This window comes from Chinchilla lanigera, unplaced genomic scaffold (assembly GCF_000276665.1).
Source record: "Chinchilla lanigera isolate Chin_1 unplaced genomic scaffold, ChiLan1.0 scaffold00003, whole genome shotgun sequence".
In the NCBI taxonomy this organism is placed as follows: Eukaryota; Metazoa; Chordata; class Mammalia; order Rodentia; family Chinchillidae; genus Chinchilla; species Chinchilla lanigera.
The window spans coordinates 43,683,697-43,755,785 of NW_004955404.1; positions in this window are offsets into that span (position 1 = coordinate 43,683,697).

The window sequence follows — 72,089 nt, forward strand, 5'->3', positions numbered from 1 at the left end:
ACCTAAGGGTCATATTCCATAGTCCATATTTTTCTTCCATTTTACTATTAAAGTATGTACGTGTCACAAAAGCTTGTCAGTATTCTGTTTTTTAAATTTTATCATTAGTCAAGTGGTCAGTTGCCTTGTGTTGTTTAAATTAATTATACTAACGTTATTTTCACAGCAATGAGAAAATAAATGGCTCCAAAAGGTTTGCTGACTCTCTTATTGCAAAGCACTTGTGTTACAATACCTACTCAAACTATCATCACATGAGACAACATCTATGACTCCTTGTCCAACGTGATTTTGCAACGGGAATGTCCCAAAATAATTTCTATTTCTCTCTGTTATGCTGACCTGAATACATGATACTGCCACAGAAAGCTATGGCACTGACTGATGGGATCAGTCTGGCAGAATAATGAACAAATATTCTGGAAAAGGGGAAGACACAATTTACTGAATGAGATTATCCTGAATGCAGGATTCTCATATCACTCATTGTTGATGATATAAATCTCAGGAAACTATGAGTGGTAAGGGCTGTGGTAAAATATGGATGAGAGTCAGTGACGCACGGACGATGGAGGGGTCACCCACTGGCACAATGAAATGTGGAGCAAAGTTCAGGGAGTGAGAGCAGCACAGCAGGAGACTAAGAAGGTGGCCTCTTTAAGAAATATTGAAAAATCACTCTGCCAGGAACAGTGGGCGAAGAGCTGCGGAGTGCAGAAGAAAGTACAGCTCAAACAATGAAAACAAGTTCAGGACGAACCAATGGTGGATGAATAATCTAACATGTAACATCTTTAAAATCTAAGCACCATTAACACATTAGTAGTGAGCCAAATCAACTCCAGTCTTTACTTTTTCATTTATTCATTTTGACTGCTCTCTCTGAAATGCTTTAATCTGAAGACTAAACATTCTGTGCTGTTATAAAATATAATTTATTTTATCTTTCAAGGTTTATGTCACAGCTCTGCTGGATGTGCTGAGCATAAACTACAGGTCTTTCTTACAGACTTGTTCACAATTATAAATTTGTTACTGCATTCAATGAAAATTCTTCACTTGACACACAAAGATTTGTAGAGAACTATATTTTCTATAATATACATAAGATATAGTAACTATAACATATATTAAATATATCTTAAATATACAACTGCCTGAAACATATAAAACCAACAGGTGCTAATGGTAAAATGAGTTCTTGTGCTGGTGTATTCATTCCTCCCAAATAGTCACTCTCCCTTTGCTCTTTGTGATGTGATTTCCATCATCTCCTACCAGAAGAGTATATATCCCTTTCCATTTACCATGTGCTGAATCACATGACTTGTTTGGGAAGTGAAAGTGAGTGATCCTCATCCAAGTGGAGGCTCCAAGAGTTATGGAATAATTCTGCATATTCTTTTTTTCCTGTGCCATATAAACTGCAATTATCTGAAGGGAGCTTTTCTTTCTTCACTCTGTAATAAGATTAAAAGACACATTTGTATTTTGATCTGTGTTTTCAAAAGTGTTTTGGATTGTCTGGCTAGGCCCAATGTCATGTCATGAGTTCTTAAACAATTTATCCAAGCTATGGTCAGAGAAGGCTGTGTAAATAGAAATCAGAGTGATGCACCATGAAGACTCAATCTGTACCTCATGGAGGAATTCATAAGGCAAAGGAAGTAAACAGCCTCTAGAATCAAAAGGCAAAAAAGTAAGATTCTGCCCTACAGCCTCCAGAAAGGAATGCAGCCCTGCTAATATTCTGAATCAACTCATAGTGATGTAAGATAATAAATATTTGTTGTGCTAACACATTCCTACCAGCTTGAACCACCAGTGGTGCATGCATGGCTATCCCATCTGCAGCTTGTACCACTGGTGATACAAATGAATTTAATCACTTTGATAAGTCTTTTTATAAGTAAAACTAATTAAAAGAATCTAATTAGTTGGTTGTATCTGAACAACTATTGCCTAAATATAATTATTAATTAATGCTATACACGCTGATTACAATTATTACAGTAATCAATAAATGTATTTCATTAGAGAAATATATATCCATGGATCGTTTATCACTAAGCAAGTCTCTAAGTTCGTACATGGAAATCTTACAAGTGCCCCATTGCTGGTGTATGCATTTACAACCACTGTACCAGAAATTAGCTATATTACAATTCTTTTACACCATTTTAATATTTTGTTGGGGAACTATGATATGATGACGCCTGAAATCAATGACTTTTTTGCATTATTGTCATCAAAGATTAGTGCTTTGTAGTACTTACCAGGGAGTCTTTGTGACACTGCTAAGCATAGGTCTTTAATAAATTTATACATTACTGTCTTTTGTTATGTAATAGAGAAATTGTGACAACAGCTTAAATTGTCAACCAAAATTTGACAACAACTAGTCATTAAGAGAATGGGTACAGTATAGAAGTTATATTCTAGAGCAATTAAACAATATTTTTAAAATTCACCATAAATAAATTTCAAAGGTGAAATATAGATGGCAAAAACTGTCTGCAAAATGATATGAACTGCTACCATTTACACAATCTAGAAGCATACAAAATAATACTTATATTATATTATTATATTATTTTTTTGGAATATTTGAATTTCTTTACTTTTTTCCAGGATGAAGTCAGAGTTTTTCCTGGGGTGTAAAGTGTGTTCAATACTTAAAACGTGAGCTGTTCTGTGGGTTACATTAAATGGCTACTGAAGAAAAGTCACACACTTTATCACTGAGATCACCAGAGATAGATGCCCATAAAACTAATCAAGCAGACACTTCAGTATAACCACTAAAAAAATGTATAAAATTAGTTTAGAAATCTCACTGAACTATTACAAAGACTAACAAAAAATAATAAATCCTTTACGATGAAGAAATATAATTTACAGTATTCACAAATATTTTTCACAGGCCAGTTTTTTAACAAAAATAAATCAAGAGGTATACAAAGATACCAAAATGTGTGGCTCACAGAACAGAAAAAACATTCAATAGATGTTATTCTTTAGAAAGCCGGCTGTCTTGCCTAATGAACTTACTACACAAGTAATTTAAATCAACTATTTTACATCAGCTACTTCAAAGACAAAAAACACTATATTTAAAAAGTGAGAGAGATGTAAATAATACCTCACAATATATACCAATAAAGTGATAGACTTATGTAAGAATAAACTGATATATTTTATAAAGAAAAAGTAAAATAACTGAAATAAACAATAACTAGAAGGTAATAGTAGCAGACTGAATCTGGCAGAAAAAATAATCAACTAATTCAAAAATACCTTCATTGAGATAATACCAAATATGGGGCTGGGGATTTAGCTCAGCGGCAAAGAGCGCCTGCCTGGCAAGCGCAAGGTCGTGAGTTCGGTTCCTGGTACCGGAGAAAAAAAAAAAAAAAAAGAGATAATACCAAATATTATGGTTTGAAATGCACTAATTTCAAATCATGAATGGGGAGAACCACCCAAGCATTAGTGTGTTCTGGAAAGCAAAGTAGGGAATGGGACAGTATGAAATGTGTCTGTGTGGAAATGGGATATAAAGGAAGCCTCAATAATTACACCCAAGAAATTATAATATGCTCATGAACTATTCAAAATGAGACAACATGTTAACCACGAGGCACTTGCATAAATTACATGAGGTTTGATCATATTATCTTTTTAACATTTAAATTTATTTTGTAATATTTTATATTATAATATACAAAAACACAAGGAAAATTAAAGTTGAAAACTCTAGATTAAATTCTTATTTAGAATTACTATGAATATAATTTTAGGCATAAATCTCAAGAGATGATATATTTGTGCACTCACAAAATTAATAACAATCTGAACTTGAATAAAAGCTGTGTGCATCAGCTGGGAGGTATGCTCAATACTTTACACACTTGATCTCACTTAATCCTATATGTGTCACCATATGGTATACACTGATTTTATTATTACTCTCCTTTCATAACTGATAAATTTGAGGCCTAATAAAATAAAATGTTTTATAAAAAGTCATAAGCAGTAGAAAATAAGAATCAAACTGGAATTCAGTAATTTGTGCAAATGTGACACCAGAAAGTGTATGATGTGCCGCCAAGTGACACTACAGATTATTGCCTGGATGTCAGAAAACTGCCTCCTCTGACTCACAATCTTAATTTTACAGGTAATGGAAAAAAATTAACTTTCCACAGAGTTTTTTTGAACTTTACATGTATGAACACGTGTGATATAGAGTGCCAAGCAAAGTTCCTGGGTCATGATCGTCAAACTCATTCTCTGCCCTCTTGCTTTGCTCTCTTATCCACAATGTCCCATCAACAATTTGGGCCCAATTTTGCTCTGTTTTGATTTTTCCTACAACATCACCTGCTCTTCCTCATGGTATGGGTAAAAATCACACAGCAAGTTGCATACTAAAAACAACACTGAAATACTGAAAACAACAGCCAATACGTGTTGAGCAAGGAAGTAGACATTGTGGAGAAGGAAAAAGGATCTGGTGATGAGGTTAAACTGGAGGGCCGGGAAGGGAAGAAGAATTAGAAATGACTAAGGTATAATATGTATGTGTACCGATTCCATAAGATGAATATAATTATTAAGAAAGCCAAACAAATACTAATTCAAAATTTGAAAAATATCAACCACTTTTCAAAGATATTAAATTTTATAAAGATATTCAATTAATTTAAAAATTTTCAAATTGTGATTAAATGTGATCCTTCAAAAACTATGATGTGCTTTATTTTGTGAAGTTTTTATGCACCTCATCTTTGTCACAGCAGCGTCTGACACAGGTCCCCCCACAGCAGACCTCCCACACGGAGCAAAGACTTGGCCACAGCCTAATTCACTGTGAGAGATGTTCATGTGGTGAACATGAATTCCAACACTGAGAACAATTCAAAGTATCTTTTAATCCTTTAACCTGCCTACTTATTTCAATCTATTAATTACTTTTCAGTTTGTATTACAATCCAAATTTCGAAGCACAATGCAAGGAGAAGCACTGTAATAAAAACATGAATGAAGAGGGAGAACAAGATGGAGGGCAAATCAAAGTAGCTCCTCTTGCAACTTCCGTGTGCCGTGTTCCTCCAAAATGCTTAGTGAAAACCAGTAAATTAAAATGAGTAGAAGGAAGTGCGTTTTATTCAACTCATAATTAACCTTTGGAGCCCTGCCATAACACTTTATGAAGGCAAATAACTTACCAAACTCAATAAGAAATTAGATACTATATCTCAATAGGAATGTCACCTGCAGTTAATCTGCCTCTAGTGAAAATTATAGTTATCGGTGATTATGTATGTAGTTTAAATGACTACACATGAATGTTAGGAGAAAAATATTTTTTGAACCGTAGTATCAGAAGTTGAGCTAAGTAATGTGGAAGTTAGATGAATCATGGTCTCTTGAAGTTCTTAGTTCTCACAAAGATTATTCTTCTAAAGTGCATAGTAGTATTGTATAACAAATAAAGCAGATTAATTATAATTTTCTCTCTGAATCTATTATGTTTTTGTTCATTCTTTTTTTAACTTCCTCTTCACTCATATTTTCGTAGAGTGAACAATAACTAATTTCACAGTTCAGTTATTTAATCTTTGGAAAAAAAGACATTTCTTCCAAATCACATCATAGAAAGGAGTTGGAAAAGCTGTACTAAAAATTTACAGCTTTCAAATTATATTTATGTGAGCAGTATTTATGAATTCCATCAATTCAGGGAGACATACACTAATAAATTTTCTCTAAACTCTGCAAGAGTGGATAACTTATAGATTTGTATTTCTAATAACGTGACATCAACATATTATTTCAATTATGCACTCAAAGCCCAGAGATTGAGAATTATGATATATAGGACAATAGATGATCATTAAATGGCTGTAGCATCATCATTCAGGAGATGGCCATTGCACTGGAGTAGTTTATAACCTGTGGCTTGAACCCTCAAGCATTTTCATGTCATCAGTGGGCAACTGTTACTGTTATAGAAATGAAACCATGTATTTAAATCTTAGCAATTTTATGACATGCCTGAAATCTCACCTGCACATTTCAGTGTCTGCCTCATGAATGGAAAGCTTTTATCAAATAATAAGTTACTGTAAGTCTTTAAAGTCCCTGCTCCACATGTTAAGTTTTTAATTGAGGTAAATTTTTTATCATCAAAATCTATATGGAATAATTATTAAAGGTGGGAGAGGGTGACAAGAACAATTACTTCAACTTCTTCCTTTAAGTGATGTTAATTGTTGGACAATATTTTTTATTCTACTTATGAAAACATGAGAGAACATATATTATGATATTTTTTCTTACCCAGTGCTACACAAGGGACATACTCCAAAAGACTATACTTTGTAAATTCATAGAACCATATTTTGGCAGGGAGACAAACGTGAAATCCTTTTTTCTTTTATGTATTCTGGGTTTTTTTTTTTACTGTAGATTATTAACTTGGGAAACTACATTTTCAGTTTATTCTACCTAATATGTAAATGTCATTTTCTCACATTTTTAATCTTACATATTTCAAGCTTTATAATGTAATCTCTAATTTTTATAAATTAGAAACTTTTCTCAGACAAATCTTATTAATGATACTTGCCGTTTAATAAGCATTCACCAGTATGCACAGTTTACATAGATTATATTATTTATTCATAATAAAATTTCTGTCAGACACTATACAAATCCACTCTGCAGGTGACAAAATTTATCTTTAGGAAGTCGGAGCACCCTGGCCATGATAGAAAAATGACAATAAACCCAAAGCTGCTACATTCTAAAGACTACGCTCTGTGATAGACTACTTTTGACTCCACCTTGAGAATCATTAGGAGTCTGGGGATCCTGAGGAGTAATTTCAAGACCCAACAAAAGAGAGAACAAGGTAACAAAAACATTGTGTCAGCGTTAGAGCGTAGAATTGACAAGCTACAATCAATGCTTAATTAAATCTAGATTCCAGAAAAAACTTTGTGGTGTGTCCCAGATATGCCAGACACTAAACATATTATTATTATTTTTTTTAATTTGAAATTCAAGTTTAAATGGGAATCGTGCATTGAAATTTGCATTATCTGGGGGAACATTTCTTTCCTTTTTGGAGGAAGCTTAGTAGAGAGCTGGCGAGCTGCACTGAGTTAACTCAGTGGAAGCCTGGGCTGTTCTCTCTGGTGACACTCCCTTTGCAGAGGCCACTTTCCGTATCTAAGTGGACACTCTTGTCTGCTGTACGTGAGGGTACAGATCCTTGTGGACCAGAGCGCCCTCTACTGGGCCTGAAGTCCTAGTGCACACAGGTCATCGCGGCCGGGCAAGTTCATGAAAGGCACAGCCCTCAGGTAACTAACTGGATGCTCTGCTAATTCTCTGCGAGAAGTAAACACTATTTTATTCGTACCGCAGAGGGTGCTTATAGGTCACTAACCATTTGCATGACAGCATTTTGCAAAACCGTAATTGTTTTTGTCCATATCAATGTTAGTTTTAACTGGTATTTATTAACATGCTGGGAGGTGAGTCATCATAATGAGATTTGGTGAAAAATACTTCTCTTGCTCTCTAAGGGAGAGCACTCATAATTTTTCTCACGCTTCATTCCAAGACGAGACATTTTAGAACTACTTTGTCTCTTCTAATATGCCGCAATCACAAAATCAGCACTCAAAAATCAATAAACTTCCTGTAAATGAATAACAAGCTCACTGAGAGTGAAATTAAGGAAACAACACATTTCACAATAGCATGAAAAAAGTGAAATACCTAGGAATTAATCTAATGAAGGAAGTAAAAGACCTCTACAATGAAAACTACGGTACACTGAAAGAGAAGATTGAAGAGGACAGGGGCTGGGGATTTATCTCAGTGGCAAAAGCGCCTGCCTGGCAAGCGCAAGGTCGTGAGTTCGGTTCCCGGTACCGGAGAAAAACCAAAAAAAAAAGGAAGATTGAAGAGGACAGCAGAAAATGGAATGATATCCCTTGTTCTTGGGTAGCAAGAAAATGGCCATACTGACAAAATTGTTAAATAGATTTAATGCAATCCCCAGAAAAATTCCAACAGCGTATCTCACCAAATTAGAGAAAACAAGCCTAAAATTCATTTGGAACCGGAAGTGACCTAGAGTAGCAAAGGCAATTCTGGGCAACAAAAGCAAGACAGGGAGCATCACAATCGTTGGCTTTAAATTATACTACAAAGGTATTGTGATAAAACCACATGATACTGGCAAAAAAGGCAGACCTGAGAGTTAGTGGAGCAGATTAGAAGATACAGAAACATACTCAGCCACCTTATCTTTGACAAAGAAGCCAAACATGTTCACTGGAAGAGAGACAGCCTCTGTAATAAATGGCACTAGAAAAACTGGCTTTCCACTTCTCAAAGATTAAAATTAGATCCATAACTCTCACCATAGAGTAAACTAAAATCTAAATGGATCAAAGATCTAGATATTAAACAGAAACAGTAAATATGCTGGAAGATAAAATTGGTAGAACTCTTGATGACCTTGGCATATGCAAACACTTTATGAAAAAATACCCATTCAACAGGAAATACCTCAAAGAATCAACAGCTAGGATCTCATCTTATTAAAAAGCTTTTGCACAGCAAGAGAAATCACCAGCAGAGTGAAAAGACAGTTCACACTGTGGAAAAAAATTTTGCTGGCTGTTTCTCAGACAAAGGACTACTATTTAGAGTATATAAAGAACTCAAAAAACTCAGATCCCCTCAAATTAAAAAATCCAATTCAAAAATGAACATCTGAAATGAATAGGCACATCTCAGTGAAGTTCAAACAGCAAATAAATATATGAAAAAATGTTCAACATCACTGGTTATTTGAGAGATGTATATTAAAACAATGCTGAGATTTCATCTCACTTCAGAAAGAATGACTTTTATCAACCAATGAAAAATGCTGGTGGTGCTGTGCAGAAAAAGGAACGCTTCTCTACTGTTGGCGAGAGTGTAGACTGGTGCAGCCACTGGGCAAATCAGTGTGGTGATTTCTCCAAACATTCAGACTAGAGGTTCTTTTGACCCAGCTATTCCCTTCTTGGCATTTTCTAAAAGAATTAAAAGCCTCATGCCATGGTGATATAGGCACTCCATGTTTATAGCAGCATAATTTGTAATAGGTATATCTTGTAAACACCCCAAATACCCAGCAAGCAATGAATGCATAAAGATGACATTTCTAATACAATGGAGTACTATTCAACCATAAAAGGGGTAAATTTAAGACATGTCTAGGTAAATGGAGGCACCTTGAGACAATAATTTTAAGTAAAACAAATCAGACACACATTGGAACCTGACACACAAGTTAAATACCATATTATTTCTCTGGTGTGAAAAACTGAAAGTGTAAATAAGGACCAAAATGTATACTAGCTATTGTGAAATAGGAAGAAAATGTTCAAAATGGAAGGGGAACTATGTAGGGAAAGGGAGAAAGGAAGGAAGGAAAAGAAGCAAAAGTCAGAAGAGCAAGAAAATGAAAACAAAGCTTTCGTAAATGAAGGGAAGAGGAATTGAAGGGAGGGTAAGGGGATGAGGGGAAAAAGAACAAAGATATATCATGTACACACACATATTCTCTATAATGAATGTGGTCATTATGTATACCTAAAATGTACCAATAAACAATTAATTTAAAAAGGTAAATGCAATAAAATTGTTTTTGCCTGGAAAAAGTATTCTACTTTGCTTCTACATAGTTTTTTTGTTTTTGTTTTTGTTTTTGTTTTTGTTTTTGTTTTTGTTTTTTTACCAGTCCCATAGGTTATCTCAAAATAGAATTCTCAGACTCAGTATTTTATATGGTCAATAATTTGGCTACAACAATAATTACTATTTTATCTTTCATTTGTATATTATTCCTTCCAAAAAAGACTTACTTTTCATTAGTATTTCTTTAGTAAACTTGGGAGCACTTGAATTTTACTTTTTTAGAATGCAATTGATAATTTAAAATCTATAAATATAGTATATATTTTTATTCTGAAGTTTTACAAAAAGCAAGTGTCCACAATGTCTTAAAATTATATCTTCTTGCCTGGCATGGTGGAGCACGCCTGTAATCCCCATACTCGGGTGGCTCAGGGTAGGAGGATTGTTGTGAGTCTGAGACCAGCCTGAACTGCATGGCAGGACTCTGTCTCAAAAAGACTATATATATATGCATTCTTTCTCTTTAGACTTTAGTCTATAGTCTTTTTGACTATATATATATATATACGTATATATATATGTGTGTGTATATATATATATGTATATTCTTTCTCTTTAGCCCCCAAATGATATGATACTTTCAAGAACTTTAATAAAAAAACTTCTTAAAATTCAAATCCTTTGTGTTCTTATTTAAATCTGTCTCCCCAAGACATTTCTTGTGACATTTCTCTCACCATCCTGCTGTCATTCTCACTACCCAATTCTCCCTCCTTGATCCCCTATATTTTCACTACTCAACCACTCTCATTAAGCTCTTAGAGTTTCCTTCTGTATTAGATTTTTAAAAACCAACCATTCTCCAAAAGACCTGGATAATAGCTTTGTTTGTGAAAAGTCACGAGAACTTTCAGTTAAATTTACAAGTCTGCCTTATAGTAATTATGTTTGTTTTATTGTGCAGTGAAGTACAGTTGTTGTTGTGTCATCTTGCAAATGTAGAGCTCTGTATGTAGAATCTCACTGAGGTTAGCAAAAATGTCATGTACGTCTTCTTAGATCCAAAAGCCCCGGAGGAGTTACCTTCATATGCTAATATTCAGTGTAGTTTTGTAGGTTAACTGTTAGAATAAAATTAAAGAATTTAGACCCATCATGGCACATGCCTGTATTCCCAACCCTCAAAAGGCTGACACTGGGCTACATAATATATTCAAGGCTAGCCTGAAATACATAGCAAGACCCTGTCTCAACAACAACAGTAATAACACATTTCAACTAAAACAATCTTATTTTCCTTCACCATTTATTAAATCCCACTCTTTAAAGCTATCTTTTCCTCTTCTATACTAGTTTGAAATCCAAGTTAATTCCCATAGTCTCTTTAATTCCTAAAACAATTGAAACTTTGTAAGTAAAACTATTATTTCCACGTAATACTCAAACTTTCCCACTCCATTTGAAGTTAACGCTCCCCTCCTGGGAACTGGGGACTGCTTCAATCTGGTGCCTGCACTGACAGGACAAGAGAGACTCCATTTTTTTAAACTCCATATTAAGAGAAGTCATTTACATTCACTTAAACTATGGTTAACCCTATTCTTCACCCCCTCCCCTTGGTTAGTGTTTTGGTTACTTATCTCTTTGCTGAGGCAAAATACCTGACACCCAGAATTAAGAAAGGAAATGTTTATTTAGCTCCTTTTGTGGAGGTTTTGGTCTATACTTCACTGGCTCCAAAGTACAGCAGCACGTGGCAGAGGGCAACAGTTCATGGCAGCGGAAAAACAGCAAAAGCAACCACAGCAAAAAGAGCAAGTGGGCCGCCTCTTTCTCTCCCTTATGTATGCAAACAATCCACCCCAGGGTGGGTGTAGCACTTGCACAGATAATCCCAGCATTGAATCATGGATCATAAACTCTAAAAGCCCACCCCATGACTGCAGGAGGCCTTGGGGGAACATCTAGATACAAACCATAACAGTTAGCTATCAATCCGTTTAAAGGAGTGCAGAGTCATAAATGGGAACAGAACAAACAGGACAGATTGGGAAGTAGGCTAAGTCATCTGGAATCCGGCTGTTTGAAAGCTTCTGTGAGAGGTAAACTGTGATATTTGTATGACATTTTTATAAGATTCCCCAAAATGAGGTAAATGGTTACTATGGAAATCTAAAATGCTTTTAACCCAAAGCAGAGACCCAGGTTGGGGTGGACATATTCTCTGGCTCCTGGTAAGAGACTGTCCATCAGCCTGCTCAATAAAACTTTGTTCATGCCTGCCTTTACAATTTTCTTGTGAGTGCCTGTCTTGTTGAACTCACTTGCCATATCGGTACTAGCTAAGGGCCATGAGTGTCCTATTCTCCCATCACTAACCAATGCAGATTCTTACATAGTCAAGGAACTGTACAGCCCGGGTGACTTTTACTTGCTGTGTACTACTATGGTGATTTAATTCTGTGACTTGGCTTGTCAGGGATTTGAAGGTTTTTCCTGTGGTGAATCACCGTTCTATCTCCATATTTCAGCTAAAAGCTCTGTGCACTTCTTTTTGATCCACTCAGATAGGAACTGACAATATTCAGGCATCCCTCACAATAAATTGAATCCTTCACTATAATTTGTATGTACAGAAAAGACCCAATGCATCCCTATTCAATACTGTTTAAGCCAGATGTCCATGGCTGTAAACTCCAAAAAACACGTATTAGAAAAGGCATATTTAAAAAAGCAAAGCTTCTCAAATTTGTCACTGTCTAGGTCAGTGGTGGCGAATCTATGGCATGCATGCTACAGAGGGCTATTTGTATCAGTGAAAGTTCTAAAAGGTTCACCATCACTGTTCTAGGTACCATGGTTAGTCAAGACCCAAAAAGCAGCAGCTCCTTTATCTGAAGTTGACTGTACCCCTTCTCTGAAGAAAAGCCTGTGATCATGAATAGTCAGAGCCAGAAGATGCATATATTCTGGAATTGCCACGTTATACATTAAGTAATTTAATCCACATTTAATTTTAATTTTAGCTCAATAAACACTAATGATATTTGCAGAAAATAAATGGTAATAATGAAGACAAATATGACACAGAATTTGCCTTATGAAAGACTTATTTATTGGGTGAGCTGATTTGTAATCTAGATGTGATTCTTGTTTTAAAATCTTAGATGTCTCCTGAGTAGTTTTTAAGTTTAATAGATAGAGGAATCCCCTTGGGAGCTGCTAACAATGCAGATCCCAAAGCTCTGTTGCTAGAAATTCTGATTCAGTGTTGAGGGCACATGAATCTTCATGTAGACTAGCCCCTTCGGTTACTGAAATGCAGGTTGTTCTGTTCTATAATTTAACACTTTTTTGTTTTTAGGACAGCATAACACTTACTGACATCAGTGTCAAAGAGATATAGTGCTTCTGGGTCACTCGATGCCTATCTCATCATTGCAAAATCTGTAGATCTCAAAAAAATGTATGCAGTTATACTGAAGATATTATGGCATCCATTTCAACTGTCTCTGTTTTTTTGAAACATATTTTTTCTAAGGTTAATTTGAAGAGTCCTGCTGAATCTTGCACATCAGTCCATTCCCCTAAAACTCCTTAAATGATATGCTTACCTGAAAACTATGTATCCTTCTGTCTTTTACCTCTCTGATAACAGAAGCTTATATGCACTGGACCTATAGGAAATGTGTCATACTGATTTTTTCATGCATTCTTTCTTCCATTTTCCCAATAGTTTTTTTAAAAAACATGATATTATAAAACATAAAATTCTCTGTGGAAATATTGATTGTTTGACATTCCTTTTATTTCTCATATCATATTAGGGCAAAAGATCTAATGTCTTGAAACCCAAGCAGGTCTAATGGAACAGTAAGAAATAGGTAATCAGCACTTGAGACATAGAACTCAACTTTTGTTATGCTAAAAGGTAGAACTCAAGTACTTAAGTCACCCCTTATTCAGTTGCTCGCAGGAAAACTATGATCAGTGCTGGTATGTTCTGATCAAAAATGAAATGTCTTTCCCCTAGCTAAGATCACTAAGCTTTGGTCATGCTTTCATGAGACACAATGAGAAAATTTGCCTAATCAGGATGATGAGTATATATATTTTCTAAAACATGCATAAACTATTCCAGTATTTACTTTAAAATGCTGTTGATTTTCAATTATATGGAATTATCTTTAGCTTCCATAGAGTCTGAAATTTTTCAACTAATACTTTAATGAGATTAACTTTCCGATAATAGCAGTTCATGGTGAAGGCAGAGCTAAGCAGCCATCTGCATCTCTTAGTTCTTCCTTAAGTAAGGAGAATCTTTGATTTAGTAACGTAATCTTACCTTCACAGAGAAAATAAACCTTAATGCCAATGCAGTCATTTTTGTGGGACATATCAGAGTAAAAAAGATCAAAAATATTGAAAGAGTTATAATCAACTTTTAACATAAATTTGTTTTCTTATGAATATAGACACAACAAACCCTTTGATCATCATTCAGTGAGGTCCCACAATAATTCAGATGCATTAGTGGATGCTGGATACCCGGTAAGGAGTTAATATGGTTTCTACTTTTGAGACATCTCCAAGTCCAGATGAAAGAGACTGATGCATAAACAAATATAATGAAATACTATATACTACATGAAATTATATCAGCACTATGAATAGATCTCTGATTCTTCAAAAGATAGGACAACTCATTATTCCTGAAAAAGCTGAAGGAAGCTTCAAAGGAATGAGTCTCACTTCAGATTCCAACATTAATATCTCCCCTGAAGTTCAGGAACAAAGATCTTAATACTGCAGCATAGGCCAATGAAAGCAGAATCACCGCATGTGGATTATGGATCCATTTTTTAAAATCTGCCCAATTCTTAACTGGTGTTAAGAATCACTACTTTGTATAAATGACAAATGAAATACTCACAGTGAAGTTTGAATAACAAATCTATGCCTTTAAACAGAGCCCACATTAAATTACCTACTGGGAGTATTTACCTACTGTGAATAAATTACATACTGGTGACTGGGAAACTTTTTTGTCAATTTCATTATGCCAAGTTCTTCCCTTCATTTTAATAATTTTTTTGGTTAATTCATTTGGAATGGAGCAGAATTTTAACGTGTCATTATATGAACAATTATTCCTGTAGTTGAGAGTTAAGATTAGCTAACACTATTTTTTCTGCCAAAATAATATTGTCAATTACATACTTTATATAGTATACAGTATAAACAACCTGAGATATTTTATTCATCATTTTATGTATAAGAAAATAGAACCAAGATTAAGGATATTGTTTTAGTGAAATTGAACACAGAAAGCAAAAGACTAAACATTTAACGCCACAGCAAGTAAATATTATTGCTATGTAATTATGTGAGTGAACATGTCATTAGTCTAACACTTATGGAACAACTATCAACATCCCTAAATTTCAGTAGTTATATTTAAAACACATAGCTTATAAAGTTACTTTTATAAGTGAAATATGAGGCCAGCAGACATTGACATCTGCTGTGTTAAAGCAAATTTATGTCAATATCTTCTCACTCTGAGAAAACCCAAAGCCTCTACATATCTATCATCTAACCAAATTATGCTTCATGGCTTACCACATGACAAACCTACTCAAATAAAAGTTGCTGTCCTCCTAAATCTGCCCATTGTCCATATTTTTCCTGTTCCACAATCTAAGCCTAACAAAATGCATTTAATTCTGTAGACTACAGATGAATGATCCTCATTAGAAATAACACTGTTTTCAGTTCTTATACTCCAGTCATATGATTTCTTGTTCTATACTACAGCAACAATCTCTTATTTCATGTGCCATTCCTCAAGAAGAGGAATAAAAGAAAAGGAAAGAAAACTTCAAAAATTTGAGGCACTACTATATGTGAATATCTAAACATACAGCTTATTCTATGTAATCCTAATCTGCCATAACTTTTATCATTATACCTTATAGATTAAGAAGAACTAATGATTGAATACCAAAGATCACACAATTAGTACCAGGAAGAGTTATGACTGAGCTTTTCAAATTCTTTTTTCCCTAATTAGGAAGTAATTAACTTTCTTTCACTTAGAATATATTTTGTACTGAATTTTTTTCTTTCATATTTCATTCATTCAAATGAACTGATTTATGGAATGCTTCCAATTCTGTGGTATGCAAATGTAAAATGAATTTTATTATGTGTTTTATTTCTTTCCAATCACAGTCTTCAGCATTTTATGCCTACTCTTCTCTCTCACCCTCCGTGAAACTATGATCAAAAAATCTCAAAAGTTTCAGGTCAATTTCAGATGTTTAAAATTCTAATTTGAACTCTTTCCCTTTGCTTTCCCATCTACTTAAAGGAAAAAATTAAGGTCATCTAAGCTAATAAGGACAGAGGATGTCCAACAGAACAGTATATCAACTTCCTCTTGTCTATCCCCCAGAGAACGTATCTTCCAAATTCCTCAAAATTGCAGTGAAGGATTACCCTGTTACCATAAAAACTGCTGTTTTTATTTTAAAGGTAAAAAACAAAAACAAAATAACAAAAATAAAGACAAAAACAAAACAATGGTGGAAAGCAACAATGCAATTATCCCAGCTATCCTGTGTCCTATCATCTTGTTTAGTGAAATTCTGTCTTTTCTAATTCTTTATTGTTTTATATTCTCTTTAAAATTAAAAAGCATAAAAACAATAAAAACATTACGGAATCTCAAAAGCAGATGATAGAAAATTAGCAGTGTTTGTTGTATTATATATTGTTATCTTCAAAGTAGTTGCTCAGATTAACAGATATAGACATGCAAGATTGATCAAAAAATTAAACATTAATTGTTCTTTTCAATAAACCAATGGAAAACAATGTAAATGCCCATCGATTGCAGAATGGATAAAAAAAGATGTGGTATTTTTATACAGTAAGGTATTACTTAGTTATAAAGAAAGATAAACTTATGGCTTTTATAGGTAAATTCATGTAATTAGAGACCATATTCATAAGTGAAATATGTCAGTCCCGCATGTGTCAGTCCCATATTGTCTCCCTAGTGTAAGAACTTGAAAGAGTAAATAAAATCTGAAAAGTACAATAGATATTGTGAAAGGGAAAATTTACATTCTTATGCACTCCTGCCTTCAGTGAGTCTTCTGGAATAACGAAATTGATTATACCTATATGCCAAGTTCAGAAGCAACAGGGATTTATTATGGCCACTATATTTAGAGTCTTGGAGGAGGTGCCCCTTCACATATTGAAAGTTTTTGATTGCCAAATCACTTGTTTCATCTTTCAATTCTAAGAATTCTTGGTGTCTTCTGTATGAGGCTATCTGGTGAGGGACTCCAATGTGATGTTTTTCCAATGTTTATTCCAGATTACATTCAGTGCAAATATATAAAACAAAAATATTCAAACTTGGGGCTGGGGATTTAGCTCAGCAGCACAGCGCCTGCCTGGCAAGGGTGAGGTCGGGAGTTCGATTCCCAGTATCAGAAAAAAATAACAACAACAAAAAAAATTCACACATTTTAGCAACTTCACAACAAGAGTGAAATGGATCAAATCAGTGACTGAAAAGATTTTTGGACCACAATCCACCGTAAGAAATAAAGTATACTTCTTACAGCTTCACAAAATAATATTTACTCTATGAAGTATGCTAAATTTTGCTTTATTTTATCCTACTTTGTGCTCTTGAACTTAGTTTTATTCTTCCCTTTCTTCCTACTTTCCTTCTTGTCCTTTCCTCTGCTGTTATCATGCCTTATTAGACAAATAAAAGTAGTACATACTTATCATGTAAACCATGAGGTTTTCAGATAGATATGGTAGACCTATAGTAGATAGATGATAGATGGATAGATAGATAGACAGATGATAGATGAATAACTATACTAAGCTAAATGACACATACATTACTTCACATACTTATTAATTTTTGTGTTGATAAAACAAATCTATTTTCTTAACAATTCTCAAGAATGCAATACATGGTTGCAAAGTACAGTTATCATGGTATACAATAGATCTCTTGAACTTATTTCTCCTACATAATAAAAGTTTAGAAAAATTTGACAAAAATATCCCAGTGTCCTCCTCCTAGAGTCTCTGGTAATCACCATACTACTTTCTGCTTCTATCTGATTAATATTTTCAGAATCTATATATTCTTATGTAGTATTTGTTTTTCTCTGGTCTATAGTACATAATGACATTCAGGTAAATCCATGTTCACTCAAATGGCAATATTTACTTACGTTTTAAGGCTGGGTGGTATTTGTTCTGCATATACATTACCTTCTCTTCATCTATTCAGTCATTGGTGCACAATTATGTTGATTATCTTCGCTATTGGGAAAAATGCAATGAACATGGGGGTGCGGCTATCACTTTGACATACTAATTTCACTCTTTTTGGATAGTGTGTCCATGGATATAGTTTATATACATAAAAATGTATTTGTATAGATGTAATTATATACATACTATTATATATTTTATATAATGTATATGTTTATATTTATGTACATATTTTCCAATAGTACTAATGATGAATAATATTGGAATTCTGTTTTTAATTTTTTAGGAAGTTACATGTTGTTTCCCAAAGAGCTGTTTTAATTGAATTCCCTCCAACAGTTTATAAGAATTCATTTTTCTAATATCTTTATTCATTATCTTTTGTCTCTATGTAATATTCAGAATCTTACTGTCCTCATACTAATGGTAAATCAGTGAATGGGATACTGAGTATGAAGCCTTATACAATGTGAGTAATTTAAAAATATATTGAAGAATAAAAGTAGATATCAGAGTAACAGATATAATAGGATAGACATAAGTTGTTGAACTGAATGATTCATTGTTTGACCACGTATCTAACCTATTATACACAACATAAAGCATGTAGACTGCCTTTAAAGAGAAGAAAAATGTAGAGGAAATAATACTGGAAATTAATAGTGCATCTCAGTAAATCAGATGAAAATCAGACCAATGCAACTACTAGAAAATTAGGTGAGAGGAATCCTGGGAGAGATCAGTGCACCGAGCTGAATAAAAACTGAAAGACTAAAAAATAAAGAAAGATGTGATGGGAAAGCGAGTTGGCTACCTCAGAAGTGAAATAGTGTAGTACAATATAAAGTCTGAAATAAGACCATCATTTGTGTGTAGTTAAACAAAAAGCATGAGAACTTCTGAAAGATGCAAAACATTGAATCAGGGGTGTAAGATAAATTTTCAACATAGTTTATATTTGAAGAAAAATAAACACATTTTCCCTTCCTCCCTTTGGTGTTTCCCTTACCTATTCATGGAATGAATTATATTCTGTAAAGTTACTAAGCACCAAATGATAGAGAAAAGGCCACTCAGAAACAGCTTATATTCTACTGGAAAGTGTGTGTGTGTGTGTGTGTGTGTGTGTGTGTGTGTAAAATTATATGGCTGTGATGGATGAATAAAGATTTTAAAAGTTAACAAAATAATAGGAAAAGATAGAGATGACACAGAGCTATTTTACTAGGTAGTCAGCAAAGAAGAAATGCCTGAGGACCAAAGACGAAAAAGGTAGAGAAATTGTAGGGATAGTCACTATGGTGTTCAGAAAAAAAATATCCCATGCAGGCTAACAATAAATACAAATGCCCTAAGATCTGTGCTATATTCTAAGTACATTAAGGAAGCCAGGATATGGAAATAAAGTAAATACATAAAATAGTAATAGAAAACAAGTGTGGTGAGGAGGGAGCAAATGGTACCAGCTAGTGCAGGCTAAAGGGTCTCCATATTTCTCTCGTTATATATTTTTTCAAAATTATATGGCCCATTTCAAAATATGAACCATTATTTATCAATGTGCAACTTTCAAAAGATAGTTAAATAATTATGTTTAAGTAGACTATTCACACTGGAATCCTCAACATATTCCTGCTATTACTTTATATCTCACATATAGTTTGTCAGGATGAATAAAGTATAGAAAATTATCTCTAAGCAATTCACAGAGCAAGAGATTTGAGTTAAAGTGAAAAGAATATGAATTTATAGAGCATACAATACTATTTCATCAAATACTGATAAAAATGGTTCTCATATGAACCTGGATACATGTTCACGAAAATATAAAATGCTACATTATTTTTGATTTATATTCTTTTCTTTAATTGATTAACACTCATCTGTTGGAAGAAAGTAAGAATGCTTCACCTCCATCATTTTGAAATCCAAAAAAAAAAATCATAGTTGAATGAATACACTGAGAAGTCTCTTTTGTTAACAATAATATTATTAAAAGGAATGGTGAAAATTTGAGGATAAATCACTTAGTGGATTAGTATTTCCCCAAATACCGTAAAACTGATGAATGAATATTGAACTACCCGTACAGTGAGTGTACTTGAGAGAAGACATAAGGCTTTACTACTTTGAATACTCCTTACTCCAAACACAAGATAAATCTCATATTTGCTTCTAGGGAGCTTTCCCTGTTTTCTTGAAAATAGCCAACAGATCACAGTGGTGAGATTTCCAAATACAATTAACCTCACTATCAGTTTCAATCTATGTCAGCGCTTAGAATAGCTGAAGAAGGGCTTATACGTGCTATCGGTAAACTCATCCTTCACTTTTTAAAGAAATAATTTAAAAAGAGACACCTTGATTAAAGAATTCGTGACATCGATATTTTGAATTATAGGGGCTGGGGATTTAGCTCAGCGGCACAGCGCCTGCCTGGCAAGTGCAACATAGTGAGCTTTTTCCGGTACTGGAAAAAAAAAAAGAAAGAAAAAATTTGAATTATGGTTTGGTCTTTGCCCTTCAAGTTTCTATAATTTGGAACAATGCACAATAATAATATTCAGCATAGGTTAGAGATGTATTCTTTTTACTGTGAGACTAGATTATAGTAGTAAATATAAGGGAGTAACTGGTACAATTCAGTAATTCCAGCATTTAAATTTGTAAATTCTTCTTCAGTGTACCACTGTGTGGAATCTTTCTTTCCCAGGAATGCATATATTGCTTTAAAATACTTTTTTACTCTGACGAGATACAGCTAATAAAATTTACCATATTGAGCATCTCTACAGGTTAGTGGCATTGAGTACATACCCAATGCTGTGCGACCTTCACCAGAACACATCTCCAGAACTACTGTCATCTTCTCAGTGCAAGCTCAATAGTTATTAAACCCTAACTTCCCATTTACCTTCTCCTCCCTTTCTACTCTCTGTGCCTTTAAATGTGATTACTCAAGGAACTTCATACAAGTGGAACTGCACATTATTCGTTTCTTTGTGACAGGTTTAATTCACTTTTCATATCTTCACATTTCACTCATGTTGAAGCATATATAACAATCATTACTTCTAATTTTCTTTGCAGATTGAATAATATTCCTCTATGTGATGTTATAGCTTAGATCTTGAATGTTCTCCAATGGCTGTGTGTTGATGGCTTGTATCCCAAGTCCTTAGAAATGGTGTTTCCATTAGGAGGTGGAACCTAATGGAAATTAAGTCATTAGAGGTGTATCCTTGAAAAGGTTATGTTCTCCCCACCACGCATTATGAGATGAGCAGTTTCCTGTATCACTACAGGCACAAAAGCAATGGAACTAATTGATCTCATACTGAAACTTCTGAAACCAGAAGTAAAAATATTTTCTTCTCATCAGTTCATTTATCTCGGGTTTTTGTTACAGTAACAAAAGCTGACTGCTATGTACACACATACTACTCTTAATCTATTCATCTGTTGATAGTTGAGTTGCTTCCAACTTTTGCTGACTGTAAATAATACCACTGCAAATAAATATCCTTTTTGAGTCCTTACTTTCAATTTTTTTGAGATATATACTCAGAAATGGAAGTGCTGCCTCACAAAGTAATTCTATTTTTAAATAATTTTAAAATGTTTTATTTACCATTGTTTACTAGAGGAACAAATTTACTGCAAGGTATACAAATAGGAAGGATTTACAAGATAGGCTTACAATAGCTGCCTGTAGTCAGGTTTGGAACAGCGTATGAGGGCTGTCTGTGAACTGGAGAGCTGAAGGATCCTGTCAAAGGCCTGGAGCTCACTATAGTGCACCATGTGAGTCCGTACTAGGAGGCTAACTGGTCTGTGATACAGGGCTCAAAGGCCTGCACCAGAGGGCTAGAGTCTGCACTGGAATCCAGAAGAGGACATCCAAGATGAAGGTGAAGCCTGGAGCCTATTTAAAGAAACAGAAGCAGAAACAAGCCTTCTGTCTTCATTTCCTTTTTTTGCCAACAAGCCTATTGGTTGGTGGTACTTGTATCCAAGATGAGCCTTCTCCTTCTAGTAAATCCCTTCAGCCACACCCAGCACTATGTGGACCCAATTGAAACAACCAGTTAACTATTATGTACATGCTTACAGAATATCATGGTTATCACTTGGGGAGATGCTGCACGTACATAGTAGGCTCCACACTCTTTTCCATAGCAACTGCACATTATCTTTGCACTACCAGTGCACCAGTATCCCAAATCCTCCACATCCTTGCCAGCGCATGTTATTTTCTGGGGGATTTGATAATTGTTATCGTAATAGTTGTGAAATAGTTATCTGCTTATGCCTTTGATTTGAATTTTCCTAATTGTTAGTTATGCTGAGAATCTTTTCATGTACGTGTTTGCCATTATTATTCCTTCTTTAGAGAAATGTCTATTTAAACCTTTTAGGTCAATATTTTTATTTTGCTTTTAAATCGTAAGAATTCTTTATTTGTCTACACAATAATTCTTTATAAAATATGCTTCTCTATTTTTCCCATTATCTCATTCCCTTTTCACTCTGTTTACTATGTAATTTGATGTACAGAGTTTAGTTTTCATGTTGTTAAAATTGTTTGTTTTTTTTTAACAACGTGAGCTTTTATTTTGTATCTAGCGAAGAATGGTCAAATCCAATATCGCAAACCTTTTGCATTATGTTCTTTTCTACAAGTTTCATAGTTTTTGCACTTATGTTTAGGTCTTTGATTCATTTTGAGTTAATTTTGGAGTATGGTGTAAAGTAACACCTCCTCCTTCTTCTCTGTCACCTCCTCCTCCTCCACTTACCTCTTCTCTTCCTCTGCCTCGCTCCCCCAACTCCTCCTTTTCTGCATGCTCTATCTAGTTTCCCTAACACTATTGGTTGAGCAGACTGTCCTTTTTCCATTGAACATTCTGGTCAATATCCATTTTACCATGTCTGTGAGTGTTTGTTTCTCTTCCCCCATCACATTTTATTAGTCCATGCGTTTTTTCCTATATCAGTTCTGCACTTTATAGAAAACTTTGATATCATGAAGTATGTGAAGGCTGCAACTTTGCTCTGCATTTTCAAGATCATTTCGGCCATTGAGATTCCACAGGAGTTTTAGCTTGAATTTTTCTATTTGTGTAAAGCACATCAGAATTTTGATGAACTCATATGCAATCTGCAGGTGTGCTTTGGATAGTATTGATATCTTTATATTATGTCTTCTAATTCCTGAATATAGAGGGTCTTTCCACTTACTTAATATCATCTTTAAATTCTTTGGGCTTTTTAATGTAGTTTCCAACTCTCAAAACTTTTGCCTTCTTGGTTCATAAACTCCATAATAAATTCCTGAATTGTATTCTTAGATGAATCTCTGACTTTTACTCTGAGTTTTCTGACAATCTTCAATATGCTTAATAGCAAAAATGGGAACAGTGTTATAAAGGATACACAAAATTCAATGGTTAATATATAATGTATGTTTTGGTTCCTTTATTGAATTACATCATTCAAGAACAACTATAAAATGTACAAATTGTACTTTCTTGGCATAATTTTCTTCATCAGCTCTAAAAGCCCATTTATATTAGAGATCAAGACATAAGAAACACATGGATAATTGTTCATTTATAATAACAACCTGGGGCTGGGGATATAGCTCAGTGGCATGGCGCTTGCCTGGCAAGTACAAGGTCCTGCGTTTGATCCCCATTTCCAATAAATAATCTCTACAATAGCAATGTGTTTTTACAAGTACAAGTAGTGAGTAAAAATTGAAGTAAATGGGGGATTATTTTGAGTAGTTTGACAGAGATTAATGGTAAAGTGTCATTTGTTATAATTTTTATTTAAGCATTCATTCTATTATTTGATCTCCCCACACAGATCAAACATTTACAATTTCTGTCAAAAAGAAAGGAGGACAGTATATTGTGTCCTCACACACCTATTCGTCAGATCTAGCACTGTGCAACTTCTGGCAACTCCCCCAAGTGAAAACAACTACAAAAGGTAAATGTTTTGAATCAATTCAAAGCACCAAAGTAGCCATGACAGTGCATATAAATACACTTAAAAGGACCTCCAGAACTGCTTCAGAAAGTGGCAATAACAATAGGAATGATAAATCTAAAATGAGAATAAGTATTTAGAAGGAAATTAATGGCAATGTGCCTTCTACTCAAACTTTTTTTTCATAATTATAATGTTCACTACAATTTTTGATATCACACTTACATAAAAGATCTCTACAGTTCTCAATTCTGAACTAACTTCCTACCTGGTGGATTTCTTCTTTCACTTTCCAATACTTCAGTAGATGTCAAGTATCATTTAATGAAGAAAAGATGCTGTGCTCTCTAGTAATACTAAATATCCATTCATTTATAAATTGTGAAAGAAGTTTTAAAATGTACTTAGAGAGAAGTTATTTTTTTCTTCAAAGAAGCAGCTAAAATGAGGAAGAATTGTTTTCCTAATCTATTTGGTGTGAAAATATTATTATTTCAGTGTGATTCATTAAGGATCAGATTTTATGATGTATTTATTATTTGATATTTACAGTCTCATCATTGTACACAGAGCTCACAAGACAAAATAGATGCAGCTAGCTTTAAACAGCTTTTAAGAAATCACTGATAGCTGAAAATCACTTAACTACACAATTATTCTAATATTTAAAATCACAGAGATATGAAACTCAACACCAAATCTGTAGTTTTTACATTTTGAATAGAAGGGAAGTAGACCTACACCAGGAAGCCTGTACTGACCTGATTTTATGATCATAAAATGTGTGATGTGTCTTGAGAACATCCTACACACTGTGCTATTTATGCATTCACATACAAAATAGATGTGTTTTACTATTTCAATGACACACATTTCAACTTAAAATTTGTATCATTGTCTTCTTTACGTTCACCACTATGGACTGAATCAATGTTTCTGCACATGCCAAATCCATTCCTTCGAGCAATATTGCCATTAGTCACAACGCGTTGCGTCCCAAGGACCAACGGTTATTCACAGCCTTTATTATGCAAAGTTTCAGCTTCCTTAACAATTTAAGAACTGAGAATGTCATTTTGAAACATTCTGAATACTTAAATTTCATATCAGTCTTCTCTTTGGCCATACTCATAGCTTGCCTTTCTTCCATGCCCTTTTAAATGCTATATATGCTGTAATGGAAACAGCTTTTTTAAAAGAAATTTTGTTCACTGCATTAAAGGCCTAATTAACACTCTTTCACTATATATGAATAAATCACACAAGCTCCGCTTAAACTTGTAAAACCTGGATCTATTCTGAGCCATTTTGAACAATTCCTTTAGTAATAGTGTGAAAATGTCAAAATGTGTGAAATAGCATTTTAAAATTTGTAACATTTTAATAACTATTATCTAAAATGTTAGATAAATTAACATATATGTAATGAAAGCTACTTAATTTGCTTGCCATTATGTTGTTAACTACCTTCACGATAGTTCAATTTCCTTGTACAAAGAAATCCAGCCCCCTCTGCAGTGTATAAGACAATTTCCTACATGTTTCTCTTTTTCTTTACTGTAAATCAATCACTAAGATGAATACAGCTTTTATTTCCTTACCTAATAGGCAACCTGAAATACCGATTTATTTGTTTAAATCTGATAGAGCTCTGTCACTTGAACTACTTTTCTTTGAGGGTCCTTTTAATGGTTTATTTATTTTTTTTGGTTTTGGTTTTTCTCCGGTACCGGGAACCGAACTCACGACCTTGCGCTTGCCAGGCAGGCGCTTTTGCCGCTGAGCTAAATCCCCAGCCCCCGAGGGTCCTTTTAATACCGCAACCAAACTTGGGGTCTTGCGGCTCTAACCTGTTTATTTCTTTTTAATTCCCAAGATAGCTATGAACTATTTATCTTAGATCGGCTATATATATCATATATAAACTTCAGTATGAGAATACTGGTCTTTTCTCATTTTATCTCTACCTTAGCACGCAACTTAAATCTCCAGCACAGTGTGACTAACGGTGTTGATAGTAACAATTCTCTAGGTACTGATCTCAAAAGGAAAAATTCTAAGCAACCAGTGTTATAAGCAATTTGTAGATACCCTTCCTCATATGAAAGACATTTTCTTACTTTTTCCTGATAAACCGCCTTCTTCACTATGTAGGGTGCTTTTCCACACAGTTGAATTCATTCTTTTAGTATTTTATTTAATTAGCAATAATCATGTCTCAGATAAACCTCACTGGCTACAATACTGCCACTGTGCAAAGCTAGTATTTTATTTAAGACATATCCATCTATGTTTATAAATGTCTTTGACCTGTGATTTTCCATTTCTGTGTGGTCTTCTGACTGAAATGCAGGTTTATGCCTGTCTTATAAAATAGACGGAGAATTTCCTAATAATCCTCAGAAAATTACAATAAGCTTAATAAATAATTTTTATTTAATGCTTTGTGAAATTTTTTATAGAAACCATTGGGTCTGATGTTTGCTTTGAGTCAATATTTATATCCATTCAATTTTTCTCATATGAATGTTTTTTTGTTACATTATCTTTCCCCTTTATACTTGGGTTGGTAATTTGCACATATCTAAAAAGTTATTCATAAATATAATTATTTAAGATTTTGCCATAAATTTGCCCATAGTGAACTTCTAATCTATAACCCCCACCACCTTCAGTGTTCTCCTTCTCTTCATTTCTGATTTGATTGCTGTTGCTTTCTCTTTTTACTAGATGAATCCTCACACAGGTTTCTATTTTGTTTGCTTTTCAAAGACCCGAATTTTGGGTTTATCGGTTGTATTGCTTATTTTTTGTTCTATGTAAGTTACGCTCTTCTCCATTTTATTCTTTGAAGTGTGCATCTGTTTAACATTAAGCCTTTACAACTGAGAAGTCTTCCTCTTTTGAAGCTGTGACCCATAAGTACCACTTTTATTATCACTTGTTTTAAGCATTTTCTTAAATTTCTATTGTGATTTCTATGATGAACTGTAGGTTACTTAGAAGTACATTTCCTTTTTCATTCATTTTTAATTTTTATAATTTCAAAAATGCATGAAAATTTGAAAACTTTAACCCTTTTTACATAGACATAGCCTAATATATTTTTTCAATGAAAAATTTGAGGTGTACACATCACAAATCTTTAGCTCAGATGATTTCAATATGTATTTTTCCAGAAAAAACATTTTCTTTCATAGTTACTAAGTAATTATCAAAATCAAAGTGTTTGAGTTAGATAAATTACTATTTTTACATTCTGTACTTCAAATTTAACACATATCAGTAGTGTCAGCGATAGCTATATTACTCAGATAATATACTATATTTGTTTCCAAGTACATGTTCTTTATGTTAAGTGTTTAGGTGTTCATTTATTTATCTTCTTTGACAAAATGGCACAAATAAATGCAAGTAGCCTTATATGGAATTTTTAAAGCTTGTAAAAATAGCTCAAATAATGAATACTCTAACTTGTATAACTACAGAGATCTGTACTAGAGGGAAGAGAAGTACAAGTGACCATGCCATTTTGTTTACGGCAAATCAAAGGAACTGTCTTTCCAGAAGTAACTATTACTGTATATAGGGGGGAAGACAAACCAAGACTGAGTATATTTCCTGTTTGCTTCCTGGTATATCACTGTTTTTTATTTTTAACTAAACAAAATGAGCCAGTCTTGAGTCATGAGATCAGTTTTATGGCTACCAGCATGTATTTTGTTATGCAATATAATAAAACAAGAAGTATCAGAGAATACAGGTAATAAGGAAACCTATTCTCTATTTAAACGTTACTTTCAGTTATGTATGTGTATGTGTCTACTTCAGAAGCAAACAAAGATACAGAAAAGTACTCCTGACCTTGCTTTCTCTGTCAAAACAATCTAAGAAGCTGGGTTAGATCATTTCAATTGCAGTACCAGATCCTATAATATTTGAAAGCAATTCTAAACTTTAAGAATTTCTGTCCATATAGTACTAGTACTTGCATACTGGGATTAAGTCCAAATGAAAGCCTAATAGTAGCCAAGCATTTATAAGATGGGAAGTGCTTCTCTTGCTTTCTTTTAATTTCTGGCTGGCTCCAAAGCCACTTATGATGAACTTTTCCATTCTTGGTTAATGATATTGAGAGTAATTTCGGCCCACACTTATTTGAAGTTGGCGTTGGTTTCTTGGTATGCCAGCTTCATGTAGAAAAGAATTCAGTTTAATACAAAGAAATGCCTCTTCCTTACAAAGGCTTCCACCTAACCCTCCTCCTGTCTACCACCTGGATTCAACTTTCATGAACAGAAACTGTGAATCTAAGTGTGCTGTCTAGGTAAATGTTCCCTGGACAAAAATAAAACAGAGTAGTGCTCTGATCCTTAGCTTATCACCTGATAGTCTGAAAAAAAGAGTAAAACTAGAAAATAATATTCTAAAGAAGTGGAATTCTTCTAATATATTTGTCCAAGAAATGAAGGCACAAGATGACTGAAAACTCATAATGTGTGGTCGTGGTTATTTTAAAATTAGATATTTAAACTTCTTTTAGTTGCTTTCTTTGTAGTTGCTTATACATATTATAGCATCTTAATTTTACCTTCCCTTCTCATTCGACCATCTCTCTCTCTCTCTCTCCTTTTTTTTTTTTTTGGTACCAGGAGTTGAACTCAGCCTTGGTAGGCAGGCACTTTGTGCTGCTGAGCTATACCCCTGCCTCCCTCTCAGCTCTCTTGTTCCTTTTTATTTCCACAAAGTTTACCTCCATGTTTCTTATAATTATTCTTTAAATAATTTACATTCTGAGAAACCATGGGATACATAAATTTGTCTGATTTATTTCACTTAATAATATGATCTCAAGTTGCATCCATTTTTCTCCAAATGACTCAGATTTATTCTTCTTTGTAGCTGAGTAGGTTACAGTCATACTACCCTGAATGCATCCAACTTTGTCTTATTTGCTTTTCTATTCCACAGTTTAATTGTTAATTCATAACTGTCTGAATCTGGAGGTATTTTTGGTTCATCCGTTAGTATGGTTTGGTTCTTATTAAAGTGCCTACTTGTCAAACATGGTTGTGAGATCAGTCCAGCATGTCTCCCTTGAAAATAAAACTAGTGAATTATATTTTAAAGCTATTACCTTTTTGCTGTTAAAGTTTTCTTATTTTTAACTGATTTTTAATAATAATAACAACATGGACTTCTTAGCTATAGTCTTCTCTACTAAAACACATACAGGATTTTCAAGTGTTCCACATGCATTTCTATTTGTATGCTCTCTACATTCGTTATATTCATGTTATTCACAATTCAATAACAAACAATATCTATGAATAATATTTGATTTCTCTTAATACAGACACACATTTTTCTTTATTGATATCCAAAATAATTTTTACACATTCAACAAGCATTCACTGAGAGTTTAACATGTATAACCTGGAGACACACAGAAAAAAACAAAATGTATTTATAAAGTGGAAGGAAAACAGTCTTTTAATTATAGACCTGTGTTTCACTGTATAATTATAAATAAAATATAGGTAAAGAAAGAGAAAATAAGATAAATTATTCAACCAGATTCAGAAAACAAAGATATGGGTAACATGGACTTTAATAGGGGGTATAAGGCCTCAGCAAATGAAAGAAATCCCACACAGGGCATCCTAAACTCTTCTCTGAAATATCTCCTGGTTTGTATTTAAATGAAAACATTTACGGATAGATTGATATTGTGAGGAAAATGGTTAAAAGTGGCGTTCTCTAATATCTCCTACTTGATGGACATGAGAACAAAGCATAATACAATTTTCCTTGGATTTTAGGTATACTGATATTTTTAGTCAACAAACTCTAACAGCAGTCTATGTCTTTCACACTGAGAGTGTGCGTGAGCCCATCCCTAAAGATGAATGCACAGTGCGCTAAGGCCGCTCTTGGATTGGTTCCCAGAACTGACACTGACTTCCGCGGGAGCTGGCACAGCCGAATCTCAGTATTGAGCTAGATGATGGACAGGATGCTGCTACAAAGAACAAATCTGTGAAACGTTTCAAATATCAGCAACAGCCAAAAGGAAGACAGTGGCAGCTAATCAAATGTCAAAGCAGCATCATGTAGAGCCAGTGCCTGTCCCTGGGAAAGTACATGTGGTTCTTCGTGGTTGAGTCAAGCCTCGTCAAGCCTCGTCATCTGAAGACTAAAATATATGACCTTCTGCTTCACAAAGTGGAGACTTTAGTCAAACAGCAAATCAGTGTGATCTGTGCAAACCAAAAGACAATCAGTGAAGAAAACATCTACGTTTATGTCTGGGAAAATGAAATAATAAAAAAATGAAAATTATAAAAACATTTGAAAAATTAGCACTGAGCTTTTACATTCAGAGAAATACAGTTTGTGAACCGAGTCTGAGTAGGCCCTTCAGAGTTGGACTCTGACTACATCACCTCTTCCTATGGGAACCTTGCATGGCTGCTTACTCCTCATAGAGTAGATATACAAGCGTCTTAAGACGGTGCTCCCAGCTCGGCCTGCGCCTGCTTCTCACCTATTGCGAGCCTCTCTTTATGATCCATTTCCTGCCTTCAGTCCCCGTGCCAGTTTGCATCAAAGTGACTTAATAGAGACCGATTCTCCTCACTGGAAGGCTCTTACCTTCCCTATTAAACTAATTATTACCTGTACATTAGCTGACTCATCACTGCTTCAAGTAAGAGAGCCAGGTTAGCTTCTCTGCTATTAAGTGCATAGAAAAGCCAGGCATGGTGGTATGCCTGTAATCCCAGCACTCAGGAGGCTGAGGCAGGATGATCGTTGCAAGTTCAACACCAGCCTAGGCTACAAAGTGAGCTCAAGGCCACCCTGAACTACATAATGAGACCCTGTCTTAAAAAGTCTAAATAGATAAATAAATAAACTAAATAAATGCATAGAAGCTTATTTTTCTATATTTTGCTACCACTACTCACCTCCTCACTAGTGAATAAGATTCATGTGGCTATATGTGATTTATTCATCATTTTGTCTCTTCTATCTAGCATTCAGCTTCATATATCACAAAAACCTGGATGAATATTGCCTGAGTGAGTGAATAAATAAATAAAAGATCAAGACAAATTTTAAGAAGCACCTTAATTTCATGTTAAATTATTTCAAAGGCAACAAACAGGTAATCTATCCTAAGAGTCCAAATCATTAGTTCATTTACATTATTCATGAAAATTGCCTAAACTGCTTTCTACTTATACTGATTCTCAATAACAGATACCTATGGAATATGAAAAAATCATTATTTTCTACATGGATAAAGACTTTTGTTATTCAACAGAGTCTTCCTTAGAAGCAGATGAAATACTTGAGAAGGTTTGAGAAGGGAAACATATTTGTGTGCAAAAGAAAATAAGCCTTGGTACACATAATATCAATTTCCAGATCATGCAACAGTAAAAATCAGCATTGGAAAGGAAGACATTGAGAAAGATTCATATAAGCAAACAAAACAAGAATAAATTCTGAAAGGAAGAATTTTAAAATATTCTTGATGCTTATTCACTGAGCATACTGCAGTGCTGGCAAGTGGGGTTGCTTTTAGTAAGTTCCAATCCTGCAAAGATTCAAGAAGGTGATACAAAAGTTGCTAGCAGCTTAATATTTAAAAAGCTTTTAAATAATATGCTGTTTAAATGCGTTGTCTGAAAAATTTCAGTAGTTAAGAAATATAAGCCTATCTATGAACATTAGGAGCCAGCATGTTATAAGAGACTGATGCCTTAAAGTATGATTAACAGAATACAATTAATTTACAATAAAATATTAAGGAAGAACAACTGGATAGCTACAAATAGTGTAAAAAGAACAGTAACGAACAAACAGCATCAACATCAGAACTACCAGAGTCACTTTAAAGAGATGATAATAACTTCTTAAAACTGGCCAACTATTGTATCATCTATTTCCAGAAACCACATTTATTCAAAAGTGTTCCAGACCTTTGAGGAATCATCAGAGAATCAAGTGCATAAGCTAATGAATTTATGAATGTCCAGAAATTATAAATAGAAAATTGTACTTTTAAATGGTAGTGTTTCAAAGATCACTTAGTCATGATTCTTCTAGGAAAAGCATCCTATCAACCTCAAACACCCAGGTGTCTCATAACCAGGTGTTGTGAGAAATATTCCACAACTTATCAAAGCTAGAAAAGCCCAAATTATAATAATCCATAGCAAACAATAATATATTGTTTTTATTTTATAAACCTTTTCTGAGTGTTTCATAAGCATGTATCTCATTGGAGGGTGAAAGGTTAAGCAGTTTACTCACTCATGGTGGGATGTACTAGTGAGAGGTAAAATCACCCTCAAGCCCATGGTACTTGCTTTAAAGTCCATATTTGCATGTAGTATTCCATAGATATTACTAAAACTAAAGAAATGAATCATGCGAATTCATGAATATTTACAGAAAAGTACTTGTGGAAGAAAAATCATATGGTTTTTCTCATGTACAAATTGCCCCATATCTCCTGGTATAGTTGGACAGAATATGCTAGTGAAAGGTATCCACAGAGATATTTGGAGAACTTTCTGATGCTAATATCTATCATTTTAAAATCTATACTTTTCTGTCATATTTTGCTTCATTTTCCTTTATACTATGTTCAGCATATACGTGTTTTAGTTACACTTAGAATCCATATATTTTGAATTCCTCTATTGTTTAAAAGCATTTCCACATAGCTAAGTACTAACCCCTTTTGTTGCGCCACCAAAATTGATCTCCCATGTTTCCTTCCTTTTGGAATAGTGATTTTTTGAAGGGTGAAAGTAGGAGGATTTACTTCTTCTCCATATGCTCTTGGTTGGATATGGTTTGTGCCACAGAGTTTCACATGTGGAAGACTTGGTCTTTAGAGTGGCAGTGTTTGTAGGGGTGGTGAAGTCTCTAAGAGGTGAAGCCTAATGGAAAGTAGTTAGGTTTTAGGAGTTCCATTCCATGAATGGGTTGACACTGACTCAAGTGAGATCAAGTCAAGATTTGTTCTTGAGAGAGCAGGCTGTTGTAAATTGAGACCATTCTATTCACTTGCCCCCCTCTTACAGTTATTATATGTGGTCTCTCCCCTTGTGAAACAGCTAAAGGGCCTTCAGAAGGACATTAGCTCCGTGTCTTTTGAACCCTCCAGCTACTAGAATCGGGAACCAAATCATATCTTTCCTTCGTGCAGTAGTTATATAATTCAGAGACTAAGACATCATGAAAAGTCACCATGAAGGAAATCTTAAAACTTGCTTAGTTCCAGGGAGACATCTCTTATACTAAGTTAAACAATGATTAAAATTGACTGTCATTTCCTGAAATTATTACATGAAACAATGACTCATTCATCCAGAGGTGCCAGAATAAGATACTGGGATAGTACTTTTCTTCCACATTGAAGGGACAGATTTTTCTCTTTTTCTCAGAGTATGAGCAAGGAAGCTTATTGGCCTGACTGCAGACTAACTCCTTTTAATAACAACAAAAGCAAAACTAAAGTTTAAGCCAACATAGGAAGATAAGAGTCAAGAAAATCCTGGGGGATAGAGCTGGAACACTGACTAACCCATTCTTACAGCCTGTCCTATCTCTCGCAATGTAGCAATGTTTTCTCTTGTGCTTAGAGTTGGTTTGAAGTATATTTTCTTGGATTTGAAAGCATCTCAGTTGATATAAGCTACATAATTTTGGTTAATAACATGTAAGCTGAATTTTACAATGTATGTCTTATCCAAAACATAGTTACAACTTAAATTACAAAATAAAATATTTTCTGTGTCATTTAAATTTATATTCAAGAAATGTAAATTCAAATAAAAAGTTGATTGTTTGCTCACCATAGCCCGATAGTTTCATATGAGCATTATACTGTATTTGATCAAAATTATTTAGAAAAATGGGCGTGACAATATCTTCAGCAATGCCACAGCAAAACAATATTTGTGTCTTTATTAGTCAAAAAGTCAGACTGTTTTAGGAGGATATCATATACATTTAAAATACTTTTCCTAATACCTGTAACTCTTCATGTAATTTAACTTCAAGTCTAAAGATTTATAAAACCAAAACATCTCAAACTTTAGGCCTCAGTGTTACATCTTCTGAGAGCTATCTTTCTCCTCTACAGAAATCCATCTCCTCCTTCAGCTACTCTCCTCTTATCACCCTGTTTATATCCATCATAGTTTTTGTCTCCAACTTGAGGATGCTGCTTATTTGTTTATCTCCATCTACTGTCATGAGATTATAAGTGCCATCCTGACAGAAAGCCTGCTTGTTGTCATTTTCAGTATTAAATTCTTAGCAAATAGCATAATGCCTGGCTCAGAATAGACAATCCATGAGTATTTGTTCAATAAATGAGTAAATAATAAATGAATAGCTTCTAAAACACCAGAGTTTTCTCAGTTTTATTTCATATCACTCTAATACGGAGAATGTATTTTTCTATTCAAATTGCAATTCCTTGTTAGTGATCAATTAGATTTATGAAACTAGTTTTAAGTACATTTACATGAGCTATTCTCATCTATCTTAACATTGTATTAACTTTCATTATTGTAAACTAGAGCTTCTCTTCTGAGCGATCAGAAAAACTTCAGATATCTGTGTCTACGGAGAAAAGGATAAAGTTTAAATGAGACCTCGATTTTTGCAGTTCAAGACTTTTAAATGGCCTATCCTACCTTCAATTCTGATTGAAAAATAAAACCCCAACATTTTCTTGATAAATAACTTGGTCATTTCAAAGCTATGAGCTTTTTCTCTATTTATCTGACCTTAAATTATGGTGAAATTCACAGCATTTGAAAGTGCAAAGACTACAAGGCCATTTCTGACACTCATTTCACATTTACAATTACCCAACTCAAAACACATGAGTATACTAGTTAATATAAACACTCCAGTACAATTTCCTTTTTAAATAAAATGAAAAGACCTACAGCTATAGGCTGTTTCCCCACAACTTGAATTCTGGCTGGTGGTATGAAATATTTTTTCATCACAGTGTTGGTAGAAACTATGTCTAATTTTTAAACTGATATATATGGGCTAAAAAATGTCCATTTTAATGATTTCTTTTATCTTGTATATTCTGAGGCTTTAACAGTGACAGCCTTGATGATATAGAGTGGTTGTCAGACATAGTATTATTCCCATTAAAAGAAATTTTCTCCCCCAGTGTCCTTCAAGTATACTCTAGAAAGGGGCTATATTTTTGTATCAGTTAATTTCCATGTAATTCTTGATTATCACATCAAGCTATTAAAAAAGCCTCATGTTTTTCTTGTTTATATCCTCACAGGGAATTCCTTACAAGGCCCTGGGCAGCAATTGGGGCAGGAAGCAATGTGGCAGGATTGAGAGACATAGGCATCTCAGCCCATATTCTTGTTTTGTTTTGTTTTTTTGTTTTTCTCCGGTACCGGGAACCGAACTCACGACCTTGTGCTTGCCAAGCAGGCACTTTTGCCACTGAGCTAAATCCCCAGCCCCAGCCCATATTCTTGTAATCATCCTTATAGGACATGCCTAAAAGTAATTTGTTATAGACCACACCACTGATGAAGAAGTGCTACTGTGCAGATTGCTGTCAAACAGTAACTTACTAGGTAATGATCAAATGTTTATTGTTTTACTGTAGCCCAGTAGCAAGCCAGAAGCTGTTTCTCTAAGGAACAAAAGGTATCTACAGGGAGTACTCTGGTTTCGCTCCAAAGTCACTATGATCTAATTTAACTAATGAAATTGCATATCTCAAAATAATTAGAAAGGTGAAGTTTGATGGTTCTCGACACAAAGAAATGTCAAATGCTTCAGGACATGAAAATGCTAATTACCTTGATTTGGTCTTTACATCTTGTTTGTATGTGTGTCAAATTATCACAATGTACTTCAAAAATATTTAGAATTAATGTGTAAATTATAAAAATACAAACATCAAGTCTATACTATCCTTAGTAAAATGAGGTTGTAGGTTATTTGAAATTTGTTGTGAAGCCAAAAGATTTTATTGTTAAACAATTCTAATTGGTTTTGTAAGTTACATCCTTTTTTCATTTGATTGTATGACAGATATTTGTCTTTGCATTACATCTGAAAAGCTATGTATGGCATTTGTCATTGAAATTTTAAAAGTCATCGTAGGTTATGAATCATTTCTAAAATACTGATATTGTCATTTATTTCAGATTTCTCCAAAGACTTGGCTTAGCTCTATATCTTCTAATTAAAATAGACCCAAAAGTTGTGTCTTAAAATAGGCATGTTTCATTTGCTTTCAGACGCACTGAAATCATTTGGAAAAAGGAAACTTGTTTATACCAGGTGAATTCACGGGAAGTATCAAGTGTTAAGGCAGCAGGCTCCTGTTTTCATGTGTTTTTTTGAGTTTTGTTTATTATGAGGTTAAATGAATTCAGTATTATACCGGCACAGGGATTTAGCAGTACCAGAGCTTTCAAAATTTAGAGCATGCCTTCAAATTAGGAAAATAATCCTTCACTGAAAGCATGTCCGTCAAGATAGTCTCTCTTATCTTTGTGTTTACATTACAAAGCAAAACATGTTGTCCAGCTCTTAAAGGAATGCTTACTTTTTTCTAAATGTGCTGCTGATCAGAACACATAGCCCTGATGTAAATTTTTGGGTTTGCATGGAAAACTAACCCCAAGATGGTGCTGTACTTTTGCACCTGAGCACACTGCTGGCAGCTAATCACTCTGATTATGCAAAAATGGAATTCCATCAAAAATTACTGACAGGCTGGTAGGTTTGGATTTCCCACTTCAAAAGTGGTGAATTGTTTCCTTTATGTTCTGTGACAAATGATCTACCTAGCTGCTTGGCCATGCAGAGAAGCTTGGAACATCAGAGAAGCTGCTGCTGAGACTGCTGACACTGGTGAAGGCTGACTGTAAAAGAATAAACTTCTTTTCAAAACAGATCCTTTTGGTACAGTTCAATAAATGTTCTTTGAGTTAGAAATGTTCCATAATGTGATTTGTGAAATTATTATCACATATAGTGGTAAATTCCAAACACATTTAACCATTATTATGTACTATTGATTTAGAATTAATATAGTTAGCAAGAGTACATACATATACACATATATGTGCACAGTTGGATGTATATATGCATGTATCCATGTATATGTACTATTTTATGCATGTATATGCATAATGACTAAAGATATAATATATACACATGTAAGTATAGACAAAGAAATGAAATTATCAACTGTGTATTTTTTTCCTGCTTTCTTTTAGGAATAAATAAAATTATTTAGTGATTGATTCTCAGGAGATGTCAATCATTTTCTCAAATTTTATTGCACTGTTATTTATATATGTAGTACACTATTAATTTAAAAATTGAAAATCTGTTAGATTTCTTGATACCAGGGTTATGTTTTTTTCTAGAAATAAAGATTATATCAATGTTTGCATTTATGAGATATTCTGAAAAGTAAAAAGAAAATGTGAACTACTGTGACAGGGAAAGAGTGTCAGAAGGAAGATATTAAGATAGCAGAGTTTGGGGCACAGCTGTCATATCAGCAGATGTAACGGTGTCAAACAAATATGAAGCAGTTCTCTCATAGCCAAAAGTTCAGAGGAAATGAAACCTCAAACAGTGATTGTGTGCTAAAAGAAAGTGGAATCACCATGAAAAGAGGAAAGAAATTTAAAGATTTATTTATTGTCTTTGAAACTCAACCTTAACAAGTACAATCCTAGTCTCATGAAGCATCTAACTTTAGAACAGCCAGGGGAGAGTAAAGCCATGGGCCAGTGGTTCAATGGATAACGCGTCTGCAGATGGAACATTTCTGCAGGTAGTTTTGAGTATCCACAAAAACAGTACAAAATCTCTGATCAGAATAAACATTCCTATCCTCCCCTAGAATCTTCTGACCAGAGATTTCAGATTGTTTTTGTGGACACTCAGAACTACCTGCAGAAATGTTATTCACGTTACTAAAGATTGCTGTTCTTGTACAAGTCAACAATCCTTTAGATCCTGCAGATACATATATGCTAATGAAACAGTTGCCATGTTTGACTGGGAATTCTCAATACATTCTAGGGACCACATAGACTGATAGGAAAAATTTTATCTACCACTCTTTACTGATCCACTATTCTATCATTTGTCCTTTGAGAAAGGGAGGACAAATAAAATTTACCCAGCACTGAAATGATAAAATCTAAGTCCAAAATGGTAAAATGACTAAAGTCAAAGTCTTATGGGGGCAACAGCTTAAGCTGTTTCCAAATACTCCTTTCATTAAGTCAGACTAAGTTATATCTGAAAATCTTGTTCTTATTGTTTCCATTTTCTCTCTTCTCCATTTTCTTGTTTTATCAATATGCTAGTAATTCAATTTTCTTTCTGTCTTTTTCTGTCTCCCTCTAAATATACTATGAATTTTGACTCTTTGAAATTTTTTTTTCTAGGATGGGTATTAGAACTTTCATTTATTAGGCACTTGGGAATAATCACAGAAGATATCTCTTCTAAGTCAGAAAGTTATCTTAAGTGATCTATTGTCTGAACTTAGATAGATGATAGATAGATAGATAGATAGATACAGTATTTATACATATGTCATATTTATATATGTGTAATATTTATATAGAGAGGTGATTAACATAATTCACTTTTTTTTTGGTACCAGGAATTAAACTCATGACTTTGCATTTTCCAGGCAGGTGCTGTGCCACTGAGCTATATCCCCAGTCCCCATAATTCACTTCTAAATAGGAAGAATTAAAATTGGAATTACTTTCTAAAATTATATGGATGTTTAACCTTCTTGAGCAACAGTTATACTACCATTTATCTCTGAAAAGTTCTGTACTTTTCACTCAATTGTTTTTTTTCTAATTTAAAAGTAAAAGAATGAAAACATATTAACAAACAGACAACCATTTACAAAGTAGTACAAGAACAGTACAAGTAATACTGAATTACAGACAAGGTGACAGGGAATTAACAATGGTTTCTGTATTACATATTGATATCTTCAAAGTGGTTACTTAGGAAAACAAATACAGACATGCATGATTGATCAAATAATTAATCATTAAGTTTTCTTTCAATAATACAATAGAAGTCAGTAGTACAACTATGTTAGCTATCCTGTATATACATACATACATAATTTTCCCTTCTTTCTTTTCTCTTTTCCCTCACCAGAGTTGCTCTTTACTTTTGAGCATTTTCCTTTTGTTTCACAATGTCTCTAGTTCCTTCTAACTTTTATTCACTCTTTCAGGTTCTTACACTAGTGAGTCAATATGTTGCTTACACCTGGAGGTCTGGTTCATTTTATTTATGAGTATGGTCTCTAGTTGTTACTATTTTACTGTAATAAAGTCAACATGGTACTGGCTACAAACAGACCTGAGGACCAATGGAACAGACTGGAAGAAACAGACACAACCCAAAACACACTCAGCCACCCAATCATTGACAAAGGGGCCAAACAAGCTTACTGGAAGAAAGATAGCCTCATTCAATTGAAAAATACACTGACTTAAAGATATGATAAAAGTTTCAGGTTACACATATACTAATTACCCTGATTTGATAACTATACAATAGATTAATGAATCAAAGCATCATAGTTCAGATTATATAATGAGTACAAATATTATATCACAAAATTTTTTTAAAAATCAAATTTTAAGTCTCTTTGATAAATATTCTTTCGATGCATCTACTCTTCAAACTTATAACCTTAGGGTAGTGCCTTAATAGCCGCATTTACTGGTAAGTTTCATCACATAGACACCTGTAAAGAACATCACATATATCATATATATCTCCTTTATTCATTGTAACCACTGTCTGCCCAATATACTCGTCTATCCCAATCAATTCTTCAGTTGAAACTTAGCAGAATGCAGAAGTCGGCATATCATGTTATTCAGCTCATTTCTGTTCTCATGATTAGAGTTTCAAATTAGAAAAAGTAGAGAACATGAAGAGAAGCTTTATTCACAACTAAAAATTGTGTTTCTTTTGGCACTGATGTTTTTCCCTTTTGCGCCTTACACAGCAACTCAGAGCAGCTTAGTACAATAACACTTTCTTTCATGAATGCTTCTGCTCACAAATAATTTGGTTCCTTTTGAAATCGAGGTGCAGTCTACTTGTCACCAAAACTCTTGCATTCTGCAAGCCTATAAAACCAGAATCATATGAACAATGCCAAGATCTGCAGTCAGCTCAATCAGTAGCCAGGACCTCTTGAACTATGACTGCAGTGTCCTCTGAATGCCTTCACAGCTAAGCACAGTAAAATGAATTCCTGGAATCAATTCCTTAGATGCCCCTTCTGGAGCAGAGGGTACAGTGTCTCTCTTCTCAAATGGAAGGTTTACAGTTCTGAGCCTGCAATAAATGGGTATTTCTTGACTCCTGAGATGCCCTCAAAGAATCTTTCTGCTTGTCCTATTCAAAGTAATTAATTTATTTTTAAAAGCCACCAAATTATGGCATCAGGCAGGCAGATAGGAGAAGAGCCAGGAAAAAAATGGCCAAGGACCACATATATCCCTTAAAGTCATATCTCTATTAACCAGTCCTCAAGTTGGGCCCCATCTGCAAATAGTCCATTAAACCAAGGACTCAACAATGAGACAGGCCATTGGTAAGTTTAGTGCCTTCATAATCCAATCATTTGTGATCATAAAAAGGGTCTTTTTTAGATAACACTATCTAATGTTTCAAAATTTGTGTCACTTCAGTTGCTGGTAGGGGTACATAGTAAGAAGACTGAATTCCTTTGATTTACTGCTTCACTGTAAGAAAATTTCCTTAGTGAGAGGAATTCAGTAAGGGTATCTGTTTTGGTAAATGTGGAATTCATTAAGTCTAACCATCATAATTTTAGTAGTGTATGGTAGAGGGACAAACCAAGTTCTTAACCAAAAGAATATCTATTTTTTTCTTTTGCTCTTTTTGTCTTTTTATTTTATAGTTTTTCAGTACTGGCAACTGAACCTATGGTTCTTACACTAAACTAAACTACATCACTGGCCCTTTTTATTATTTATTTTGCATGGGATCTTACTAGTGAGGGGAAGAAGGTTTGAAGGGAGAGGAAGGGAATGGGAAAAAGGGAATTAAGATGTGTTATGCACAGGTACAAATTCACATTCAGATGATGAAGGTGATCTATATATATGACAAATATGTATTAATAAAAAGAGTAAATTTTTTAAAAGAGTATCTATTTCAGGAAGGATAAACCACTGCTTCTTCTATTGTAAAGTGGAAACAATTCAATCTATCACTTCAGGAGATGTTGGATAATCCTCTGAGGATATGATACTATAATGAAAACTGTGTTTTATTTCTGCTGTTCACAGTTTAAGAGGGTTCAGCAATATCAACAGCAAGAACAGCTTCAAGGAGGCAAAATCTATGTTGCTGAATCAGTAAACCACTTCCATCCCAGGACTGTTGCCATTTTGTTTAAAACACTATTGAATAAGGATTAGGCAGCTGTGGGATGAAGTGTAGTAGAGTAGCTGTGACTGAAATGCATAATAAATCACTTTACCCATCTGATAATTGCTATCATCTACGGTAGCAAACCTGCAGCTTTGGTGGGCAGAGTATTAAAAATACCATCAAAGCTGCCAAGAGATCCACACGTATAATTTTCACAGCTCAACACCTTGCACCAATTCTCCACTAGTTATTCTTCTCTAGTCTGGTAAAATTAATCAAATAATTAGCTAATGCTCATTAACGAATTTAGAGTTTTACTTCTGGCTAAGTCTTATTTTTCAAAAGCTGACAAATACCTTTACTATTAGACATTCTGTCCATAAAGGCAAACTTTTAAAAAAAGAACAATAAAACTACTTTATAAAAGTTAAAAGCATATCTCTAGAATGTAAAATAACAATTTGGAGATTCTTTTTATATTTATAAAAAATGTGATCTTTCATATTTTTAGAGATAAAAGCAGTATACATTTAAAAAATAATTTATACACATCAGCAGTACAATTATCGCAGCCCTCAGCTGATGTCTATACATTATTTTTTAAAGATATAGCCTTTTTAAATCTACAAATATAAAGGGTCAGATTTTGTAGAAATATAAAAAGAATCTCCATATTGTTATTTTACATTCTACAGTTTATTCTCTTTAATGGTTTGAACAATCTTGCATTCTTACCTCTGGTAATTTGAGTAACTTTATTGAAGATAACAATATGCAATATAACAACCACTGCTAATTCCTATCATTTTGTTTTGAAGTCCTGCATCATTCTTATTGTTTCTGTGTTGCTTTGTTCTTGTCTATGTTGTTATTTTATTCTTTTTTTAACTCTCTTTAAAATAAAAAAAATATATAATATTTCATACTGGAAAAACGTTAGAAATCAAATCAATTCTAAATATTTTGACACTGAATTCTTTGTAGAAATAAGAATGAGAATCAGTAATGACAGACAATTTATACAAGAAGGAGAATAAATTAAAATAATTTGAATGGATAATTGAATGTCAAGCAACTGCATTATTTATTCAGTTTATTAAGGTACATTGTTTACTCATGCAGAAATTAAAAGAAAGTGTTAAAGTTGACGTGTCATACTACATTTGTCATGCTAACAAGCCTAGTTTTCATTGGAAATATTCTGAGGAAAGCATTATATCCAGGACATTGCAAATGAAGTACAAGTTCTTACATTAAAAACGAAGTTTCCAATACTTTCTGGTAGGATCATTTATTTTCTCCATAATTTCTTGTTGGAAAACATACAACTGAAGCACTTTAATGTGTCAAGTAAAAGAATAAATACTTTGGTCTCTCTCTGTTCAAGAATACACCTTTTGTGTAGATTTATTTGCCAAGATTGGATAAATACATATGCAAGTGTTTTAGAATGTACAATTGCCAGCAGTAAGAAATCTAAAAAAATTGCTATGCATAAATCATTGTCAAGTAGAATGCTATCTGATATTTCTAGTAAAGAGATGGCACAAGAGAAGAACAGATTAGATAAAAGAATTCCAAGGCATTTATATAAATGATGTAGGAATAATGTCTTTCAGAGAAAAATTTCAGCCACCTCAGAGATAATAAATTGTTATACCAGCAAAAGACTTGAAATTAATGAAGAAATATAAGCAGTATGTTAAGGAGCTCCTAGGCCCCTTCCCTGTTCTGAGTCATATGCTTACAGAAATACTTAATATAGACACTTTTAGGACTTCAAAGGACAAGTTGCTATCATCTCCCAGTTTTACTTAAAATAATTCATGAATAAAAATAGCTTTAATTTACTGTGTGATAACTAAATGCCATACATTTGACATAGCATTAAAGTCATGTGACTAGTCTGAAAAAGAAAGTGCAATCATAACTACTTTAATGGGAAAAGTGAAAATCAGCAAGGTCAAATAAGTTTTCCAGGATCACACACCTAGTACATGTGGAACATGAAACAGGTTGTTCCTGAATACAGAGGTCCTATATTTTCTGCTACACCAGTCTGTATGATGAACTTGTGCAGAGCGGTGAGAAGGCCTTCACATTTTTTTCTGACATTGTGAAATGAGTTCTGGCATTTAAATGTTTTCCAGAGAAAGTTCAGCATCCACAAGTCCACTGTTAATTTGTATTGTTTTGTCTTGAAACCCTGTATCACTTTAAATGCTCTTGCTTTGGTTTGCTTATGTTTGTGATCCTGGTATGCTGCTATTGTTCTATTTTTTTGTTTGTTTGTGTCTCATTTACTACCCTCTTGAAAATAAAAAAATAAAAGATAGGGGCTGCTGATTTAGCTCAGCGGCACAGCACCTGCCTGGCAAGCCCAAGGTCTTGACTTCAATTCCTGGTACTGGAAAAAAATAAAAATACAAAAAAATTTTTAAAAGTGTAAAATTGGGTTTCATAATGGACTTCTTAGTAAACCATATGTAGTATTTACATAATAGAACTTGCTGGAAACATGCTAAAAGTGATGTCCTCTTCTGTACTGATTGTGGAGATAATAAGTATATACACAATCAATTTCATTAACTTGGATATATTAAACACATGAAGATTTTACGTGTCCATTATACACCTATAAAACTGTTTTAAATTTAATTAATTTCAATTAAATAATATATTTGTTCAGAAAATTTAACCTTTTATTGTAGGGTTTAACTTTTAATACAGGATTAAGAAAGAATTAAGGAATTAGGAAATAAAAATCATATCAGTCAGCTTGCCCATTGTTGAGACATAATACCTGACACAAATCAACTAAAGAAGAAGTTGATTTGCACTCATAGTTTCAGAGGATTCGGTTCATGGTTGACTGATTCCAAGGAAGAAACATATTGGTGTAAGGGCGGAGTGGCACAAAGATCCTCAGTTCACAGCAGTTAAGAAGCAAAGCAGAAGAGTACTGCAGAGAGAGTGGCACAAGATCAGATACAGAACCTCGCCGTGCCTCCATGGCCTACCCAGGCACACCCAGAAATATGCTCCATCACTCTTTCTGTGTTCATCTCAAATTGAATCAAACTGACGCTCTACTCTAACCACTGTGGAAATGATATATAACAACTAAAAAGAAAATTTGAAATGTGTGAAATCTCAAAGTATAGTTATATTGTCAATGGTAGGTGATTAAAAGAACACTTGAAATGTGTGAAATCTCAAAGTACATGATTTGATATCAATTTCCTATTGGACAATGCACTAAAAATAAACATATGTGGCCTTAAATACTACAGACTTAAATTTCAAAGAGTTTTTCCTGTGTTCAAGTATATATGGAGAAAAGGAGATGTAATAACAGAGAGAAGTAAAATTTTGTTTATCATAAGCTCAGGACTTACAGAATTACAGAAACTTCCAGGTAGAAGTGACCACAAACCATTTCTTCTATATACCTATATATATAAGTGAATACATGAGTGTGCAGTCACAGAGATATTTAGCATACCAATGTAGTAAATACTCCATGAAGAAACAAGAACAGTCACACTAAGCATTAAGCAGAAGTTATTTCTCAATGCCATGAACAAATAAACTTTGCCCATCTCAGGAGAGGACTGGATATTCTCCATTTTTCTTGCAAATTTGCTTAAATTGAATTTGAGTTCCTTCAGGAACAATCTGTGTGACTGTATATCTTTGTGTTTTCTTCTTAGTATCAAAAGGGAGCCAATATTTTCCCTCCATGTTTTTCTAAGTGGAATTGTATTTTTCAGAGATTATGACTTTGTAGTTCTCTGCTTTACATGTTTGTTTGTTTAAGAAATTCTCCTTTTAATGAGATCTCAAGCTTTACCTCTGAATCTTCCATCCTTTGGGGCTATAAGTAGGAAGCCTAAGGACTTCAGGAAGATTTTAATGGGAAATCTGACTTTACATGTATTTATCTTCTGGTTTTTGTTTTTCCTCTGTGGCAGGGTCAGGAGGACCTTCAAAGGGGGAACCTCCTTGTCAGCTCCATTAGGATTAAATGTCTTCCCTAGCATCTGATTATTTCATCTATAGATGTTGTTAGCAGCATTTAATATTTCAATTTGCTAGCAGTAGAAATTTCTCACAGTTTGCCTTTATAGCATCATAATCTATACCCTATTTTTTTATTTGTTATCGGTCTTTGCCCCACTCTATACGATATTGTTAGAGAACTTCTATTTTATGTACAATAATATTTCTAGAACACAACCCAGTATCCAGTACTTAGTAAAAATAGAATATATTTAATGAACAAGTCAGTTTATACTTTTATGAATTGTTTTCACTTATAATTTTTCTGTTACTAATAAAATTTCATTAGAATAATTTTCATGTTCACGGATACATAAAAAACATAGCAGAGTAGTATACCAGAAGTATACAGAACAACATATCCTTTCTCATGCTGTTAAACAAGCTGCTTTTAAATTTTTTAGTACCTTGAGAAGAACTAACATTAAAATTACAGTGAAAAACATTTTTCCATATTTTGCTATCCACTCAGATCTTTCCCAAAAATGCCATGTCAGAACATTTGAAAGAATTTGTAGAATTCTATGTGCATTCTAAAACTGCATTCCAAAAATCATTACAACTCTAACAATGCCTACATGACATAGATAATACTATCTTTTGCATCATTTTGTCATAAATATTTTAGAGTTTGCTGAATAAATCTCATATTGTATGTTTCACTATAAAATCCTGTTATTGGGGGATGGACATTAATATGAAAAACATACTCCAAGATTTGAAAACCAAACAAAATGAACTTATATTCCACACATTTAGTAAATATTCACTTTATAATATTCAAAATTGTAGGCATATCAAAGAAGTATTTTATCATAAGAAGAAATGCAGAATAAAACACAATGATTATGTACAACATAAAACATTATTTGTTGAAAATGTACTGTATTATTAGTGTTTTTCTTTTATTTTCAAATTCAAATCTCCACCATCTTAAAAGGATGAACATTTAAGGCAGAGCAAACATGATAAATCACAGTCATATGTGGTTTCCAAAAAATATAAAATAACTTCAAGAGCTAAAAACTGAGTGTTATAAAAAGGAAAGCCAAAAAAGTAAGATGTACACACAATGTACAGATTATAAAGGGATTTATCCTTTATAATCTGAAGACTTTTGTAGGCAAGAGAGATGGATCTTTGGACCTATCTTTGGATCATTTAAACATAATCGAGCACACATACCCAGACTTATCTATTTTAAGGAGATACTGCTGTGAGAAATGAATTAAATGGAGCTATGAGTCTTTGTGGAATGATTATTTGGTTCAAAATAGCTGGAAGGAAAACATAAGACCACTAATTTGTACATTTGATTTCCTTCTAGATACTGATAAATCAGGCTGCAGGTACTATCAATGCCAGATAAAGTTTAGCATACCCAGTTAAATTTGAATTTAGGGTAAGTATTACATATTTCAAATATAACTGTGGCTCAAATAGTATAGAACATATTAATAGTATAGAACATACTAAACAATATTATTTTTACATATGCAAAATTCATGTTTAACCCACTATCTACTCAGGATAACTGTAGATGGAGTGAATAATGTTGCATTCACTGTGGATATTAAATAACTCTCCTTTTTTTTTCTTGCCCAACTTAATGGTTAAATGTTAATATTCATGGAAAATAAGGACTGCCCAGCCATCCCCAAAATACCTAGAATATCACCCTCTGGGTACAGATACAGATCTAAATGAGTTAGCATTTTTTCAGTCTTTTGAAAGTAGAACCAAAGGCACTAATTATTACTTCTCTTCTTGAAAAGAATCACCAGGTGTCTAAAAGATATATACACTATATAAAGATCCCAATCTTCACCATGCATTCCATATGTGGCTGCATTATATAAAAATGTTTTCTAAACATTGTTATCATTTATCTGTTTATATTCTTAGGTGAGTCAAGACAGTGATACATTTGATTACAAGCTATGGAAACAGACTGGGTTATTTGAAATAGTAGTTTACCACTAATAAAATATCTACCATAGAAAATTGTTAACCATTAGTTATTATGTGTAAAGATATTAAACTAGTGCCTACAATTTCTGACTACTTAATAACCATTAGTGTTTTAGTAATCTATTGATGAACACTTGATAAATTGGACTATCTGAAAATGAAGGGGCCAACAAACTTGAGCCTGGTACCAGCTGTCATCAGTCTGTTCAGTGATGAAAGCAAATAAGCTTCTGTATTTCCATAGAATTCCAACAAATGTGATCCAATCCTTCATGGACCTTTAAGCCGAGTGAACAGTCTAACTCTACTGTAAATTTATTCCAATACAAAATGGGATAAGATTACTGATTACAGAACTACATATCTTTACTACTGTTAGGACTACTCTAACATTGGTATTTTGTACTTTGTTATTGCCTCACTAACTAGACATATTTGAGGTAAAACCAAAATCTAGATGAAATCAGCAAATAATTTTTGAATATTTAGGCTTATATTTTTCTACTATGCTTCATAATCTTTTGTTTACCACCAAATATTTTTCATTATTTAAATGTACAATCTTAGTTCTTATCTTTATCAAATCCCATTATCTATTATTGGGTTAAGCTAATATTCTAAAGTTAAAAGGATTAGAAAAGATTCCTAATATTCTAAAATTAAAGGATTGGAAAAAAATCCTTCTCAAGAATTTAGATTCACCTATGGGGACTGAAGAGAAAAAAACCATAATTTTTCACATTTTTTTACATAATTAATTACATAATATTATGTTTAAGTATGTCAGTATAGTTTTAAGTATTATAATATATTCATAAATTAACCAGACAACATTTATTTTTATTTGTGATAAAGAAAAACTTGTGTTCCTTTAACTTATAATTTATTTACCTCCACATTTCATTATGTATGGATTTGCTTTGCAGAATATAAACAATATTACTTCATCAAAGACAGTAGTTGTTACTATAGCTAATGCATTTAGCAATACTTATGTTTTTGCTTTCTTGTGAGTGTCCAACAAAATAGAAAAGTACTCATTACTCTTTTTACTCATTACTCAAAATAGAAAAGTCTCTCCTATACAAAATTTTAAAATTTTAATATAGTCATATATCAATATTTAATTTGCTTTTCTTTTTCTGTTTAGTGTGACATCTATTTCAATTTATATGTGTTTAAACAAAATCTGAAAACTAGTCAAAGTAAGGTATCCACAGATGATTAGAAGAATCTATTAAAAGCAGCAAGGATAATGGGCTCAATAGGAGGAATTGTACTTAGGAAGATATTTTTGTAAAGCTAAAAGATTTATAATTGTTTCTTTACTTAATTATGAATTAGAAAATTCACATTGAAAATGTGGATAATTTTTCTATGTCTGAAAGAGCTTTCAAGTTCAAAATGTCCAAAGCAATTTTATCTTTCTCTTTACAGCTGACATTTCCCCTATATTTTTGTCTCAGTTAAAACGATCTTCATACACCCACTTTCACAAATATAGATCTCAGAGATTTTTTAAAAATTCCTTTTCTGCTTGCAACCCACATTAAATTAGTCATCAAGGCTGGCCTATTTTATTTTCTGTCATTAGTTGCTCACTAACTATGTATACATTTGCCATTGTAGTCCAAGGTAATATTATCACTTACCTAAATTGATGTCCCCCATACTGAACCTTAGTTCTGTTCCCCTCTAGTCTTCCCTCATTAGAGGTTCTAGAATTAACTTCCTACAACAGATCTGCAATGTTATCAGTTCAGAAAATTTCCACGAAGTTCTAATGCTGCAAAAACCCAGGCTGTTTCTCTGATGGTTTTCTAAATCACACATACGTGGTTTCAAAGAATATTACCAGGTTTTCCACATTTCCTTCACCCTTTGTGCTATGGTTACTTTCTTAGCATCCCCATCCCCGCTCAAACTGTGAAACTCTAAATTTCAGGAATTTTGTTTTAATCATCTGGGAATACATGGAAATCTTTTGTTCAATAAAAATTTTTGTTTGAAAAATTTTACCTTCTATAAATGTTTTTTAAATCTTCTATAAACATTTCTACTCTTCTGAAGCACTCATGAACTCTGTATTGACTTCTTACTTGGCTCTTTACATCCAAGATTTCACCTTCCCCAAAGCCATCTTTTATGCAGCCTCCAGACTGAACTAAGGTTCCATTTGCTTAAAACCCTCTGAATAGTTGTAGTCTGTCAGTGGAGTAATGTTTGTGATCTTCATAACATAAAAATTCCCACCAATGCTCACGCCTAACACTAGTTTTATTTACTCAGAATTCCTGCTCTTATGACCCTTAATTTCTAATCCTATCCATCTCCCAGTTCTCACACAAACCTGCTATTTCTCTTTTGTGTCTCATTTCCTTGCAATTTATTGTGCATGGTGTTATCTATGGTCTCACCATTTTAAGTTTTTCTGGATAGTCACTGATCAATTTACCACTTAAAACAGCTCAGGGTCTATAGCTTCTAAAGAAAGTCTCTGAATAATGATACTCTACTTTTACTCAAGCCAAATGCATGTTCTGAGATCTTCTAAAAGTTAATTTTTGGAAAATATGAGTTTATGTGTCTGCATCAGTGAACTATGCACATATTACTAGGATAGAGCCCAGGAACACATACATGCTAGGTAAGCTCTCTACTACTTACGTGTGTACTCTAACTCTTTCCATTTCATTCTGAGACAGGGTCTTGCCCAGGGTAGTGTTGAACTTTTGATCCACCTGTGTCAACATCTTGGTAGCTAGGACTTATTCTGGGTACCATTACCCCTTACTAAGCTATACACAGTGGTACCTTGGTTTATGAATTTAATTTGTTTTACAATTTTGGTAAGGATGACTCTTTCTGTTTATGTGGGGGAAGACAGCCTCTGCTATGTTTGTCACCTGATGTGGAGTTTGTGAATTGAAGCAAATTTTTGGCAAAACTTTTGATTGGGAACCTAATTACTTGCAACAAAGGCATTCATGAACTGAGATATTATTTTATATATCTAGAGAAAAATAACAACATGGATTTTGATTGCAAGACACAGCTAGAATGTTTGTCAAATATTAAAATGTGGGAAAAAATAAATTTGATATTACATTTTCATTTATTTTCCAAATTTTACCATGTATTTCACTATTTTCAACATATTTGTGTTTCCTACAACATACTGCTCGATTTTCTACTTTCCCTGGATTTACTTATGTCATTTTCCTCACTAAGAATGCAATTATATTAGCTACTTCAACTTCACTCCAACAAAATATCTCACTGTAGGAACATAAAGAAGAAAAGACTTATTTTATCTTGTATTTCAGGGGATTTAGGCTATGGTTGTCCCCAAGGCAGAAACAACGTAGAAGAGTGTCATGGCAGAAGGAAGATGCTCAACTCATGACAGCGAGGAAAAAGAAAAGGGAGGAGCCAAGGACAAGAATGTACCCTTTCAGGTCATGTTCCCACGTATGCCAACGTGGCCTTACTTCTGAACAGCGCGGTTAGCTATGAACTCAGCAGTGGAGTGATTCACTAATGACGGCAGGTACCCATCATCCAGTCACCATCCAAACGCCTCACCTTTGAGTAGGAAGCATTTGGGGGACATTTTAGATCTAAACCATGTTATTCCACTTGGGCCCCCCAAACAGTCATATTCATCTCATTATCCAAAATGAATTCAGTCCATCTCCAAGAGTGGTGAAAATTTTAACAATTCCAGCATTACAAAGAAGTTCAAGACCAAAGTCTTCTCTGAGACTCAAGGCAAACCCTTAGTTCTATTTTCCCCTGTGAAAATCAAAAGGAACATTAAATACTTGTAACAAACAATGGCTCAGAGTAAATATTGCCACACAAGTGGCAATGGGAATAAAAAGGAAGTAGGTCAAAGCAAGATAAAAACCTAGTCACCAGCTATAGTATCCAGAGCACAGAGTGGTAACAAAGGAGTTCCACAGACCTGTTGCTGTGACCTTCCCATTGCGGCCCATATCACCTCTGTCTGGGGCTAGCTTCACTCACTTACTCAGGCTCTCAGCAGACATTCCATATTGCTGGCATCTCCATATTCCTAAGTTTTTCACTGTATTTTCAGCTTTACTTTTATGTCTGTTGTATGTATCTCCCTCTCTGGATACCATTGCCTGGCCTCCCATGGCTTCCTTTGAAATCTGAGTGGAAGTCTTCATGACCCCTTCCCAATTCTTGTATTCTGATTACCTGAAAAACAAGCACCATGTAGATAATGCCAAGGACTTCTGCCAGCTCAAGCAACTGCCTAGGCTTCTTCTACTGTGGTAGAAGCCTCTGAGTATCTGGATGACTAAGCACAGTGAAATGAATCCCAGGGAACCAGTTCCTTAAGTGGCACTTCTTTGTTTGTTTTTTTTTTTTTTTTTTTTTTTTTTTTTTTGGTTTTTCTCCGGTACCAGGAACCGAACTCACGACCTTGCGCTTGCCAGGCAAGCGCTTTGCCGCTGAGTTAAATCCCCAGCCCCTTAAGTGGCACTTCTAAAACAAGGGCCCAGGAACTCTGTTATCAAATTAAAGGTTTGAACTTTTTGCACATTTGAGCTTGTGATGTGTGAGCTCTTGCTGATTCCTGAGATGCCTTCAAGTTACCCTTCCTGTTGTCCTGATATAAAATATTTGGGTTTTTTTAATGTTAACTTTTATGCAATCACTCTCTCCTTTGCCCCAATTTTACAAGTGCTTTCTTTCTAGGAAATCTTTAAGTAATTTAGATCTGATTTTCAGTCCTGATTCTGGATATAAATCTGGATAATAACAGCCAGCAGCACTCATGTCACAGCCTGAACCCTGGACTGACTTGAATTTCCTCTATCAGATCAATTCATCTGCTACAATTAAAGTAAGTCTCACACAAAACCTTAGAATATGGACAAAATGTAGATAAATTCTTATGAACTACACATGGCTTTTAGGCTAGTTTACAATGCAATTATCATTCTCAGCTGAAATCTCATAAGCCTGGCCATCACTGTCTGCATATCCATCAGTATCCTGGTCTGAGCTCCGTCACAGATCAGCCACAAAATCAGCTTACAGCATTCTAGGGCTTCTCTATCTCACATCTTCAAACCGTTCCAGACTCCTTCCAAAGGCTTCTGAGTCACACTGTCAACTAAGGTCATAGCAATGCCCCTCCCTACCAGGTTTCTGTGTTAACTACTTTTCTGTTGCTGAGACAAAATACCTAATACCTGTAACTTAAAGGAGAAAAAGTTGATTTTAGCTCACATTTCAGAACATTTATTCCATGGTTTTTCCTCTAAAGTGGAAATAGCATGACAGAGGGATATGATGGAGGAAAGTTGTTCAATCCATGATATCCAGGAAACAGAGGAGGAACCTGGGACAAGAATACACCCATTCAGATCATTCTCTTAATAAGCAGCCTCTTTAGGCCAGGTCCCACCTCTTAATAGCACAGTCAGCTATCAGCTCATCAGTGCACTAATCCTCTGAAAAATATGTACCCCCAAGACCCAGTCACCTCCCAAAGTCTGAACACAGGACTTATAGGAAGAGTTTTTAGGTCCAAACAGTAAAAGCAACTTTCCTCTCAGCTGTCCTATAATTTCACCCAATTTGTAAGTCCCGTCAAAAATCATTTTCCTTCCCTAGCTTTTTATCAATTTCTCAATTCCAGCAGTTAGTGAATTAAGTACTAACATTGTGGTTTGTTTCTTTTCACTGCTTCATTTGACAATAATAGTCCTTCATCTTTCCCTACTATATGCTTAACTTAATGAGGATATTTTGTTAATATTTGATTTCTATACTACTCATTGTATGTCATAATTACTATTAAAAATTGAATCTTTATACTTATGGCTTAAAGTAAACAGGTTCTACTTTTTTTTTCACATGACACTTTTCCTCAAAATTACAACTCAACTAATAATTTTCCACTCTTCCTTCTCTCCTCCCTTCTGAGTCTATCACTGTATTACAAAAGTATAGTTTGGAAACAGGTAATTTGGAGACCTTCACTCTAGGCAGCTTTTTATCCAAGGCAAAATTCAGATTTGATATTCACATTTGAAGATAAGTAAAACAGAACTTCTCTAAGAAGATTGTTCAATGATATCCATGTTTTCTTTATTTAATTTTCTTTAGAAAAACTTTAAAAATGAGAAATTACATTATGATTTTAGAGTATATAATTGTGTGTATGCATACTTCTTTCTTTTCCTAGTACCATTCATTTATTCTATAAATGCATATTAGATATACAGAAGAGTGGCTTTCATTGTGGCATATTTGTTTATGCATATAATATTACTATCTTTCCTTCCACTATTCCCTCTCTGATCTTCTTCTTCTGTTCTAATAGTCTCCCTTCTACATTTCTGTTCTTTTATTATTAAAAAAATTTAGAATCCACATGTATAAAGTCGGACTTGTGGTCAATAAGATACAGTCCCTGACCTATAACTTTAAAAAAGAATACTTTACTTAGCTCACACTGCAGAAAACTTAGTCCATGGTTGGTGGACTCCAAAACAAGAATGTCATGATGGGAGGGTGTGGTGGAGCAAAGTTTCTCTATTCATGGATCCCACGAAGAAGAGCAGGGGAACATTGCCAGTGAGATGCTGACATAGAACCATATATAACACCCAAGGTCACACCTCCATGACCCACCCAGACACACCTAGGAGCATGCTTTGCCAATCACATATGCATTTCTTACTCTAATGATGTTGACCTATCAGGGCTAGCCATCAAACCACATATGAGAAAAAATGTACAAAATTTGATTTTCTGATTCTGACTTATTTTATTTAAAATGATGATTTCCAGTTCCACTAATTTTCAGGCAAAAATGAAGTTATTATATTTTTTATGGCTTAGCAGTATTCTATTATGTAAGTATATCACACTTATTTATCTGTTCATCTGCTGACAGGCACCAAGCTTAACTATTGTGAATTGTACCACACTAAACATGTTTCCCTTCACATTTATGCTTCAATAATTTCATTCCAAAAGTAGATTTTCACAGAAACAATGTATTTGGTTTTGATTAAAGCAATATATATGAACTTCATAATTCTTGGGGAAATACTCCTTTATTAATAAATACAACTCATTAATTCTGTAAGACATAATATGATCTGTGTATTATTTATGTTTCTATAATCTATATTGAAATTTTTCTTATAGTATTATCCAATTTTTAAAAATAATTATAATAAAGTACAAATCTTAGTATGCTAATATTCCTGTAGGAGCTATTACAGAGAAAACAGTATTTCAGTAAAGAGTCTTGAGAGTTATGATGATGAGAGTTCAAAATCCTGTATCCAATTGCTGAACTGCTGGTACTTGTTGTACATTTACAACAATTTCCTTGGTCATTTTGGCCAATAAAAGGCATCCCAGGATGTACTAAGGGCTATGTGATCAACCACACAAAAAAAAGCAGGGTAACGATCAAAGCGATAAATATGTTCATTAGTTTGATTGTGGTAATAGTCTCACCATATATAGATATATTGAAATATCACATAATGATATAATAACAAAATATTTTAGTAACATATAATATAATAACAAAATTATATACAATTAATAACATATAATATATAACAAAACATATAACATAATATAACATATAATATAACATATATTATATAAACATAGCATATAATATAATAACAAAATTATATATAATATATAACAAAATATTTTTGTCAGATATACCTTAATAAATAATAAAATTTACAGTGATAAAGATACAAATTTTACAATTTTACGAAAAATAAAATCAGTTTTCTTAAAAAAATAAAAGAGGAAGAATAGAATGGAGGGAGGATGAAGGGAGACAGAAAATAAAGGTAGAAAAAAGAAGAGAGAGAGACAGAAGGAAGGAGGAGAAAAATGAAAACAGAAAATAGGGATGGAGAGGAGAAGGAAAGGATAAAGGTCTCAAAACAAACAGGTGGGGTGTTTTAAAGTGGTCAGTTCTCAGTGACGGAAGTGTTGATCGCTATTTCATTGTAATTTTGTACAATTTATTTTTAATTTTTGTATTGATTCCATACTCGTAAAATAAGACCTTTCTACTTCAGAGGGGCAATTCAATCACACATGAATAAACTTGAGTGCACAGACGATTTAAGTATGATATAATCAATAGTGCTTAGATACCAAGTTTCTGCTACATAGAAAAATATCTAAAATGTTACCCAGGTCATGTATTAAGAAATACAAAGTAGCCTGGCAAGCGCAAGGTCGTGAGTTTGGTTCCTGGTACCAGAGAAAAACCAAAAAAAAAAAAAAAAAAAAAAAAGAAATACAAAGTAGATGAGGGAGAATTATTTACATTTGTGCAGTTAGAAAAAGTTTAAATTTATGAATTACTTCTTTTGTACTATATTAAAATGGGTTATCTTCAAGGCTAGCTTTTTGTGTCTGATATTTGTGGCATTATATATATATTTCTTTTAGTTTGAAATGTTTTCCAGGATCAGTATTTGTCTTAGTCTCTTTAATGGTGAGATACACCTTCTGTTAAGCATAACTGGGAAACTGGTCAAGCAATTGAACGCTGGTTTGCTCTACAATGTTGCCTGATTTCCATGTGCAGCCTTGTTAAAGATTTACTCCTCCTCTTCTTAGAGATTCTAATATCTTGGTTTGGTGAATATAGTTTCCTTGGATTCATATTATCACTTATGTATGACTATTAAACTACAAATTTTATGTGTCTGTGACATAATAGAAATGTGCGATGTATATTCATAAGCAGTCTACCTTTTAAAATCATTATGGTATGGAGATACTTTTGTGCATTAGGTGCTCATTTAATTTGATCACTCTATAGCAGGAGTTATCAGATACTTTGATTAAATGTCCACTTAACTGTGTAAAAAATTATTTGTAACCACAGAAATTATTGCTTCATTTGTTCTTTCATATTTCTTTTAATAGAAATAAAATGTATTTTATGAACTGTATGTTAATTATGAAAATTACTTTTTTTCAAGGGTCTCTTTAAAAATTTATCATAAGTACCAGTGAACTAATTTTCCTTCTACTGAGAACTCTATCTAGTGCTTTGAGAGGTTCTCCATTCTGTCTGATGAGAACACAACTATTCCTGAGGACATAACCAATCGTGAAGAACAAAATCTTTTCAAAAGATTTAATTGCACTTCATATGTTCAATTCATCAATTCTATAAACTACCTTGTGTTTAAATTATAATATACACAAAGTATATGATACTATATAATTAATTTCTACTTCTTTACTCTGTGCTTTTTTAGCAGACTACACACACTACTTTCAAAATATTTAAAATATTATCAACTATTTACTAGGCTACAGACTTCACAAAAAAGTTCTACTTCTATCACAACCCCTTCAGAGAGAAATATAAACTATATCTTTTTTGTTTGTTTGTTTGGTTTTGTTTTTTCTCCGGTACCGGGAACCGAACTCACAACCTTGCGCTTGCTAGGCAGGCGCTTTTGCTGCTGAGCTAAATCCCCAGCCCCAAACTATATCTTCATTAGACTGAAATTACAGCCAAAGTCCCCCAGCTAATAACTTTCGCCATCAAGATCCAAATAAATATATTTTTTCATGCTAAAATGTTTAACATTTCCACCTGGCAATAGTGCCTCACACTGGATATTCATCAAAAGCTATATCATCTTGCACTACTAGGTTCTAAATTTCCTACAGGTGGCAACTCTGCTTAATCTCACAGTATCAGTACAACACTAGACATTTTATCCAACACATCTTAGATTTCAAATAAGTATGTATTTAATAAGTGAGCACAATAATATGGAGTCTGTTAAGAGGTAATAGGAAAGGAAACAAGTCTGACACAAATTTTAAATTTTCAAACAACAAAATTTTAGATTAAAATCTAGATTAAATTTTAAATTTTACTAGAAAACCAGTGGCTTTTTATTTTCAAATTTCCAGAAAAATCAAGCTCATGTTTATCATCTCTTCATCACCAAAATATTAATGGGCCCACATTAAGACAATTAATTTACATAAGGAGAAATATTCTTTAAAATGTTATCTTATAAAAATATTTGAACATAATAATATTTTGAACTCAAGCAAAATTCATAAAACTACAACACTGGACAAACATATACATTGCTCTTAAAATCTAGTAATAAAGTTAATGATAGAGAAAATAATATATAATAATTTAATACCTGACAATTCTTTGGGCTAAGAAATACTAAATTGTGTAAAACAATGTTTCTTTAACAGTGCATGTTAGTTGGAAAGTCTTACAGATTTTTTTCAGATGTTTTATTTATGAACATGATAAGAACAGCATTTATGACAAAGATAATGGGCTATTTTGACCTACACTGTATGATAAAGGGGTGCAGAGGATGAATGATGCATGTACTTAAGCACAGAGTGAATGCCAATGGCCGGACTTTTGCGGACTCATTATTTCAGTACCAACAGAAAAGATGCAGCGTGTTTATTTTTTTATCTGAAGAAGGCTGCATTCAGATCCAAGTTGAATTGCCCTACAATCTGTATAGGGCATTGTCTCCAACAAATGAGAAAAGGAAGAATGTAATGAAAAAGAAAATGTAAAAGAGGGAAATAAATTGAAAGGTTGAAATATTGTTCCCTATATCAATATGTGCTCTGAAAATGTTACCAGTCTCTATTCACAACATAATTAAATGGCATTCTCCTTAATAATAGTAAAATATTGCTCATAGTCAACAAAAATAAAACAACAGCATGAAGGTGATAAAAAGAACGACAAATGTATTGTTAAAGGCCACTATCTCAATTCAAAGATGAAGAAACATGTTCTGCATATTTAGAGATCACCTGTATGTTACAGTGATATTTCTTAATAACCCACTGCAATATAAAGTTAGACAGGAGACAGGAATCATTTCCATGCTCTCTTGGTTAGTTTTCTGTCTTTGCTGAGACAAAATACCTGATGCCCAAAATTAAGGACGGAAAGGTTTATTTAGCTCACGGTCTGTGGAGGTTTCAGTCCATACTTGGCTGGCTCCAAGGCAGAGTGGCACATGGCAGAGGGAAATGGTTCATGGAGGCAGAAAACAGCAAAAGCAACAAGAGCAAGATGAGCAGGGGCAAACAGCCTCTTTCCCTCCCTTACACTGTATGTAAACTACCCGCCCCAGAGTGGGTGTAGCACTCACACCCATAGTTCCAACACGGGACCGTAAATAAAAAATAAATGTAGAAGCCCATCCCATGATTGCATGAGGATTTGGGGGGACACGCAGACCCAAACCATAACACATGCATTTGCCTCACTGCTGGTGATATATTATTCTATACACATGCAAAATACCACCCAGAGACTTGGCTATACTCAAATATACCAAAGAACAGGAAGACAATCAACTTGTGCTATTTTATCCATATTTTATTAGTGCCCAAGTTTTCATCAAACACCATAAATAGTATTTTTCCTCATTTACACAATAATAAAATAAATATTGACATATCTGATGAAGAAAAAGTATTCTGCCAATACCATGGAGTTAACACATTATTGATAGATATATAAAACTCGTACGCCTAAAATTATGTTTAAGCCATCAAAATTCATCTTTCCAGTGAAAATAATAATGACTGACCTTGATGAGTCTCTAGAATTTTCAGTTTTCAGAACAGCAGAATGGTAACTGAGCACAATCAAGTCCTTTCTCTAAAGAAAACATGAGCTGCTTCTTCTTAATTACTGTAAATTAATACTTTAACTGCAATTGAAAAATCATATTTTATCCTCAAGCATCTGACAAAGTCTTGAGGTAAACTCTTAAACTGTGATTAATTATGCAATATTCTGATAAGATGCATATTGTTGAGGCTGTGCTTATTATCTGTGCCTGCCTAAGTACTACAAATAGTTGTAAAATTATGTAATTTCACTTTGATCTGACAATAATTGGCTTAAGATTTTTCAAAGTACTTCACTTCACTTTGCCACTGTAAGCTGCTATAATGATGCCTTTCTTGTGTTATTTAAAATGCTTTTTATTTCCAGGAGAATATAGACTAACATGAGCTAATTAAATTTTGTGAAATCTGTTATCAAGAAACAGAAAAAAACAGTATTTAGCTAAAATTTGCAAAAATTTGTATGCTTTCTATGTAACTAAAGTAAGTTGAAATGTCATGGGTTTCCTAATTTTAAGAAGTGTGTCCTACATTGAGAAAGAAAGATGCCATTTTTCATACAGTTTTTGTGTAAGTGCATTAATTAATATGATAAAAACAATGCAGTGAAAAAATCATTCCAATTTGCTTTAACAACCCAAATACTATAACAATGTTGTAGATAGTGTGGAATTCTTGTAAGCAGTTTTGACTCACAAATATACATGGCATGATAAAAGCTAGATAAGTAGAAGATACAAACATGATAGAAGCATCACGGACTTAGTTGCTGAAAATGTATCAGTGTGATCAATGTAATCAGTGTGGCCATATTTTTCTTTATCTGGAAGTTCCTCAGTTTTAATATTGACCACCTGTACAACTTAAATTTATTATATCCTATGGACAAAATAATCAATTTAAAGCTACAATTAACTTTTGGTTGTCATACAGAAGAGCAGTTAACATGACATAATACAATCTCAATTGCATTGTTAGTTTTCATCATGAAGAAAGCAACGCGTAGGTTTTACTTTAGAGTTCTCTGTTATAACAGTATTGTTTATTTAAAGGTCATGATGTCTTCCTCTATCCAAAATTTCTTATATGGAAAAACTGTGTTTTCATTTTTTTTCAGTTTTCTCGTGCCATTTTTAAAGACAATTTTTTCCTTCTATTCAACCAATGGGTTTGCTTTTCGACCTGTGGATATTTACAGCATTGTGCTAAGCACTGGAGACATGAAAATACCATCTTGACTTCATGAACTTTATACGTGAGTATAAATCAACATTTCAGATGTAGCCGGATAAAGGCAGTGAAGTCAGCATATCAGGTGGTAGAAAGGAATGGGTTTCCAAAAGATGACTGATAGCAGTAAGAGGAATAGATTAAAAGGAGAAAAAATTATATGTGAGAAGAGAATTTGGAAAAGAGTTGATAAATTAGAATAGAGGTAGTTCTCCACTTGTGAGAAGTTACATGCCATAAGCTTAGTTAGTTAGTTAGTTAGGAGTTTTTGACTTGGAATTACTTCATATTTTTATGGAAAAAATAAAGCAAAATTTTATAACAAAATAATAGAATAACAGTAGCTAATATATTGCACATTGTGAACTTCAAAGTAGTTACTCAGAGCACACTTAGGTTTATGGTATTCAGGTGCATCCATTTACCTCAAGTTTATCTTTACATCAGAATAGTACTCCACCGTATATAAATACCACATGTTCTTAAAAAATACATTTTCTTTATCTGTTCATCTGTTGATAGGCATATGGCCTGGTTCCAGGATTTAGCTGGTATAAAATATGCTGCTATAAACATGAGCAATCATGTATCACTGAGGTATGATGACTTTGACTCTTTCAGGAATATACCTACAAGAGCAATAGGTGGGTCAAATAGAACCTCTAATTTTAGTTTATGAGTAACTTCCATACTGATTTAATACTGGTTGCTATCAACTTACACTCCTACCAACAGTGGAGAATGGTTACTTTTCCCCGACAGCCTCACCAGTATTTTTCATTGGTTGATTTCTTAATGATAGCCATCCTTCCTGGAGGAAGACAGAATTTCAGTGCTGTTTCAATTTACATTTCTTGAATGGCCAGTCATATTGTGCATTTTTTTCAACTATTTATTGGTCATTGCTTTTTCATCTGAGAAGTGTCTAGTCCTTTCAGATGACCATTATTTATTGGGTCTTTCAATTTGGGTCTATTTTTAAAAAAATTCTTTATATATTCTTGATATAAATCCTCTGTCAAAGGAGTAGCTGGCAAATTTTTATTTCTGTAGGTTCTCTTTATTCTGTTGGTGTTTTGTCTAGGCAGAAGCTTTTTCACATAATATGATCCCATTTGTTGATTCTTTGTAATATTTCTTGTGTTTTGTCCAAAAAATCCTTTCCTACACCTATACTTTCAAGGGTTTTAGCTATTCTATATTCCAGCAGATTAAGTTTTTCTGTTTTATTTTTCTATTTTATTTTAATATTTTTTCCTTTTTTAGAGTAATATAAGATCTTTGACTTTCTTCATTAGGTTAATTCCTAACTATTTAATTTTTCTTGATGCTATTCTGATAAGTGTCATTACTTCTGTCTCAGCTGAGTGTGTTGCTGGTCTACAGGAATGCTACTGAATTTTGAGTTTTGACTTTGTAACATGCTATGCTGTCCAATTTAGTTATTAATTCTAGGATTCTTTTAGTGTTTTGGGGGTCTTCTATGGAGAGGATCATGTCATTAGTGATAATAATAATTTAACTTCTTTTTCTATCCATATTCTTTTTATTACTTTCTTTTGTATAATTGTTCTGCCTACTGTTTTGAGGACTATATTCAACAGGAATGGTGATAGTGGACTTCCCTGTCTTGTTCCTGATTTTATAGTGAAAGTTCTCAGCCTTTCTCCATGTAGAAATAAACACATTCCAGTTACAAAGAGTACATCAAAATGAATGAAGAGAATGCCTTCTACTTCATTTCTAGATTTTAAAAATTTACAGAATGCTCAGTGAGTGTTGCCAGCTAGATAGCAAACTGTTCTAGTATTTTTCCTTCTTTTTATTACTATAAATAATTGCATTAATAAAAAAACAAAATGATAATGACCACATATGCAAATTTTTGCATATATTTTAAATTCTCAAAGGCATATTCACAATTAAATTTTAAGAACTAAAAAGTGGAAATTTAATTAAATGACTAGGAGATATACTGGGAGGAAGCAGGGCCTCTGTGAGGCAACTGAATTGTGAACAAATGTTTTTCACCATCTAAAATATCATGAGTTGAATATATTTACGTTTCTGCCAGCACTGGGATGATGAATAAATGAGATCATGTGTGTAAAATTACAGATTAAAAATGTACATTCAGTATGCGTCCAATTGCTATGATTAAAATGAAAGAGATATATGTATCCATTATTCCAATAATGATTTCAAATCATAGAATAACAAGGCAGAGTCTTTCTGTCATAATGCATTATGGTGCATTTCAAACATATACAATGAGTTCATACAAAGTATAAAACTGAAATTAATATCTCTAGTAGTTTTTAATTGAAATAAATGTATTATTCATGAATCACTCATTAGAATTTTAAAGTAGTATATGTACATATATATGTTATATCTCTTTCAATTCTGACGCCTTATATCTAGAGCAGATATTTTACTTAATTAATTTAATAATTGCCTCTTGGACATAATATGAGTCTGCAAAATTATACCTTTTAAAATCATGTGCTGAGAAAGGAACAGTTAATGATTAATTATTTGATCAATCTTTCATGTCTACATTTGCTTTCCTAAGTAACCAATTTGAAGATATCAATATGTAATACAACAACCAGTGTTAATTTCCTGTCAGCTTGTCTGTAATTCAGTATTGCTTGTATTGTTCTTGTGCTATTTTGTAAATGGATGTCTGCTTGTTATTAAGTTTTCATTCTTTTATTTTCTAAATAAAAAATGAAATTATGTGCTGGTATTTTCTCTCCTGCAATGACTGCGATCAAATCCCATACACTAATTTAATAAGTTTCATGTTTCCATGAGGCATAATACATTTGTTTTGTGTCAGTTTGAAGTGTATTATCTTCCCAGAGTTGTGGAAAATTTTAGCCCCAAATCAGAGTAGAAGCAGTCAGGCTCTGAGGAGGACTCTCTCATGGGCTTGCAAACGGCTGCCTTCTTGTCATGTTCTCACATGCAGAAATGGCTCTGGTTCCTCTTCTCCTTATCAAGGCAGAAAGCTCATCATAAGGACCTCATGCTCATGAACACATCTAACCCAACTACCTGTTTCCAAATGCCATCACTTTGCAGGTTAGCGCTTCAGCATATGAGCATGGAAGTGAGGACGGTAAAGTCCATAGTGATGAGTTTTAATTTCAGAGCTCTCACATAGGAGACAAGTACAAAATATACTTGCAAATAACCTAAATGGTGAATAAAAATTTACTTTATAATGACTGTCATTTACTATATAAGGACTTCTATAAAGATTGCAGCAGAAAAAAAACTGCTACCTGAAAACGTGGCTTATATAATCAAAGTATTTTCTACAATAATTTTTTACATAAATGACATTCTTGTGATATTTTATCTTTTCTTATTAATATTCACATTTTCAAAAAGTCTATTCCTTAGAATTATAATGCTGTGTATGGTAACATAAATTGAAAGAAATAAGTAGACAAGTCCCCTCTTCAGAATTTTTCCTTCTTTAAAGCTGACATCAGTATAACATGTCACATTAAAAGACATTTTTAGTTCAGATAAAAGCAGCCAAGAAATCCTCTTATTAAAGATCTCTTATGCATACTCTTCTCCTACATAGTAGAGCCAAAATGACCTGCATTTCCAGTGTTGAGTTGGGCCTGCTTGTCCTTTGATATAGGTCAAAATGAACATTCACATTTTACACAAAGGTTTTAGTTTCTTTTTCTTTCATGAATATCTTACTTGCTATATTTCTATGGATGTTTAATGTATCGTGAAAGAGCATATGACCATTTTAATTTTTTATATCTGAATAATCTAAATAATTATGTGCAGAACAGAAGTTGACAAATGCAACCAACCCAAAATAATATTGTTTTTCAATGGGAAGTAACACACCTAGGTTTTCTTCCGCTGCTTTTCACAGATTCTATAAGGACGTCCTTATCAACAAGCACTGCAAATGCATAAGAATTTTCACATCAATGAGTCTATTATAAAAACGTAAGTTGCACTCTGATTTTAAACTTTAATGCTAAGGATAAAAGGAAGTCTATTTAGATAAGTGTTACCAAACTGTGACACTAAGGAAATTAAGAAATAATTCAATCCAATTAAAGAAATAACAATGACTTGAGTGTATACTTAACAGGCTCTTATGTGGAAACTCTAATGTAATGTTCTTCCATTTAATTTTTAAGAAGGATTAAAGAACATGAAGTAAGTAGGTTAACTGAAAATCAATCAGATTCTTAGAAAAATGCCTGAATCACAAAATTTAATTTACAAAATCGCCAGGCCTGGTGGTGCACAGTTTCAATCCCAACACTCAGGAGGCTAAGGCAGGAGGATCGTTGCTAGTTCAAGGCCAGCCTGGGCTACAAAGTGAGCTCAAGGCCAACCTAAACTGCATAGTGGACCCTTCCTCAAAAAAAAAAATTTACAAAATCTACAATGCTGTCATTCTTATATGTTATAGGAGACACTCCTATATCCTTATACACAAAACAGGCTAGACAATATTTTGATTTAGTATTTGAGAATAAGTGGAAAAATCTGGTGATATATTTAAAAACTTATTTCTCTAATTAAATTATCTTTAATCATCATCACTTTAGACAATTATTACATTAATACATATAGCAAAGAGGAAAGTTATTACCAACTTGACGGCAAAGATGAATGAAACTCTGGGATCCAAAGAAACATAGTCATATTTCCTCCACATATTGATGGAAACGAAAATGATTTAAAGATTATAAAAGTGGTTCTTTTGTTGTGGTTCTTTCAAAGTTGAATAGTGTTTGACTATAATTTGCTTTTTTTTTTGTTTTGTTTTGTTTTTTTTGTTGTTGTTTTTCTCCGGTACCGGGAACCGAACTCACGACCTTGCGCTTGCCAGGCAGGCGCTTTTGCCGCTGAGCTAAATCCCCAGCCCCTTGACTATAATTTGCATAAAAAATTCAACTCAGAATTTACTGAGTAAAACAATTGCATAGTTAATTGAAGTGACATTGCATTCTGCTGCTTTTCTATTCCAATTTATTCACATGAACTGTCCCTTAGAGCCACTCCCAAACTCTGAAAGTCGCTTGCAAATGTATATATTAATCAAAGCTATAAGATTTTTTTGACAATCGCTGATTTGAAATGCCCAAGGTGTGACACAAGTTTGGGTGCAAATTCCAGGCACCAAAGCACTGCCCAACTATGTAAATATCCTTGTCTGATTTGCAATATAAAATACATTTAACAATTTTATATAAAAGGAAGAGGAAAATGTCCAAACAACTGAGTTTGAAGAACAATATTTGCCAGATCCTGATTCTCAGAATTCTGAGTCTTATTATGAGATACTTGATTTGGAACATTTGGTAAGTCTATCAGAATTTTCTTTTAAAGCAATCTCATTAAATCTGATCTCTTAATGAAAAGGAGATTAGCTCTCTCAATGCTTCTTTATGTGCTACATACATCATTCTTGAATAAAATTTCTTCAGTGTGTACATGTTTTCTCTTCATATCCCTCCAAAAATACAACCTCTATTGTGATTCCTTCTTGTCCCATTAGTATAGTAAAAAGATGACCATCCGGTATTATTTCTTCCACAGGTCTTAAACTGCAGCACCACAATACTTTTAAAAAAACGTTTGTCTATTTCTTTGCAAAGAACACCTCTCCACATTCTCCAAAGATCTAGTACTAGGGGCTGGGGATTTACCTCAGCGGCAAAGCGCCTGCCTGGCAAGCGCAAAGTCACGAGTTCAGTTCCCGGTACTGGAGAAAAACCAAAAAAAAAAAAAAAAAAATCTAGTACTTGGGGGTGCTCCTTCTCTTACAAGAGACACAACAAGGCAGAAAGTAGGACAGATCTCTCAGTCTCTGAATTAATTTCCAAAATTTCATGTCCATTACAAAAAGTATGCTAGTCATATTTGAGGCAAAAAAAAAACTTTGCGATAATTTATCTCAAAGGAAAACCCGTGTTGATTAAGAAGAGAAATAAATAAATGGCAAGATAGATGGAATTTGTGGTAAGTTCCATCATCCCCCTCTGGTTGAATATCTGGGGACGTATTACAGATGCAGAAACGAACAACGAAAAAGCCTAAACTTTCCTGTTGAAATAGACACCCAGGAGGACAATACTGCAGGAGAAGCAATGCTGGATCAGTGCTTCGGCTCCATATTAGGCCATTTACAGCTTACTTATCTCAATGAACACCTTCAGAGAATAGTTCGCTCCCTCTTCCTCAACACATTTATAGCCTTTAATCTAAACAGGCTGCTATGATTTAGTCCCAAGTCCAAGGAAAAGAAAACAACATCACCAAAATTAGGAAGATTACATAGAACATATGTAGAACAGGGGATTAAGACATTAACATTTTAATTGTGTCTCTCCTCCTCTTTCCCAACCCCTCCCTTCTACTACGAATCTCTTAAAGGCAGAAATTGCACCTTAATCTGAGTTCCTCTGTCCAATTTCATTGATAAAAATGTTTGATGAATAAATAAATAATGAGTACAATGATATTATATACTGACAGAAATATTAATCTAAATTTTAGCCTACATAGGACCAAATTAGTTTATCAATAAACATTAGTGAAATATCAATTACTTCTTATGGCTCATATCTCGATGTTCCCCAAAGCCTCATGCATTCATAGGTGGGGATTTTTGGAGCTGGCTGGATCTAGTGTATATGATGCTGGGATTAAGTTTGTGTGGTACTGGATTAATGGACTATTTGATTTATCATATTTCTGGATGCCAGTAATGGGAAGGTTCATCTTGAATGTAGATGGCACCAACAAAAAGGCTTGTAGCCTAGATGGGACAAAATGGAAAGGGAAAGTTGTCATCCCTTCTGTACTGCATGCTGTTTGTGCTTGCTGCTTTGTGCCTGCCAAGCCATGGACAGTTTCTCCTCTGGCGTGTCCCTTACAATGCCACCCTGCCTTGGACTCAGTTGACTAGGGACTGAAACCTCTACAAACTGGGAACTGAAATAAACTTATCCTCCTTCAAGTTTGAATGCCAGGTGTTTTGTCCCAGCAACAAGAAGAATCACTTAAGAAACATTTCTATTACGTGGCACTTCTGTGGACAACATATTTGTAAATATTTTAGTAAATTCTTCTGGTCATTTATCTCTATACGGCATTCTAGGCAAGCTATTCTTTGGAATACAGGCTTTGCACAAGCTCACACTTTTATCACTGGGTATCCAATACTTTTATAAAATATAGTATTGTAGATATTTTCAGTCATTTTCCTGAAAAATATTTTGAGAAATTGCTAATAAACCTTAAAAAGACTAAAAATATTTGCATGTATAAAATAGATTGAGAAGTATATAAAAATACAGCTATTATAAATTAAATATATTTTTAGAGTTATGATTTCAATACTAGGCATTGATTAAAAAGAATATTTTAATTTTTTATAACTTAACTATGCTTCTCTAAAACCTCAAAGAGAACAAAAGTTTTAGTTATATTTGATGGCTCCTAGAAGTTCAGAAGGGTAATTATTAAAACATGTTCTAAACTTAAAATAGCTATTAGAATTCATATTTTAAGGAAAGTTATAAATTATAACCTCATATGAATTTTTGTTCTAAACTAAATTTTCGTCCTCTGACTGATAGAGATTTTGACCAGAGTAATCACCAGTGTTCTTGGGATTTTCTTTTGGGGTATGTAACAGTGGTTCTTCGTAATTTCAGTGCTACAAAATAAGGAGCCCTTGTCATTTTAGAAAGGGGGCATTTCTACAGTGACTACAGGAGCACTTTAACTTGTTCTCTTGCCATGAGAAGCACTTGATTTTTTTCCTTCAAAATCTGAGGTTAAGTATCAAATAATTTAAGTTAACTAAAACAAGAAAAACAATGAATAGCAATTCTTTTTTTTTTTTTTTTTTTTGCTGACTATCCTTCAGGAATCATCATTCTTATTATATTGTCCAGTTTGATCACTCTAAATTTATTTTACCAAGAATTATTTACAAAAGTCTAGCCAGGCATGGTGGTGCATGCCTATAATGTAGCATTCAGGATCACTCTGAGTTCAAGGCCAGATAGAGCTACATAATTAATTCAAGGTCAGCCTGGACTACATACATAGAGAGACCATGTCTCAAAAACAAGTCTCAAAAGTGCTTATAATGACATTTATAAAATCTTCAAGATATTTTTCTGAGATAGTTCATTTTAAAGAAAAGATAATTTGAATACAATATAAATTATGTTTTATGAAATAAATTTTACTTGAAGCCATGATAGATATCAGACTTTTCTTAAATTGATGAGTGCTAGCTGCAATCGAATACTAAGAAAAACACAGTTGAGTATTTTTTATTGTAATCAAAATGAATCAGTGTCTGCTACTCACTTATGATGTAATAAAGTTCTATTGGAGTGTGAAAAAATAACAGATTCAACCCACAGTTTCCAAGTTTAATTTTCAGTAAAGTTGTGAATATGAAACACCAGTGAAGAATGTGAGGTAGAACACAATTAAACACTAAATGACCGGACAGAAAATAGAAATATTAGGTGAGAAGATTCAAATCAATTCAAAAAGTGTGTAGACAAGATAAGATTTATGGAAAACTTTGGAACATTGATAACACTGTGGAATTGAAAAATTGAAAGAACATTGTAAGCAAGGATCATAAAAGATTAAGAGTGGGGAGGGGTCAGGTAAAAGAATGGAAGAGATCAATTTAACTTGCAGAAAAGTGCAATGAAATTAGAGGACTTTTAAATCCACAAAATTTATTAATTTAAATAGCCAATAACAAGAAAGATGGTAAATACTTCTTTTTAAGAAATTTTAAGACATGTATTAGTATATGTTTGCAGTCCTGTACATGATGATTCTGATGATTATAGTCATCAAGGGAAGTTGGTAGAAGTACATAACACAGCTTAATCCTTTTCGTTTGCCCTCCCCTCCACTCGCTCCCTGCCTCTTCATCTAATTATGTAGTGGTAATAGTGGCTGTATTGATGAAATTACTAGCAATAATCCATAGCCTTCCTTTTTAATAAATAGACTATGTACTATGTGCCAGGCACAACTGTGTACTTTACATATCATAGAATTTAAACCTTGTAAAATTTCTGAGATCATTAATACTGGTCAGGCAATTTTAAAATTGATGAAATACAAAATGTTCTAAGTCATAAATTTTAAGAGTCAGGATCAGTGAAAGAACTGATCAAAACATAGAACTAGTAGCTTAGGTTCTGATTGAAAATATACACGGTAGTTTATCAGAGAGTACAAGAGAAATGAAACTAAACCTAACAGAATTTTTATTCAGCTACAATAGCATATCATAATAAGCACTTATGGAAAAGACATGGTGTATGATTTGTTTGAAATTTGTTATAGCACAGTACCACTCAAAGTGGAGCACATCCATTATTTGCACCTTCCTGAATGTGATTGCTAATCAAGTAACAATTACAGTAATGAGAGCATAGGTTGTTGGGCTTATTCAAAATCAAGTAAATCGAAATATTTGCTGAAGGAAGATGGCAATTTTAACAGTCACAAAGAACTTATATGCCCTCCACACTAGGATGTGGAGTGAATATTATTCCTGTTATAAATATAAAAAATATAATTGATATAATATAAGCCTACAGCAAGCCATTTCTCTGACTGTCTCTCCAGAAGCATCTATGACTCTAAGGTTGATTTGGGTCTTTCATACTGAACTTTTATATTTTAAATAGATAGCAATGTAACTTAAGATCTTTGGAACTGCTTTTAAAATTCATGTTGTTATACTACATATGCAATTTTGTAACTTAATTTTCAGCATTACCTTTATGTTTGTGAGGTTTTTTGTGTATAGAGCGATAGATCTTTCTAAAAATTTTAATTAGTTTTCAATATTAATGCATAAAAGACTTAGATATCTCTCTACTAATAATTGGGACTTCCCTGACATATATTATCTTTATTATAGCTTATTATTCTTCTCCTGTATATTTATTAGAATCTTCAAGACATATGCCAGGGGCTGGGGATTTAGCTCAGCGGCAAAAGCACCTGCCTGGCAATCGCAAGGTCGTGAGTTCGGTTCCTGGTACCGGAGAAAAACCAAAAAAAAAAAAAAAAAAGACATATGCCTACTGGTGAACTGGGATGCCTTCATAGTCACCTTTCCTAAGCAATAAAAATAGTCACCCCAAGTGGATATAAAATGTATGTCAGGCTAAGAAGGCAGATCAGTAATAGAAGACTTTCTTACCATGTATAAGACCCTGGAATGATTTCCAGCACCATAATAAATAAATAAATAAATAAGTAGTGTATGAAAATTTCTAGTTTTTTCTCATTTTTGATAAAAATAGTTACCCACATTGAGAATGTTAACACTACGTACATGAAATATCCCTGTTGTTTATTAGCCAATTATTAAGATGAGAAAATGTAAAATTGTTCCCTGTGGCTGTTTGTTGGTTATTCCAATTTCCTATTCCTTAAGTTGCCTGATTTCGACAGAGTTTTTCTCTTTCAAGTTTAATTGCTGCTTTGGGAGAATTCATTATACAAATAATCAAAAAAAGGAAGGGGAGGATGAGAAGGATGAAGGGATGAGGATGGGAAAGAAAAGAGGCCAATAAAAAGGAATAAGAAGCACTAATGCTAAGCACATGTAACAAGGCCCCACAAAGAATGTGAACATCATGTACTACTCATATCTACTAATAAAACTACAAAACTATCTTATTGAAACTATAATCTATGATTTGTCTTTTCCTTTTGATAACTGTATTAGGACTAATTATATTAAATACATTTGTAATTTAAAGTGTATTATGATGAAGCTAAACTTGTTAAGAAAACTTTTAAGGGCCAGACTTCATATTAGTTATTTTTGTGTGTGTTCTTCAGTTTTACTTTCTTAATTAACTATATTACTGCTGCCACATGCCAACCCGGGCCTTGAGGTTCAGAAGTACAGCATGAAGGGATTTGTATGTGAAGTAAAGCAGAGAAACTAAATAAGTTTTATTTTACTCTATGGATCGTATTTTTAACAACAAAATAAGTGGTCACACTTTTATTTCTTTAAATTCATTGACATAGTTTTGTTAGCTTGAGTCTCCTTGAGCCTCAAAGAGGTAACTAAGACATCTATTATTCATACCTCTTGATGATTAACTTGAAATATAGGATTTAGAAATCATATTTTCTAAAATTACTAGCAAAAGTGTAATTAAAACTCAGATATTTGAACTGCTGAACTTAGTGCCTTTTCCAGTGACCTCCCCCAAAGCTTAAAGTACACTTAGACATGAATGTAAATTGGCATCAGTGATCTACATACTAGAACATTGCTAGCAAAGATACCATTTTTTCATTAACCCTTTAATGCACAATATATGCTCTGTGGATAAAGATTACATTATTTAGCCTTCAACTAATATATTTTTACGTATGTGTTTGCTTAAGTGGTTTTATATAAATTTTATATACTTTTAAATATTTAGTTTGACTAATTCCAAGAAGACTATGCAAATTTTGGCAAATACTGATAATGAAATTAGAAGTAGTTTTTGAACAAGAGAATTTTG